The 72,089-nt window shown below is 47.3% G+C and overlaps 1 protein-coding gene and 2 pseudogenes across 1 annotated transcript; 1 reads left to right on the forward strand and 2 right to left on the reverse strand.

The window, feature by feature from the left end:
• Positions 1-18,843: 18,843 nt before the first annotated feature.
• Positions 18,844-21,692, reverse strand: LOC146186985 (uncharacterized). Its single transcript, XM_084608156.1, has 5 exons — positions 21,635-21,692; positions 20,741-20,862; positions 20,467-20,628; positions 20,188-20,391; positions 18,844-18,876 (listed from the first exon to the last, which is right to left on the reverse strand). Exons 1-5 carry the CDS (start codon positions 21,690-21,692, stop codon positions 18,844-18,846), a joined length of 579 nt encoding a protein of 192 aa, XP_084464282.1.
• Positions 21,693-23,630: 1,938 nt separating this feature from the next.
• On the forward strand, positions 23,631-32,101 carry LOC146186986 (uncharacterized; annotated as a pseudogene).
• Positions 32,102-62,859: 30,758 nt separating this feature from the next.
• LOC146186987 (uncharacterized) lies at positions 62,860-64,503 on the reverse strand (annotated as a pseudogene).
• Positions 64,504-72,089: the final 7,586 nt, after the last annotated feature.

Here is a 72,089-nt window from a genome sequence, read left to right on the forward strand (position 1 = left end):
TAGGAGGTCTCGCTCAGAAACAACTCCCTGGCAGCTGTTAAGACTGCGGTGGGGTGATACCTGAACGTCAAGGTGAGCAAATGTTTTTGTTATGAGAAGGTTGTCAGATTGACTTTTGTCTGATACCTCTATTAGCAGGTGTCACGAAATCGGCGCACATATTCAAGTCGGCACGGCGCGAGGCCCGCGCGGCGTCGCGTGGAAAGCATGTAGAGAAAAGCCCCCTTCCCCGCACGGGAGAGCGCGTAGCTTTGTACGCGTTGCCGTCACCCTCTTTCCCATTGCCCGAGGAGGACGGTGGTTCATCGGACTGGAATCAGCCAGAAATTTCCAGCATGTTCTATGGGACCTGGCCAATGGCGACGCGCGGCTCGACGGGAGGAAGAGAGAGCGCTATAACCAGCGAGGCTAAGTGTGTGTGCGCGCTAGCTTTGACGCGTGCTAACAAACAGACGCGGCGCGCCCTATTTAAAGAGACCGCGCCGTTTGATGAGTCAGTCAGTCAGTCAGTCAGTCAGTTCGTCAAGTGTTTTGCGACGTGCTCGCCTGTGTTTCGACTGGACTCCCGGGGATCACCCGCTGCTGGCAAGCCCACGGACTTTCAAGGGAGCGGCGCTCGTCTCGTATGGCGGCCACATCGTGACTCTTGAGGCGTCGGACTGCAACAGTGCCCGGTGAACAATTTGGTGTTTGTTTATGTACTCTCTCGTGTTTCATTTGTTGTAAAGCCTCTACATTATTGGATACCTGTGTAATTGCATGCTTAGCGTTTGTATTCTGTGAACCTCTCGTCTGTGTATTTCAAGTGATCTTGTGTATTCCTTTGTATCGTCTCTTCCTGTGCATAAATTGTGTTTTGTTTGTTACTTCTGACTCCGATCCTTACTCTGGGTTGAACCGGCGACCGCTGGGCACCAAACGACCACCCCCTTCTGTCACTACAAGGTAGTTGAATTCCGGCTGAGCTTGCCACGCAAGTCGAGGGCATCTCCTTCGCGACCGGAGCAGCTACCCCCACTCACTCTAAGGTTGTCTGGGAGTGTGCGCACCGTTAAGGGCGCATCGTTAATAATACCCCCCTAATTATTAACGGGTGACAATTATTCTGGCGTCCGCGACAGGACGTTTGGTGCACTCAAGCTCAGAGGACGGAGAACGAGTTGGAAGAGTTTACGAAGAGGTCGTAAACAGTGTAACCGCAGAGCGATAACGAGAGGTACCGTGCTGAAGCGGTTGTGTAAGGTCCATTGAGAGTGCTATGTGTTAGCATTAGGCAGTTCAGATTGAAGATGAATCTCAAGGAGATTATTGCGTTGGGCCTAGAGAAAGGTCTTAAAGGAGCTGAACTGCGAGAATGGGTGGACCGAAAAGAAAGAGAGGTTCGAGAAGAGGCTGAGAAAGAAAGAGAGAGGCAAAGAGAAGAACGAGAGAAAGAATGGCAGAGGAAACAAGCAGAGGCAAAGAGACAAGAAGAAGAAAGAGAAAAAGAATGGCTCAGGAAGAGAGCCGAAAGAGAAAAAGAATGGCTGAGGAAGCAGGCAGAAAAAGAAAAAGAATTCTTAAAAGAGAGAGATATCCTTCTCAAAAAGCTGGCTGAAGTTCGGCGTTTGAAAGGTATTACCGAGCCTCCGGAGGTTACCTTTCCTTATATTAGAAAGTACAGTGAACCAAGCGATACATTGACAGCCACAGGTACTGTAGAAACTGGCTCCAGCAGCCAGAATGAGGTTGTGGACCAGCGTGTTCCTGCAACAGAAACTTCAGATGACCGAACTGAAGTTAAGAATTCTCAGAAAAAAGAGCTTGTGCCCTCCGAGACGACAGGTTGCAGAGAAGCTGCAACGGCAGATGTCGAGCCAGAAACCTCGGTGTTTTCAAAGCCTGAAGATGAAGGGCAGGATTGTAGCTCCTCATTAAATGACACCATGGCTGAGTGCATGAGTGACCGGGATGAGGAGATTTCAAATTGCAGTGAGCACGAAAGCTGGGATAAAGGTCACAGTACAGATCCTAATCTTGAGGATTCAGGAAGGGAAGAAAGCTAAGACTGTACTGCAATGAAAGGATTCAAGAAACATTTTAAGGAAACTTTTAAGGAACGGGATGTAACTGAAAGTGAGGATAATGAGCCTCCAGTTGCAACTGAGCTCTGCTTCAAGAAGGTACGACTGAAGGTCGTAAAGAGAAGAAAGAAAATGAAAAGGATTGAGAGAGAACCGAGTTCTCAAAAGGACGCTCCTTTCAGACAACAATGTTCTGATTATGCGGGTAAAACCGGATCAAACGTTCCTCGGCCAAAGGTGCGAATAAAAGGGGAAACAAAAAGAAACGAATCCAAACCTGCCAAGTCAGACAAAGTCGACAGGGAAATGTCCTATAGAAAAAGAAGGAAGAAGCGGCTGAACGACTGGATGCGCAAGCGCATGGAGAGCCGCCCCGACCGAGAAAGAATGAGACGGCCTGCTCGAAGCGCCGCTAGGCTAGGTAAAGTTAGTTCTGGCCAAGCTTCCGATCGGAAAGCAGAACTCAAGAGTAGAGGGAGGAGCGAGACAAAATCGCGGATGAGAATTATCATTAGAACCAGAAAAAGAGTCAGGACACGCGAAAGAAATAAAAACCAGTGCTTTGTGAGAATGAAAACTTGCGTATCTGAAAGTTGGAGAGGAACCGATACGTTCCAAGAAGGTGCATCCCGAGTGTGGAAATATAGGCGAAAGCATGCCTTGAGTTTGTGCGCTTGCATTTGAATAGCTGTGCGTTTCTGTGTTGTTGATTCCTATGTATATCCGAGAACAGTGTGTTGCTACGTTTGTGAATTTCATGGCCTTGATGTGTGAATTTTGTAATGTGTTATTGCAGTTTGTGAAATTTGTGCAAGGTGTGTGATGTAGACACTTGCCCTATATACTTGTGAGCACATGCATGTGCGCGCGATGTTCGTGGTTGTTGTGAATATTGTGGGACAATATTCTTTAAGGGAGGGGCAGTGTCACGAAATCGGCGCACATATTCAAGTCGGCACGGCGCGAGGCCCGCGCGGCGTCGCGTGGAAAGCATGTAGAGAAAAGCCCCCTTCCCCGCGCGGGAGAGCGCGTAGCTTTGTACGCGTTGCCGTCACCCTCTTTCCCATTGCCCGGGGAGGACGGTGGTTCATCGGACTGGAATCAGCCAGAAATTTCCAGCATGTTCTATGGGACCTGGCCAATGGCGACGCGCGGCTCGACGGGAGTAAGAGAGAGCGCTATAACCAGCGAGGCTAAGTGTGTGTGCGCGCTAGCTTTGACGCGTGCTAACAAACAGACGCGGCGCGCCCTATTTAAAGAGACCGCGCCGTTTGATGAGTCAGTCAGTCAGTCAGTCAGTCAGTTCGTCAAGTGTTTTGCGACGTGCTCGCCTGTGTTTCGACTGGACTCCCGGGGATCACCCGCTGCTGGCAAGCCCACGGACTTTCAAGGGAGCGGCGCTCGTCTCGTATGGCGGCCACATCGTGACTCTTGAGGCGTCGGACTGGCGTCGGACTGCAACAGTGCCCGGTGAACAATTTGGTGTTTGTTTATGTACTCTCTCGTGTTTCATTTGTTGTAAAGCCTCTACATTATTGGATACCTGTGTAATTGCATGCTTAGCGTTTGTATTCTGTGAACCTCTCGTCTCTGTATTTCAAGTGATCTTGTGTATTCCTTTGTATCGTCTCTTGCTGTGCATAAATTGTGTTTTGTTTGTTACTTCTGACTCCGATCGTTACTCTGGGTTGAACCGGCGACCGCTGGGCACCAAACGACCACCCCCTTCTGTCACTACAAGGTAGTTGAATTCCGGCTGAGCTTGCCACGCAAGTCGAGGGCATCTCCTTCGCGACCGGAGCAGCTACCCCCACTCACTCTAAGGGTGTCTGGGAGTGTGCGCACCGTTAAGGGCGCATCGTTAATAATACCCCCCTAATTATTAACGGGTGACAGCAGGTCACCAGATCCTAGTTTTTTCGCTTTGTAGTTTGCCCCAATGATGGCCTTCAGAGAGTTAGCAATCAGAAAGACTGACAGTTCATTTACTGGTTGAGATTCGGTTATAGAGCGCAAGACAAGAAATTTTGGAAAGTTCTCAGTTGGTGTCGTGATTTTTTGCGTCAATTCGGTGCGACTCCTTTTCGGGGGTCGATCAGGTTTTTTTAAAGGTAGTTTTTCCACGCAGTATGGATTGTTTAAGGAGTACTAATATATGTCGCCTCTGGTTCACCCTTATACGCAGAGGAAGGTCCCGGAGCCCCTCGCCTGGTGGACAGGCGAGGAGCCCATCGGCCGAGACTTGACCATGGCCTCGACCGCCACCGTTCAAGGTTTCTTCCCTCCACCTCTCAACCTATCGCCACGGTACGGATTACAGCTTCGGTATGGGGGCTCAGGGTCCGTGGTGGCACCAAGCACCAACACCTAGTTTACACAAGGTGCCCTTGCGGGGTTCTGCTCAATTTTGCTTCCTTTTGCCGATCCGTTACGTTGCCTTCGGATTGCAGCACGTGGTTCTTGCTTTCGCTGCACTCTTTTGTTGTCTTTTGAAGGAGTGGTGGCACACTTTAGTAAAAGTAATTTCTAGAGGAATTAATCACTTTTGCTGCGAAATTACTACGGAAAAGTAATTCATTAGATTACTAAATTACCAAACCGAGAAAGTGATTCATTAAATTACAAATTACCGAAAAATGTAATTAAATTACAGTAATTTCATTACTGCCAAGTCTGGCCTTGACGGTGGCGGCGCCTGGCAGATGCAGGGTGCTTATAAAAGGAAACTCTTAACCTTGTATTTAGCCTCAGTTGTTTCTGCGTAGCTAACGTCAATAAACCCAACACCTTTTTTTCCTCTAAGCTGCCAATCCACCTGCCTGCATGTCTTGTTTAAGGCGGCAGGGGTATTACTGAAAGAAACTTACTAATATTTAACGCGGCAGGGGTATTTCTGAAAAAAATCTTGCTAATATTTAACAAGAGCACCAGTACGAACATCTGCTGTGTCGGGTTATGTTTTTGATAATACGCTGTCTAAATGCCGAAAGAGCATTGTGGTAGCCTCGTGTCGATGGGTTACAAACAACGAGCCAAATGCAGAGCACGCTTCTTTTCGCTGCGATCGCAGTTGCACGCTGCCAGCCAGACGTGTGTTCTCTATAGTTTCCTCACCTATCTGCACTTGTCTTCGTTTAACATTTCAACACGGCACAGCAGCGAAAGAACGTGACAAGGCGGGAAACACGAAGCTACCTTTAGGAGCAGAAGGCACCCCCCTCCCTTGATGACAGACAGCGATTAGCGACACGGTGTAACTGCTGAAGCATCCGCCGGTTCACTCGCGTGGAGCAAGTGAGCTAGAGGAGCAAACCATACAGAAAAGGATTGGGTAAAGAGCGGACACTCGGCGAAATCTGGCCCCAGGAAATGACGCATGAATAACTCCAGTAACAGCTTCACGCATGACGAAATGGATGGCGCCACCAGCAGTTGTCGCGCCGTGCGCAGGTGCTGCCGGCGCAGACTGAAGGAGACTGCGGAATGGTAGGGCCGTCTACGCGGGCTGCGTGTTCGTGAGATCCGACTGCGGTTTCTTTCGGCTTCGAAGCGGGACTACTGTAGTTTGTCAGGACGGAAAGGTGAGGAACGTTATTTTGGTTTAAAACGCATTTCGAGCAGTCTATGCTGACAACGCCGACCGGTTTCTTGAATTGCACAGCTCGTGAACAGGCGCCGGTGCGCACGCAATGGGTCGGCCAGTTCGTGACACCCCGACAGCTTCCAGCAAAAGCATGGTGAGTAATTTTTTTCTGTTTCCTAACTACGCTGCATTTCAACCAGTTTAGCTGAGCACTCTGGCTGGCGCGGTTGTGAAGAGAAGGCCTATATGTGCTCCGTAATGGCGCAACAAGGGCTCGCCGGTTACTGTGCAGTTAGATACGAGCGAACCCACACCCAAGCCATACGTTCCTTGCTTGGTTTGCTAGTGGTTACTTTTGCGTGGTTTCTCGTTGATGTTTACGTGTTGGGGTGTTTTTTTATGGCCTTCACCAGTGCGCAATCTCTTTTAGGTGATGTGTTGGCTGGGTGAAATCTGAACATCGAGAGCAGGCTAATGTGTTAAAGACGAGCGTTTTCGCGAGGTATGTGCGGGACCGTTATTGTTAACACGTCAGGAAAAAAAAGATACCGCACAAAATCTGGCGAACCAGAAAATTGTGCGTCGAGGATTGTCATCTGCACCGAAAAACCTGTGAGAAATGGGCTTTAAAAAAAGGCAATAGAAAAGTAAACGACGAGGTTCTTCTAAACAGTGTTATACTAAAGAAGTGGCGCGCCGATAATTCCGCCCTCTCCGTTTCTGAAAACATGCATTCCACCTACCCATTTATTGTCAGTGCTGCTAACGCGCACTGTGGTATCCCCTGTGTTGTTGCCGCCAGGTATCAAATATTTTTATGGAATGAAATGCGTAGTCGGCTGTCAATGCAGCTTTTAAAACCAGACTAACATCGGGAAATGGAGCAATGCTTGGAAATTACAGGTAGGAATCTTCGCTGTGTAGCTTTGTGTATTTTACGTGGATATGCACGCGACGTTGGATAAATTATTGACCAATATTCGTAACTTTATTCCTTTACAGATCTCTCGCGTTTAATCTGTTTACACAGTGTACTGAGTGTACACATAATGTACACTCTGGCTGATGTATCCTACTTTTTGTCTCTCTTCTTGGTTGCTTTCGTGCAGCAAACTGTGACAGAATTGTACCTGTTTTGTTATTGTATGAAGCAAAATAAATGTTCATCTCACAGAGCTCTTGGCATCCTTCCTGCAATACTGCTGTTTGGCAAAGGCATTGACGCAGCTGTGTTGATGGCCAGTCAGCAGTAATTTAATTTTATATTTCATTGCTGAAAATAAGTGGAAAAGTAATACCACACCGTACAGAATAGAAATAATGCGCCAACGCGGCGCGGCAGTATGACAAGCGCTTCCTAGCATTCAAACTGCGTGCCATGGGTCACCACGTTTCATCACTCAAACTGCGCGCCTTCAACCGAGAGCGGATGTGCGTCAAGCATCAGCCGCTTGGTACGCTACTGTCAATTGGGCCGCTTGTATTCTGGAAACTGTACCGCTGGGCCCTATCGACCATTTTATTTAGGAGGCCGCCATTTTTAAAATGTGGCGCCGTCCACGTTCTGTTTTTGTCCTCCTCGCCATGCTTGTATGAGCGCACAGGACGGCGGTGCCGCATATAGACGTTTCTGTTCTGGCTTTGTGTGTGTTTGCGTTAGAAAAGCTCCTGGATTACGGCAAAGCATTTTCTAGCAGTACTGAAGCCGTTTCGTGGTGCGATGGCCGGAACTTCGGCAGATGACGGGGCCGGAGGCAGTGGCACTGTTACCGGCGTTCCGATGATTGACATAGGTAAGCGGATTTTGTTGAGTTTGTGAACTAATTCGCTACAATTGTCGCATTGCTATCTACGACGGCTGTCGAGGAAGCGACACAGACAGCGCCAAGCTTCTTTTATGCTCTTTAATTGCGTTCGATAGACTACGATTGCCTGCCAGGATAACAGCTATTTCATGAATGTTTACGTTAGCGGGACTTCACTTTTCTTGAGTACACTTGGTGTGCATATGCGATTTTTATTGTTTGATCAGTCCCGATACTGAACTCGTTTTGTGAAAGCTGACCGGTATACTATTCACGATTTCGAACACGTGGAACAGTGCACTTCTCGGCGAGATAAGTGTCGTGCCAAAATAAAGCGCTCGATCCTCTGTGCGCTCTGTGTTTCAGCGGGTTATCAATGAGATAATTACTCACTAACGAGCAGATCCAGTGATCAGTACGAGATTGTTTACTTAGCTAGAGCGTGTAGACACCGAGCGAAAGCTACGTCTACACTTGTTGGCGTCGCGTATGTTACCGTCGCTAGTTTGGGGATTTGGCCACTGAGCGATCAATGACCGTTCTCTCTGCCTCGTTTTTTTTTTCTCGTACGTAGCGTCCTCTTTTCACTTGATGAAAGAGGAGTGTTTCGGCCGTAAATAACTCACGCTGAACAAGTGAAGTTAGATCACAGGTTGCGCGGCTACTAGCTACGCGGCAGTAGAAATTCGCCGCGCCTCCCTTTCTTCTATTGTGTTTTGGCGAGCACTTAGAACGCTTGCAGTCCTCTCCAAGTTACGCTTTTTCACACGAGTTTTCTAGGCTTTGGTATCTTGACTGGGGCAGTTAGCGCTTTGCCAAGGCCCATTGTTTGCGGTAATAACCTTGCTGTTACATTGCTTCCTCGGCATGTAGTTAGGTGATATAGCATACAACGAAAATTTTGAAGTTTTTTTTTTTTATTTCTCTTCGCTACTTCCTTCCATTGCTCTGATTATGTGCCCTTGATATTTGTCTGCAGGTGACAAGCTGTACAGCCATCCAACTGTTGTCTCTGACTGGAGTGACGACATAAAGAAGTGGCCACGCGTGCAGATGCCACACAATATTTTTTACCTCCTTGAGAAGAAAGCGTGTGACCTCAAGGAGGTGAAATCATTCAGGAGCATGCAGTCGTACTCGAATTTGCAGAGTGGTTGGGTTGGGACGGTGCTCATGCATACAGTAGATGAGCAATAGACATTGCTGAAATGCCAAGTGCAGGCCTCACAGTCAAAGTTCTTCACGAAGCATGGGTGTGTTGCACAAGAAGTGGTGACGTTATAAACCTTCCGTTCATAGCCCAGCTAAGCATAGGTATGGAGTTCATGGCAGTGCATTGTCCCCCAACAAAGTGTTCCGAGCACGCATGAGAGGCGGTCGATGGCACAAAATCTTTTCTGTTGACGCTAGCCAGCCAACGCCGTCGCTCGTCTTCATCGGACGGAAAACGATGCAGTTGAAACAGATCGCACCCGCACTGATGCCGCAGCTGTTCCGGGCTGTGTACATGGCTCTGTGCCTAGTTTTTTTTCACTTACGATAGTTGTTGGAGCAGCCAACAAAAGCGCAGTGGTATCCTGATGACCTCGGCTCACGCATCATGGTCACAGTTTGCGTGAAAACAAAGCAAAAGCTGTTTTATCGCGCAAAAAACAGCACGAAAGGCAAGTTCTCAATGCAAATGCTATGGCCACCTTGCCGCCCGCGCATACCAGCGAGAAAGGGGAGAGGAGGAGCGGCTCAGCGTGCGCCGCTTCGAGGCTATTTTCCTTCTCGCGGCGAAAACGGTCTATAGAAGTGTCCGCTCTTTACCCTATCCCTTTCTTTGTGAGCAAACGACGAAGGGAGCCGACGCAGAAAGAGGCAGCGACGCATCTGTGCTACAGTGGCCCTACTGCTTTGGCGAATCAGTGCCTAGTTTTCTCCACCGTCTCGCAGCGTCGCTCTTCTATAGGCCGCCAGGCGTCGTTATCACGCAACCAAAACGTTTGTGCGGGCCCGTAAGGCAAGGAACGATTCTGTTGGCGCAGGCTGGTGCTGACGTGAGGTTGCTCGCTTTCTGGCTTCTTGTTCGCGCTTTGCATTGTCGTTTTTAATCTGAATGTTACCGTTCGCGACAAGGTGGATCACATGTGCTTTGAAATAGTAGCAGTAATCTTTCTTCAGAGTAGCCTCGTTCTGCTTGACGGATGCCCTTGTCGAAGTTTACACTGCGTGTCTGAGATCGCAACAGCAGGTATATTAAGGTGAGTTATTCAGTTCAAGCTGTCAAGCTTGTTGCGCAATGGAATGTGATTGAAGTCGTCACTAAGCACAGCAGCCAGTTAGATGTTGCGGAGTGGATTTGTGAAATTAGTCGAGACAGACTCGCTGCAATGCCGTTGCTTGCCGTGGCAAATTCTCGTTACTTTTAGTGCACCCCGTACTTGTTGACGCACTGCGGTGTATTGTCCTAGTGCGCGCTTTTCTCTCGACATTCGGTGATATTGCCGTGTCAGTTTTCAAATCGATAGTAGTGAATAACGCACGGAGCGAATTCTTACAGCAACACGCTATTGAGTACTTTTCTCTCACCATTATGAGATATTGTTTTGTCACAGTTTAAAAAGAAATAGTAGTGAATAACGCACGCAGCGAATGAATACAGCAACGCGCTATTGAGTACTGCGCGTCTTTTTACTTCTTTTTCTAAAGCGGACAAGTCGTTCTTTTTATCATGTAAGTTGTACAATGTGGAACATACGACCCCATATATTTATTAGTGCCGCAACCGTTAGTTACAATGCCTAATTACTTTAGATCGATGGGTGAGAGTTTGGGGCGCTTCATTAAAGCCGTGGTGTGCAGGAAATGAGCCTGCGAGGTATTTTTACGAGTACCACTCGTGCAACCTATGCTACAGTAAAGACGTCGAGGCGGAGGAAGCACCTGTCGTAAATTACGAAGTCTGCGTGGACTGCTACAATTTTTTTTACTTTGACCCCCATGCCGTGATCGCATCAGCGTCTTGCCAGTGTGTTTCTATAGTATAATGGAGCCTTTTCTGCGACTACTATAAGAACAGGCTATATGGGAACAAAACCTATTCAGAAATTAAAAAAAAAATAGGTTGTGGTTTTGCTCTAGTTAACACTAGTTTAATTGCGAAAGCAACGGCGGAAGCTTCGTTTAGCTGCTGCATTATTCCCTGTCACGCCCTATCTGTAAAGTGTTACATTATTGGAGACACTAAAGTTCATCCTTTAAGGGTATGACGCGAGAGCGTAAGCTACCAGCCCACATATAAGGTCACGCTTCAACCAAGCCGTATGGACGTGCCTGCGTGTCGTAGGGGTAACGACAATGCTATTGGTTCTGGCAGGCTGATTCTGATATCACCCTCCCATATGAAAGGAGCGCCCTGAGTTGGCAGCTCCTGCCCATGGCATAGGGGTAACGTGAATTCCGATGTCATGGCAGCTAATTCTTTTTTTTTTTTCTTTACGAGCCCGTAGCTACGCCTCTTCACGGCGTGGCTGCGGCCACCCGGAATCTCGCTTTGGCTGTCGTAGTATTTCTATCGCAGTAAAAATATTTCGGATATTCTCCTCACATTAAGATATACAAAAATATTGTTTGCATGTATTTGTTGGGCGGTTTCGCACTTTTAGGCTGCCATACAGCGGATAATTTTGCAGATTTATAAATTTATGCTGTTGGTTTGGTCATACGGGATAAGATAGGCACATGAACTGTTCCACATGTCTTTGAACACTGCAGTTACAATCGACGGCGTGTAAGTAGATGCACGAATGTCGTCGTTTCGTATCCCTACTATAAACTGTAGCCTCTGAGGGGACAGAAGGTGGGTAATAAACGGGAAGCAAATGACGCGTGACCATCATGAACGCTGGAGAAAGAAAGGCTTCGCCACTTGCTTGATAAGACATTTCGGTATTTTTTGTTGTGGCCCTCCCTCATAAAATGCTGTTGAACATTGCGAGAGAAGGGGACGATACACTAGCACAACGTCAACAGGCCAGTCATGGCGCAACACACATTGTGGAGGCTCTCGTGCAGCGCCCAGTGCTGCAGTGAACCTAGATAATCGCTGGCGGACCTCAAACATTCTAACCACCATTGACTATTACAGTGTAATAATTTATGTATATTTTAATTTATTCTGCCCCCTCCGTGTTTTCTGTAGCTCACCTCTTTGATTCTCCGTTAGTCTTCGATATCCCTATTGCTGCCGAACCAGTTCAGATGATTCAAAATTTTGGTAGCAGATGCCATGGCGGCAGAATCTTTTGACTTCCTTTTGTTACTTTTAATAAATAACCTCTTCTTACTACGACTTCCTTCCCGCGTCATTTATTGAGCAAGTAAGAGTTTGCTTTAAAAAAAAAAACAGAAAAAAGGAGAGTTGAAGATCGCTTCAAGATAGGCCGAAGTTGGAGGCAGACGATAGGATATATATCTTGCGTTCCGTAGAAACGAAAGCAACGGAATAATTGACTGCGAAGTGTGCCTGGATCCTGCTCACCTAGGTGAAGGACAGAGAACTTAAGTTCATTACCTTATTTTCAAAGATGCGTGAAAGTCTGAAAATATGAGATATGACCTTATCAGGCTTTTACTTTAGTCACCCAGGGGGGAAATGGGTTTTTGAGTAAAAATTGGAAATTTTCACGACCGGGGACATAGGATGCATCCTGGCCACTGCAACCATGCTTTGTGGAAGTTTTCGAAAAAGGCCCCCTTCGGCACTTCGATGTCGGTGGACTGTTGAAAATTCCAGGTGTGTGCGGAGGCCACTACTGAGGCGTCCCTTGCTTCCCATATATTACTTGCGCGCTTTCAGGACAGCAGTGTTTGCCTCTGCCTGCCTTCGATTACCTCCTGCGCACTCGGAGTAAAACGCCGTTTTAAACATAAAGGGCCGCTTAATCTTTGCCTTAAAGGGAAATAAACAGAAAAATGAAGTGGGCTTGCATCGATAGAATGTCAGTTCCTGATTACGAAAAATCGACTCTTACTGAAAAGAGAGCTGTTATAAGGTAGTAAAGAGGAAGAACAGAAATACAGGTATCGCCGCCACAGCCGAAATGGCCGAGACTTGCAACTACAAATCATGTGACGCGCTAGGGATCCCCGAGGTTGACAGATGCGAATTACGTTGCGCGTTGTAAGGCAAATACAAAAGTATACTTGGAGGTGCCACAGGCGCCCACTTCCGTTTCAGTTATGGTCCGGCTCAGGCACTTCGTGCGTGCTCGGATAGCTTTGTTTTGGACTTTCGGTGCCTGAAATACGAGCTCGGAGCAGCAGATGCGCCTGGCTCGTTCACATTTGAGTATTTGGAGGCGCCAGCGAGCGAAATCCGCTGCCGCCGACACGCTCCTTCGTTCACACTTGTGAGCCAACATACCGCGACTCTAGGTTGCAAGCTTTCCCTGACCTGACCGCTCGACTGCAGCTACGTACGCCACGAAATGCATACATATGCTAAGTGCCGAAGGAAAAACGCATTATCATTCAATTGTTCAATAAATCATGGCACATCTGACCCACATACTGTGGCAACAAGAGCTTCAAAGTGCTACTTGCAGGCATCGTAAACAAAATGGGCATACGTGCCGCTCATACCAGGGAGAGCGTCCATTTTATTCCATGCGTCATTGATTGCATCCTTGCCTATTGCTCTGGTCGCAAGGCGAAAAAACGGCATTGGATGAAAAGGTAAAACTAATAAAATCAATTTCTAGAAGAAAAAAAAGAGACGCCACCAAAAGGATTCGAACACATAGTGCTTGCTCTGCAACGTTCCGCGCTAACCATTCGGCCACGCCGAGACTTTTTCTTTATTGCACGGAAATATTCCGCAAAAAAAGAAAAAACTGCACTCCCTTAAGCTTGTCCTTGTCTGAAGTTACCGGGGTGCTTAATCCCGATGTGTTTAACCAAATGAAAAAACAGCGCTATAATTTTGACGGAACACACAGAAAGACGCCGCTGACTCTAAGTTTATTGAAATATGCATGTGTACATATTTTTTTATTTGCCGCATAAAAGACGACGCCAAGTATGATCACTGGTCTCACAAGCGCGAGCCTGGAAGACAAGAAAGTTTGAGGGGCACTGGTGGAGGTGCTGGGTGGAGGCCTAGCCCCGTAGTACAACTGTCTGTCGAGCGACTCTTCAAACGCCGAAGTTCATCAGGTCTCCCAAGCCATGGCACATCCCAGCCCAACGCCGGTGACTCTTCAGAACACCAAGGTGCCAGAGTGCTTTCGCGGAGAAGCGTTTGAAGATGTGGAGGACTGGCTTGACAAGTTTGAGCGAGTGTCCAAGATTAATCAGTGGAGCGCAGGTCACAAGCTTTGCAATGTTTATTTTGCCCTTCAGGATAATGCTAGAACGTGGTTTGAAAACCACAAGGCTATATTATCCACATGGAATAACTTCCGCCGCCAGCTCGTAGACACCTTTGCGAGAACTGATCGACGAGACAATGCGCCGCGCCTGCTTGAAGTGCGCGTCCAGAAGCCGAATGAGAGCGTGGCTATGTTTGCAGAATGCGTGGCTCGCCTTTTTCGCCGTGCCGGCCCTGATATGAGTGAGCCAAGGAAGCTACGGCATCTCATGCATGGTGTCAAAGAACAGGTGTTTGCCGGCTTGGTGCGCAACCCACCTAAAACCGTGAGTTCGTTAAGACGCTACGGCTATGAGCGAACCCTCCAAGATCGGTGCCGCCAGTACAATCGACCTGTCAGCTGTGCCCCGACGGTTGCGGCGCCGCTGACTGCAACAGGAAGAATCAATGTGCAAGACGCCCGTAACCATCGTCCATGTGAGTCAAAGTTTGTCTTTGTCTGAACGGGACCGTCTTTTCGATCTCCTAGATCAATTTCGAGACTGCTTTGCTTCCGAATCGCGGATCGGCCAAACGCTCTTGACAAAACATCGAATCATCAAGGATGACTCGATTCGCCCGATTCGACAAAATCCTTACCGTGTAGCTCCGAAAGAACCTGAAGTCGTTCAGCGCCAGGAGGTCCAAAATGCTTTAGAGACGACGTTATCCAGCCGTCACAGAGCCCCTGGGCTTACCCGTGGTACTTGTTAAAAAGGACGGCAGCATACTATTTTGCATAGACTACCGCAAGCTCAATCAAGTAACTAAAAAAGACGTGTACCCTCTTCCTCGCATCGACGATTCCTTTGATCGCTTACGAAATACACGTTACTTCTCATCAATGTACTTGAGAAGCGAATATTGGCAGATAGAAGTAGACGAGAGAGGTCGGGAGAAGACAGCATTCGTCACTCCCGACGGATTGTACGAGTTTATGGTGCTTCCGTTCGGTTTATACTCGGCACCAGCAACATTTCAGAGGCTGATGAACACTGTGCTCTCGGGACTTAAGTGGCAAAAATGCCTCGTGTATCTTGACGACGTGATTTTGTTTTCGGCCACATTTAAAGAGCATCTACGCCGTTTGCTAGCTGTGTTTCAGGCCATATGATCTGCGGGCCTCACACTAAACCCGAGACGTGCCACTTTGGTTACGAGGAACTGCAGTTCTTAGGTCACGTCGTTAGCCAAGAAAGTGTCCGGCCTGATTCTGAAAAGCTCTCCGCAGTCACCAAGTTCCCAACACCTATGGACAAAAAGACATTGCGGTGCTTCCTGGGTCTTTGCGCCAATTGCCGCCGGTTTATTGCTGGCTTCTGACGAGTCGCCTGGCCATTAACTTCACCGACGCGTGACAATGCTGTCTTTCGCTGGGATGAAGTACAGCAACAAGCTTTTAATGAGCTTCGGAGGCGTTTACAGACACCACCTGTCCTGGCGCACTTCGATGACGACGCCCCTACACTGCTTCATATGGATGCCAGCAAAGTGGGCTTAGGTGCTGTGCTGGTGCAGCGCCAGGATGGTGTGGAAAAAGTAATAGCTTACGCCAGCCGGACCATATCTAAAGCAGAAGCGAACTACTCAGCAACCGACAAAGATTGCCTTGCAGTGGTATTGGCGATTATGAAGTTCCGCCCTTATTTGTACGCTCGCCCCTGTCAAGTCGTTAGCGACCATCACTCTGTCTGTTGGCTGAAGAATCTAAAGGACCCTTCAGGGAGACTAGCGCGTTGAAGCCTTCGATTACAGGAATTCAACATTGTAGTTATTTACAAATCTGGAAAGAAGCACACGGATGCTGACTGCTTTTATGACCGATGAAGACACTGCGTTTTTAGGTGTCCTAAATGACGCAACGCTTTCCCAACAGCATCGAGAAGACCAGGAATTGCTCCCTCTTAGTCATTTCTTGGAGAAGCGAACTACGGTTGTGCCTAAGAGTTTCGCCTGAGTAATTTCTTCATTCTTTATTCGCAACAAAGTACTATACAAGAAGAACTGCCGCCCTGGCGGAACAGTCGTCTACTCGTCGTCCCATCTGCTCTCCGCAGTGAAGTTTTGCAAGCGTGTCACGACGAACCAACCGCCGGTCACCTAGGCTACACCCGCACGTTAGCTAGAGTCCAGCACGGATACTGCTGGCCAAAACTGCTGGCGACAGTGGAACACAATGTACGTACGTGCATAGACTGCCAGCGCCGTAAATCACCCCCTGTAAAACCAGCTGGCCTTCTCCACCCTCTTCAAGTGCCAACGACACATTTTAAGAAATCGGCATGGACCTCCTGGGACCATTTCCGACGTCCACAGCTGAGAATAAATGGACAATTGTAGCCACCAGAGATGATCAAGCTGCCCAGACGAAGACCCTTTGTCGAAGCATTGGCTTGACTTGCAAACTCAGACTCAGCCTTGTTCAGTGCTCTTTCATACTGGATATCCATCTTAATTCTCTTGTTCTACCATGGATCCTTAGTTGCAGGCTACTAACACACCTCATTGACTTTATAACTGACCCCAGTCTCAATGAGCCAAACGCATAAAACAAGAACATTAGATGTGACAAGGCAAAATAGGAGCGCTAACATAGTCGATTGCTTAATGGGACAAATTTTTTTTTTACAATGTGCTATTTGAAATAAGGTGAATGTTTTACAGCTGATGTGATCATAAAATCGCAGCATTATGGATAAAAAGTAGTCTGAATCAATGACAGCACTTTGTAAGGTAAGAACTCTAATTATACAATTATGACACAAAATTATGTTATGATGCATCTACTCGTTCATTGTAGCACAGTACATAAACTGTGAAAGAACTGTATCAGCGTTTTGCTCACATGAACGTGCCAGTCTACCTTATGTGAGCATATCTGTTCACAGCATGGTAAAGGACACGTACTGATGGTAAAAAATTCAGACAAATTAATAAAGCCCAGTGCCTCGTGAACTGGGTGATTTTAACATGATCGCAAGACAGGTCCTGTTCTGAAAAAAATCCAGTGTTGTCAGCAATGTTATTGAAAAAAACACGGGCATGGCGCTAGCAGGTGGTAGCTGGCAGGTCACATGGCCGCATTGGTTAGTTGGTGGGTTGTGGGTCATCACCAGACCACGCAACATATCATGAGCTACAAACTAGGTGCTTGGCCTTCAAGGTGTGAAGGCGGTATGGAAATCGAACCTTGCAGAGCCCTCGAGTGGTGAGTAAAAGACGATACTAATGGGCCACACAGGAACATCCATAAGGCTTAGTTAAATGGAGGCTTTATAGATATCTATGTTGGATTGTCTTTCATGTCATAGGACGCCTGCATGATGATAAATATGTGCCACAACGAAAATATTTAAAAGACGAGAGATTAGGCAAACAGCTAACTGGACATATGCAAATGAGGATCAAAGAAAGCCGTGGAAAAGGCATTAAAAATATTGCATCGTACTCTTGAAGGAGACGTCTGCTTCTGGGAAAGAGAGCCATGGCTAGCCTTGAGTGCCTAGTAAATAGCAGAGACATTACACTGCCAACCAAGATCCGTATAACTCGTGCTATGGTCTTTCCAGTTGTGATGTATGGATGCGAGAGTTGGACTGTGAAGAAGGCTGACCGCAGAAGAAATGACGCGTGTGAATTGTGGTGCTGGCGGAGACTCTTGAGAGTTCCTTGCATGGCCAGAAGGTCAAATCAGTCGATATTGTCGACCATAGACCCTGACTGCTCATTGGGGGGTCAAATTCAAAAGTTAAAGGTCAGCTACTTTGGTCATCTGATGAGAAGAGAGGAGTCGCTGGAGAAAGATTTGATGTTGGGGAAGGTTGAGGGTCACCGGAGAAGGGGTAGGCAGCGAACGCGATGGTTAGATGGCATTCTCGAGGCGCTGCAGATGAAGTTATGGGATGTTAGGACGAAGAGCCGGGCACGACGAAACTGAACTCTTGAAGGCGGAGCTTACATGCTACCTACTCTTTCACCACTTCTGTTCTTGCAGTCTTTAGAGCTGTGTCTAGCGCATGGGTTTATTTTAGATATTGTGAAAAGTGCTTCAATTACTATGAAGTACAATATTTCTATGCATTCTGTGCAGTTTTTACAGAAAGACAGATAATGTAAATATTTAACCTTGATGCTTAGACAATTATTGAAATTAATTGATCAACATTTATTTTTTAAGAAAAAATTTTGCAGTATTGAAAGCTGTTAAAAGGAAACCTAAGCTCCATTTTTGAGTTTTCTTAATTGGCAGTTTGCTTCGAATCACTGAAAACGAAAAATACACTTTTGACAGCTGAACGAGTCAGCTAGCCAGCATTGTGCGTTCATAAAATGGCACCTGTATATGTATCGCTTATGCATTCCTTTTGCATATTTGATGAAGTTAAATTTAGTTATCATGGTTTTGCTTACACCTGTCGAGCGACTCTTCAAACGCCGAAGTTCATCAGGTCTCCCAAGCCATGGCACATCCCAGCCCTACGCCGGTGACTCTTCAGAACACCAAGGTGCCAGAGTGCTTTCGCGGAGAAGCGTTTGAAGATGTGGAGGACTGGCTTGACAAGTTTGAGCGAGTGTCCAAGATTAATCAGTGGAGCGCAGGTCACAAGCTTTGCAATGTTTATTTTGCCCTTCAGGATAATGCTAGAACGTGGTTTGAAAACCACAAGGCTATATTATCCACATGGAATAACTTCCGCCGCCAGCTCGTAGACACCTTTGCGAGAACTGATCGACGAGACAATGCGCCGCGCCTGCTTGAAGTGCGCGTCCAGAAGCCGAATGAGAGCGTGGCTATGTTTGCAGAATGCGTGGCTCGCCTTTTTCGCCGTGCCGGCCCTGATATGAGTGAGCCAAGGAAGCTACGGCATCTCATGCATGGTGTCAAAGAACAGGTGTTTGCCGGCTTGGTGCGCAACCCACCTAAAACCGTGAGTTCGTTAAGACGCTACGGCTATGAGCGAGCCCTCCAAGATCGGTGCCGCCAGTACAATCGACCTGTCAGCTGTGCCCCGACGGTTGCGGCGCCGCTGACTGCAACAGGAAGAATCAATGTGCAAGACGCCCGTAACCATCGTCCATGTGAGTCAAAGTTTGTCTTTGTCTGAACGGGACCGTCTTTTCGATCTCCTAGATCAATTTCGAGACTGCTTTGCTTCCGAATCGCGGATCGGCCAAACGCTCTTGACAAAACATCGAATCATCAAGGATGACTCGAATCAAGGCAATATTCCAGACATGCCAGCATAACACAGATAAAGAAACACATAGAACTCGAACCGCTACAGATAAGGCGCCAGAAGCAAAGGCTCAAACTTCTGTACTCAATATACACCGACACAACAGGCATTGATAAGGAAAAGTACCTCAAAACAGCCCACTATATTTCTAACAGGACAGACCACAGTTTTAAAATACGAGAAATGGCGTGTAAAACTAACTACAAAAAGTACTCATTTTTTCCACGTACTATTTCTGAATGGAACAGGTTGCCAGCTGATGTGAGTGCAGACCGAGATGTATTTTTACGGCTAATCAATGATTTGTGATTTTACTGTTCCTTCAAACTATTATTGTTGACCGAATGCACTGTTGTTCCTCTTGTATTTCTTTTTAATTCATTACTCCTTTGTCTACCCCCCCCCCCCGCTTTTTTTTTGTTCTTTCTCTCATGTGATTTTTTTTTGTCACTTTAACGTTGTACCCACTCCCCTGCTATAATGCTTCGGCGCTGCAGGGTGTACTGTAAATAAATAAACTACATATATCAACAGTATATAAATATGCACTGCGGCAGAGCCAATTCAACAATCTTTCAAATGTAGATTTTTGACAGTTGGTATCTTGAACCGTGCTGCGAATCAAGAAAATTTAGAACAGGGCTCACCTTTGATGTTAATCGAATAATACTTCTGAGTATTGTTTTTCAAAACGGAAAATAAAATTGGCTAAGTGATTTTAGGTAACTGGTTAATTATCAAGCTCATGTCACGCAGAGCATATCTGCCGTGGTGTAAAACCCACCAGGACAGGCCAGGCAGGCATATGTGAAACAGTTAGAAAAGATTGCCCAGTATGCTGCTATCACCAGTATGATTTTGCTACTTTTGTATAAATATACTAAGCGCGGCAAATGCCCTTATACTTTGAAAAAAAATTACACTACAATGAAAGCATGATGAATATTGTCTCATAAAGCAGATCACATGTCTAATACAAAATGCTCCATATATGAACTGAATATACCTGTGCATGACATTATTTTTTCAAAACAATGTTGCCATTGAAAATTAGAGAAACGTGACTACAACCCACACACTAAGAAAAATCTAATGAAGTACGCACCCATTCAACATCCTGAATATATGGGAATTTCTCCACAGCGATGGATACTGGTATCTCTGCCAAGCCTTTGATTCGGGCAGCGTGGGTTAGTTGCAGCCAGCATTGCATTTCTAACCGGTCGATGTTTGGTCGTGTCCAGTGCGCGGACAGGCAAGCCTCATATTGAGTGATACTGTACTCGTCTTCTGTGCTCATGACTAGGCCCTGTGCCTGTAAAATAGAAATTATTGTAATAGAAAATAAACCAATTTGGCAAGTATCACAGAGACATGCCAAAACTTTACCAACAATTCCTCGACGCATGTTATCAGTCACGTCATCTTCTGCACTCTTGCGCTGCTCTGTTCGTTCAAACTTCTTCCTGCCGAGAGTTACCCGGTCTGTTGTCAGCTTGCGTCGTTCGTTCTTAAATTGCTGTCTGAGAAGGACAGCCCATGAATCCTGGAAATTTGAATCAAAGCAAAGTGCTCTTACACTGTGTATGATATCACCTCCTGGTAAAGTGCTCTTATCACCATAACTGGTAAGCAGCCAGTTACTTCTTAAAACTTACATGTCCACTTCCACAGTTGTCACGAATTTGTGGGCAGCGCTTGATGAGCTCCATCCCAACTTTCTGATACAATTTTCTTGATTGGTAGCTGTTGAAAGAGTTTTGCACATTGGAACACAGTACTGAATATAAGAAAGGTGCTAACTGGTATTACAGCCAAACAACTAGGCTCTAAATGTGACATTATATTGGTACAGCAGTCGCCAATTTGAACAGCCTTCTTTTCGAATGACATCACAAAACCTTAGCATTCAATCCTACATTGCACTCCTGTATATTTTTTAAAGTGGTATGTTTAAGTACCATTACATTGTGAAATATATGCCCTTCATCGCTGGAAGTTAAAGAAGCAACGATGAGCAACCGTGACACAGAAGAAGACAAAGTGGTAGCAACGTTTGCTAGAAGAAGGTTGACGCTGCTGTGCTTCTGTGCTTTGTGTGCTGTGTTATCCTGGACTAACCTTCGTGCACTAACCTTGCCACGGATCATTATCTAAGGCATGAAACAATGGCACTGTCTGTACGTGCCTGCCTATTCTGAGTGGTAATCGTTTGCAGCGCAGCTAGCACCTGCCGCTGGAAGTCAATTCTGCAGGGTCCTGCCTTCGGAGAGCGAAGCTGATCGCTCGACTTCCCTCAGCAGATGGTCTAGGATTTCTGCGTCGTCAGCAGAGCGCGAACTATGCGGCGGGGCCGCCACAGTAGGCTGCTCCTCAGCTAACGTAGAGGAAAGTGCACTTCTCACAGAATGCAATCAGCAAACTGTTTCCTGCAATATCTTGGAGAATTAGTGAAGTACGTAGGGACAGTAGCAATACACAGACACAATTATAGACGAAAAAATAATAAAATACTAAAAAGGTGGAGAATAGGCAACCGAATGCACACTCACGGGCCGCGCCGCAGGCACCCGCCTGCAGCTCCTCCTCCGGCTCCTCGCTGAAGAGCATCCTGGGGAGGGACTCGTCTGGGTGCCACTGCATGAAATTATTTCGTGGGACACGACTACTTGTTTAACAATTGTAATAAGTATGTATTACAGCAGTATTATATACGTTTTATAAGTATGTATGTATGTATGTATGTACGTATGTGTATAAATATGCATTATATACGTGAGAGACAATGTGAAGAGAACCAGCACAGCTATCACTTGGCAAGCAAAGGGGACGTACACAAGCAGAGGCTGCTTTTTCAGGGAGCATTCCTTCACCTTCTAAATTAAATCATAAATGAACATAACAACGTGTAGAAGACACACAAATAACCTGGTTAAATTGCCTACGTGCTCACTGCCGAGCTCGCCTTCGTTTTCAGACCGCTTGGCAGGGGATCTGCAGCTCCCGATGGTCCGGGCTGCTGAGAATGGCCAGCTTGCTCTAGCGGGTCAGGCTGGGACACAGTGACACAGCGTATGGCGCATATTATAGATTTATTCATTACTTCCATAAAGAAATATTTTCAACTGCCTAAAACGTGACCACGGTTTACAGACGGCAATGTGCACACACCTCCTGGTGGGTCCTAAGAAGAACTCACGGGCCCCACGCCAGTAGCGATGGCCGCAACGAGCAGATCCACGACCCGGCCAGACAGCCCGGACAGCTCGCCACCTGCTATTCACCTGAGACACAAAAACGTAGCGTCAATTTGCATTATAAGGTCACATATTGAAGGACACCTCGCCTCGGGCCTTTCTGCTGCTACACATCATGCCATGCGTGGCACCACTTCTCCTCAGTTTTCGTAGCCGGGCCCTTTTTGTTGAGGCCTGCGGCAAGCTGTTTCCACAGCTCTCGTATTTTGGCCACCGTCTGCTGCTGCGTCCGTTCCGAAGAGCCCCGCGCCAAGATGGGATGCTGCTCTATGAATTGTATTACAATCTCCTCTTGGGTGCGGGACATGCGAAGTGCCTTGCCAGATATATTTTGACCGAATAACTGATTTGTCTATTATTGCCGTCCTATTTATAGCCGATTTGAAACTGCATCAGGAAACTACGGAAAAATTAAGTTTATTAGCGGGGATTTATAGCAGCTGATTTCAATTGAATTCTGTTAAAAGGTGCATGACCAGCTTTTATCCAGGAAACCATCCAGAAATTTCCGCTGAATCAAATTGAATTGAATTAAATTTACTTCGCTACGTGGAGTTACGACTGGTTGGTACACCACAAGAAGGTGCACAGGCATTCGTTGCACTGTAGGATAATGCAGTTAGGACCGAATAAGAACCATAAAGACTGCTACCAATGTATGTGTAACTGCTTTGCTCACCTTTGCCTCTTCACGGGGTCGTGTTCGTTCCATATAACTATCCAGGTACATGCGTACTGGTATATACAAACAAGATGTAAGAATGAAGAGAAGTTTATCGTAAATCCAAAACTGAGGATACATGCTGATATACACACTGTTCAACTATATATCAAACAATGATATACAAGCTGCAGGTCCGTTCTACACAACGATCGTTACACTAATGCGAAGCTAGAAAGCACACATAATGCGCGTGTTAAGACTTCAACATCCCTCCCCCACATAAAGGGAAAAGGAAGGGGTTTTCTCACACATCGCACAAGGAAAACATAATTACAACAAACACCACATGACACTTGATAACACTCGATACAGGAGTGCGGGCATAGCTAGACCATCCGGACGAACAACAAAGAAACGTGTATGCCAGCGCCGCATGAACAGAGCCTCCCCATCTGTTTCCAGACGCTCGGACAGGTACTTCCAGAGCAGGAGATGGAGATTTCGTAGCGCTCGATTCCTTACGCGGGCCGGTTGCCAGCGTGCTGCCGCATGGCAGTGGCGACTCCACAAAATAAACATGACACGACAAAGAACCAGGCGCGCAAACGCCTGGCTAGTAGTGTACAGAAAACATACGTCTAACGAGGCGCCACATGACTCGCGCCACTGAACAGTGAAATACTACACGGTAGATTGTTTCCATCGCGCCGCAGTTCGGGCAACGCTTTTAAGGCATGACGCAGGCTCCGTGCAGGAGTAACTGCGGCGCCGACGAGGGCGCCCCTCGCGGCGGAATGCGATGAGCTGGCGGGAGACGCCCGCGCGAAGCTCCTCCGAGCGTCTGTGTTTGTGTGCGTCGGTTGTGGATTGCGTCAGGAACATGCCGCGTTCTAACGTGAATTGCTGCGTTGTGAATTGCCACAGCACTTACACGAACTCGCCTGGAACAAGTTTCTTTAGGTTTCCAAGCAAGCCGTACGAAGCGAAGCGACGGGAACGCTGGATTGCTCTTGTCCGACGACAAAAGCGAGTCGCACCAGCATCCTACGAAATGTGCGCCGCTCATGTGTTGTTGCATTCATTTATTTTCGGTTCAGGACGGTATGATGGCTCTCTTTACATTACTGTACGATTACTGTACGAAATACAATGCATTACTTTGATAGCCATAAGCGAAGTTGGAATGAGACTGCCTGTTATTCCCCTTAAACTCGTAACAGGGCTGTAAACATTACCCGTTGAATTTAGAGAGCTTATAATATGCAATTTTTTGTACATCTTAGCCTTTGCTCTGTTACACGTAGCCTTAAGTGGCCTGATGTGTTAGGTTCGCGCTATTTTTATGTTGTTATTGCGGCTCCATCGTCGCTCAGGCGTTAGGCGCTGGACTTCTGTCCCGACAACACGGGTTCCGCTCCGCCTGCAGCAGCAGCGTTTCGATGGAGTCTGGCACAAATAGTTCTACCTCCACAGGTGTCTGTTTGTCGAGGTGTATGTTGATCGAGAAGGGTAGGTGTTTTTAAAAACTAAACGTGTGTTCTGTGCGATGTTAGTGCAGGTTAAAGTATCTTAGGTGGTTTAAGTTAGTCCGCAGACCTCCACTACGAGGTGCTTCATAACACGTGTCGATTCGAGGCGCCCGACCCCGCAATTTACGATTTATATCTTGTGGTTGTTGCCCACACAAGTTATTTTGTCCACAGCAAAGACGGCGCGGGCTGTCGACCTACTCCCTACACAAGGATCTGCAGTAAACACTTTGTGGGCGGGGTAAAGGCAAATGAATAGGGGCATCCAGCCTACTACCCCTCCATATTTCCTGCTACGTACAGGGCAGCACCTGGGCCACTCTCTGAAGACCGGTATGTCAGGTAAGAAGTGATCCACATTAATATTATAACAGAGCTCTTTGCCACAGTTACTGAATATAATGTGTTATATTTTATGTGTCATTCAACTATATTTTGACTAGATGAACATTTAGATCGCTGTTTAGCTTGTAAATGTACTCCAATCCCACTAGGAAAAGAAGGCAAGAGCAAAGGATGCTGTGGTGCAAGCAGGCTGCTGAGGTGCATGGACAAGCAGCTGAAGCGGTAATGAAATTCATTTCAGTCCCCTTTTGTCCATTGCCCACGTTTTTTGAACAGCAAAACTAAAATAAAAGTTAATTTATTCATTCATTTGCATTTCATAGGCTGCTAATGTACAAGAGCAAAATGTGGACGCCATAATTCTGGAGGCTCAAAATGATGGCAGCGGCAGCAGTCCTGTGGCTTCTGACAGCAGTCAAGGCGCTCAGTCTGATTCTCCCCATAGATTTGTTCACGTAAGAAAGCATACCCTATGTCAGAGCTGAGGTTTGAGGCCCGGGTCCTGTTATTGATTAGTAATTGTTTTTTAACTTATTGCCTCCAGGTGTCAAAAATGACAGAAGATGGGCACTCGTCCTTCAGCAGTGAATTCACCTTCACTTCTGAGTTGGCCGATGGACATGCGTCATGTTATATTAGTCACAAGAGGGTGTGCACTACAGGCGTGGGAAGTTGTAGCACTACATTTATTGACAAAAGCTGTGGGCCTTTATATAAACAACCCATTTTTGCTGGCTACAGCTCACTTACCGAATATGAAGAGAAGTTTCGTGCTTTAACAGCTGTCAGTTTTAATGTTTTTGCACTTCTTTTAAGTGTTTTGCCACCCATGAGGAGGGCTGTGAGAGAGTTGTGCATTGAGAACAAACTTCTGTTATTTCTGATGAAGTTACGGCACGGCGTTCCATTTTCTGTCCTTGGAGCTCTTTTTGATGTGCACAGAACTACAGCAGCACGAATCTTCAAGGGAATGCTCTTGAATTTGAATGTGGCCACAAAAAGTTGGGTCTACTGGCCGTCACGAAATGTTATTCAGTCAACTATGCCACCTGCATTCAAGGAGCACTACCCAAGTTGTAATTATTGACTGCACAGAGCTTGAAACTGAAATCACAAATGGAGTGGAAAAACAGAACCTATGGTATTCACATTACAAGAGCAGGCATACAATCAAATACCTAATTGGTATTGCACCCAACGGCCTGGTCACTTTTGTCTCAAAAGGATTTGGAGGCCGGACTACAGATTCAGTGGCAACTGTTGAGTCCGGATTTCTGTCATTGCTAGAGCCAGGGGACATGGTCTTAGCAGACAAGGGTTTTCCTGGCATAAAGACAGGTGTCGGTACCCAGAAAGCGACATTGGTAATGCCACCGTTTGCTAGTAGTCGGCAGTTCACTGAATCTGAAGTAAATGCAACATACGAAACTGCCTCAGTGAGAATACATGTTGAAAGGGTCATTCAACGACTGAAAATATTTGATATCACACAAGATTCCGTGTGAACTCACAGCTTATGCACATGCAATCCTGCATATGATAGCTGTAATAACCAATTTGAAAAGTCCTATCTTTGCAAAAGAGTGAATGGGTTGGGGGGCTAGGCCTGCAAACGACGGTATATGAAGTTTATTTATTGCACAGCCACATATATGTATATTTTGGCGCAAGCATCACAGTCAACACATGCATAATTTAAATTGTGTGCAAATATCACAGTTTTGGCAGGGCAGATCACAGGAGGTTGATCACGTTATTGATATGTCCATGCTTGAATACACAGGAACGGCATGCTTCCAGCCCTTCCACGTGTGTGCGCTTTTGTTTTGCACAGTCCACATTTTCATTCTTTAGGCTTGCCTCACAGGGCTGCACATTCATGCAACGCCTTTAAAAAGTGCTGAAAATAAAAGCGCCTTAGCTTTGGCACTACAGACAGCAAGAAGTCAGTGTCTTTCTTGACAGGTATGATTACCATGTCTGCGCTCGAGTAGACATAAAAGTGGCACATTTGGAGTCCCAGCACATGCATGCACATCTGAACTTGAGTGAAGTACTGGTGACTACGGCGTAAGGAGATGACTTCATCGCCACACAAGTAATTTAGCAAATGCTTATTCTTCAGTGTGGTGTTTCTACGGCTGTAGGGGCACTTTATTTCAAGCAGGATGGTTTCTCCATCTTTGTCTCTGAAAAAAAAAGGACACGCTGGTGTGGTCTGAACAAAATAAATTTGCGGAACTTCTTACCTGAATATTCCGTCTGGTGAACATGCCAGCCAAGGCTCCTCGGGGCACTCAACTAACCCGAATTCTGCGACCGTCACGTCGTACTGTTTTTCAAATGCTACACGAGCTTTTGGCTCCATCGCCAGTCCATACTGTACAGAGGGACCACTGAAGGGTACCTCCATTACCATGCGCTTTGCACGGTCATAAAGGCCCTCCTCAGGGCAGGTCAGGATCCTGTGTGTCTACAAAAATTTTTTATCACTGATAGTAAATGTTCACTCAATGTATCGAGAAAAAATATTTTTCTGTGCATTCAAAATAAGCAAGGTGTCATACCTTTGTGGCAGTAATTCTGGGAAACCTTTCGTTTCCCCAGAGAGCTTGTTTACCAATGTCCGCGTACATAAAGGGACTACATCCTCTGGTTCAATTGCCACATACTTATGGTAAACTTGCAGCAGTGGGTCAGGCAACCTACACCGGGAATGTCAAGAAGAACTGATCAGAAATTCTGCATGTTCATGCAATTCATATCACAACATTTCGCTCCGCCTAAATGGAGGACTACCCTAGAATTAAAGCCATTGGTCAATCGTGCAGGTAAGAAAATTACTGACCTCTCGATGAAGTCCACCCTCTTCAGAATGAGCCTGCCCTCATGCAGTTCAGAAGAAAAGCGGTGAAATGTTTCGTAAATTCTTTCCCAATCAAATAGGTTTAATGAGGGTGACCTAGTAGAGACGGCTTGTGAGGGCTCAGGAGGTAAGCTTTGGGTTTCTGCACGTAGGGCATCCACTAGTGGGCAATTTATGCCGTCAAAGAATTCAAGGACGTGAGTGACAGGAAAACTCTTGGCACGTACTGAAAAGTGAAAACGTGATCATTAATAAATGCGCTTCAATCTGGCAATCTTGTGATAAACATTTTCAGTCAGATGAGTGTTGTGATGGAACCCTACCTGGCTGTTTCAAGGTGCCCCCAACTAGTGAATGCTTGGGGTAATATTTCCGGGAAGCAGGCACGCCCCATGCTCGTGGTCGGCTTGTTTTCCTGTCGCATGTGGTGGTATGCACAAACAGCGCGACAGCAGCAGCGTGCTTGCATTTCCCAGCCACTCCTGCCTGACAATCGCATCTCGCCGCCAGCACCATTCTGTTTCTATCAACCTAAAAAATTTAGCTTTCAGCTCTCAAACAATGCATTTAATAATTGGGCTACTTACGTCAATCTTGACAGATCTCGCAGGTGCGTTGATTCTCGTTTGTGGCACGCACTTGGCCGTGATTTCGGAACCTCCATCATGCAGCAGCTCTTTCACGTATATGATCGGCTTCTAAAAGGAGTCGTCCTTTACGAAGGTTCCCGCCGCGTAAAAAACAGCTTAGGTCGTTAAGCTCGCCGAAACCGGTCGCCAGTAACGTGGGCACACCGCTCGACATGGTTCACGGTGGCTCGCAAATCTACCGCGCTCGCATTCGCGCGCGCGTCTCCCATCACAGTTTATCTCGTCGCCGCTCGGTGGCGCTACCAGTCCGCCGACGGTACCGCCGTCTGGGTAACTGCACGGAGCCTTGTAGAACGGCCCAGCGCCGCCGCCACTCAGTATCGGAACTGGGGCGGCAGGCGCCTGGCTGCCCAAGGGCTGCATATATTATTTCAGGCGCGCCGCTGATCGTTCGGGCTGAGTCGCAAGCTGGCAACCATCTCACTAACTAACGTCGGTGGAACCGCATCTATGTCCACCTCGGGTAGGTCAGCGTTTAGGGTCTGCCTGAAACCCGCTGCGACGTCATAGAAGGGGCGTGCCCTTTCGGCCTGCGAGCCACTATATCGATCCGCGGTGAAAGCTCGACTAGCTGTGCTCATCCAGTAGAGTAAGAGCGACCGCCCCGGGTTCCAATCACTATCTAGCAGTGTCGTAACTAATTTAGCCATGAGGACTCAAGCCACCGTGTTGATGCAAGGTAGCCCGAGCCCCCCTCTGCTAGTTGGTAGGTGCAGGAAGTGGCGCGTGGCGAGAGCCGTCCCACCATCTCACACGCGAGGCGGCCAACCGTGCGGCGCGGCAAGACGACCACTCGCGCCACAAAATGTGAATGCGCACACACGAGACTTTACTAACGGCACCCTGGATTTGAGCAACAGCTCGAAGCGCGCGGCGTCAGCGAGCATTCCAGTCGTGCTTTGTTCAAATAGTACTCGAACTACGCGCACTGCGTTCACAAAAGGGTCATAAGCTGGTAATGAATCATTAAATGATCCAAATCGAAGCGCGTGACTTTTACTTGTGTTGAACTGTGCTCCGGACATGGCCGCGCACTCGGGAATCACTCTCAAGAAAATGCGGAACCTATCAGCATCCCGCAAGAAAAGGGAAATGTCATTTGCATACGCAGAGATGGCCACTCGCCTGTCCCACAAGCGGAAAACCGCGAATGCGCCTGTCAGCTGAAACTCTACGTAGGAGCGGACTGAGTGCAAGAATGAAGAGGGCTGGCGATAAGCAACACCCCTGCTGTACTCTCCGTGAAACAGGAAAACTGCCTGAAATGCAACCATTTAGAAGGAGCTCACTAGCAAGATCCGCATAGAGTGAACGGACAAGGCGGTTAAATTTTTCGAACTTGGCAAATGAGCGCAGCAAAGCAAACAAGTAGCTGGGCTCAGTGCTATCGAAGGCTTTGGCCCGATCTAGGGTAAGGAAGCCTCCCGCTAGGTCTCTAGCGCAAGCATAAGAAAATACATCTCTCATTAGTGTTAGTGCAGCAAACACGGACCGTCCAGGAACCGAGCAGGACTGGTACGCACTTAAGTTTTGCAAGTAGACCCGTAGCCTCCCAACAACAATTGTGGACACCAGCTTGTAGACAGTGTTGAGGAGGCTTATTGGTCGCCATGATGGTGGACTCGCTGCGGTCATACCCTCATTTGGGAGCAAAACAATGCATCCCGAGCTAAATAAGGGTGGTTCAGTCCCGCTTTCCAGAAAGGTATTGACTACCTGGAGCAAGCGAGGGCCGACGTTGTCGTAAAAGGTTTTGTAGAAACCCGTCAGCAGGCTATCCGAGCCTGGAGAACTGGAACTGTTCATGGCTCTTAATGCACTCCCTACCTCCTCCAAAGTTTCTGGCGAGCACAGTGCTCTATTCGAGTAAGCAGGAAGCTGAGGAAGGGGCCCACAGAAAGATCCGACAGCTTCCTCGTTATATTCTCATTGATAAATGCCTTGGGATGTAAAAAGGTGTGCGAAATGCGTGCTTAAAGGGCTTCTGACCTCGGCAGGATCGGAAGACGTGGAGCCGTCCTCACAAGGGAGAGATTCTACGCGAGCGCGACGGTCGCTGCGTTGGCTTAGAGCTCTTACTTATCCGAGCTCGGCGCTACATTCGAGCGACAGACTGTACGCTCGTGCGGTAAGTGACACACGCGAGCTATTCTCCAAGCTTCAGTGGTACCGAACGAGGGAAAGGGAAAGTAAGCTGTCCTCCGTAGCGCACTATGCGCATCCGCCGGAGAATTTCATTTAGAGCTGTAGTGATGCGAACGCGCCGTGTTACCCCGCGCGCGCTAGGACCTCTCGAAACTATTTTTAATGCATCTCCCACTATGGGTGTCACCGAAGTCATATCCACAATTGCAGAATTGAGATCTGCGTGAATTTCCCTCAGACACTCTTGATCGTATAGTACAGATGCGGCCATCCGCCACATCAGGGGTCTGTTGGAGGGGCCAGGCGCTAGTTGCATCGTTACAAGGACCGGAAAATGGTCGCTCATATTTCGAGAACCAGCTGGACATGGCAGCACATCACACCCTAGAAGGAAGGGTATCAGAGTGGAAGTGATATACACCGGGTCGAGACGGATCGCGATTTGGCTCCTGACACGTGTTGCAATGAATTGGTCACAATATAAATTGACCCAGGCGTCTTGCAGCTGCAACAACTGAACAAGCTTGCCTAATTCTTTGGCATTGAAATTTGACGCGCCTTGTCCAGGCCCCCTGACGTCGCCGGGGAAATATAGCATGCAATTAAAATCGCCCAAGAGCACATAAGGTACATCGTCTAGGAGACAGAGAAACAACTGTTAATGCCAAGATAGTAATCATTAAAGCATGCCGACATCGACACAAAGGCCGACATCGCCTAGGAAATGTGACCTGATGGACCGGAAGAAATCGTTCGTTAAAGTGCGAGTTATCTGCGCATAGCCGTAGACAAAACGGGTCCTCCGGCTAACAAGGAAGATGTCCACTGCAATGAAACGGCCATCAATTCCCACTGTAGAATGAGGACTCGCTCTAAACGAGCGGTTAAACAAAATCACACACACCGCAACACTGAGGATCTGTCAATGAAAAGAAGCCGTCAACAAAAAAGCGAGACCTAAAAGAAATTATGTCTGCACGGGCGCGAAAATTAGTCCTGCAAAAATAACACGCCAATGTGATGAAAACGTGGAAGCTGTAGTATTTTCCGTTGTTTATCGGGACTACGGAAGCCTTTTATGTTAAAGCAAAAAAAAAAAAAAACGAAGCTCAGCCGTCATGAAAATAAATAAAAAAGCTAATCAAGCCGCACCATATCAAACAAACGCACAAAAAAAGATAGTGGCGAACTCACGACACAGTTCTGTGGAAGTCCGTGGATGTGTCGGATCCATGCCGCGGTGGAGGAGTTTGGGAGGGTATCCATGGTCCGTGCAGGTTTACTGGCTGCTGGTAGCACGTCAATTGAGCGAGGGCATCTTGCGGCAAATTCCACGCTTTGAAATGGCCCGATTAAGGCTTGGAAGGCACGACGTCGCAGAAACTCTGAGCCGAAACGCCCCACCCAGATACGCCGCGCCACAAGTGCGACACCCGGGCGCGTATTGCCATACCATATCCCGTAGGCGCACTGGAACAGACCACGCTTTAAGCGAGTTATACGGCGAATTGTTGCTGAAAGATCTCTGTGAACGCAACCTAAAGGTAACATACACTCACTGTAAAGGGCGATTGTTGCTGAAAGATGTCTCTGAACGCAACCTAAAGGTAACATACACTCACTGAGGCAGGAAATGATTGTGGGAAAGGTAATTGCTAAGTGTAACTGTTGTCATACCGATTGTTACTTAAAAGTGTCTGTAAACGCAACCTAAAGGTAACATACACTCACTGAAGGCAGGATATAATTACAGTGAAGACAATTGAAAAACAAATATTCAGAAAAAAATAGAACACAGGAGTCGAACGCATGCTTAAGTGGCATCAGTGAAGAGATGCGTGGTGTTAACCCATTGAGCCACCAAAACTTTTTTTTTCTTTATTTCCTGACCGAGGACGTACAGAAAAAAGACACATGTGGCATCAATAACATGACAAAATAAAAGATCAAGCATTGACTTAAAGCTTCAGCCTTCCTTAGCTGAAGTTGTCGGATTAAAAATCCCTCATATGTGACAACCCTTCAAAACTAACTAACCATTCTGGCTCTAGTTTTAAAGCTTTCTGTTCGTCCACATATGCCCGTATGCTCTCTCTAAAGAGCTGTCTCTCTGAACGTGCATCGACGTCACCGTGCTCTACAGCCATTCTGCTTTTCCATATGCTGTGGAGAGCCAGTAGCATCAAAAGATCCAACGGTGTATCATTGTTCGCTTCTACTGGCAAGAATCGGATACCATGTGGGCTTATGGGTAGTTCTTTTTTTAAGCGTCCTCTAGAGCACGTCCCATAAAAATACGGCATCCCAGCATTCGAGAAACACGTGTTCAATCGTCTCCTCTTTCCTGCATATTATGCAGTGGACAGCCCAGGATACAAAAAGCCCTTTCTGTTCCTTCCATTTCTTTACCTCCAATGTTCCAGTGTGCAGCTTAAAAAAGAACGTTTTCACCCCTGCCGGCACCATCATCCTCTTCACTCCTTTAAGAACATTTTTGCCCCCTGTGGACCAGTACACAGCTCTGTACAACGGTTCTGGAAGCACCACATCGCACAAGTCTTTATACGGTTTTCCGGTTTACACTCCACGAATAGTCTAAAGTAAACCTCACCATCAAGAACCTGTACGCCAAGACCACTTCCCTTAGATACCCGTGGACACCTCCTGACATGCGGTCAGAAGAAACGACAATTCCCGGGAGAGCTTGACCCAGGCGTAACTGACAGACCGTACGAAGAAATTGATTTTTCACTTTCCTCAAAAACATGAAACGATTGACTAACTGGCCCCAGAAACAGATGTGCCAAACCAAGCCCGCCGTGCTTCACCCGGCGGAAGAGATTTGTCCGACTTGTCCGTTCCCACGAAGACCCCCACACAAAGACGGCAAAGATACGATGCATCTTTTGGACATTAGCTCTTGAACAATATAACACTTGAAGCACATACCAAACTTTTGTCACTAAAAACAAATTAGAAATCGTGGGCTTAGCAAACACCGACCACTGCCATCCATTCCATTTGTCCACTCTATCTTTCAATTTACCGACTTGGTTTTTCCAGTATGGGTCACTGTCCCGATACGATTCAAGAGGGGCACCAAGGTAGCTGACAGGGTTAGTAACAAATTTTATGTTAGCAAAAATGCCTGGGGTCGCTGGCCAGTCACCGTGCCAGAAGCCCAGGCACCTGCCCCAGTTAACAGCACTGCCGCTTACAGCGCAAAAATCTTTTACAGTTTTCACAACTTCTACGATGCTTTCGTAGTTACACAAAACATCGCGACATCATCGGCATAAGCCAAAAGCTTCACTTCTGCTTGATGCAGCTTGAAGCCCCGCATTTTCTCATGCTTGATAATGCTTAAACATAAAGGTTCAAGATAGATACAAAAGAGAAGAGGTGAAAGGGGGCAACCTTGACGAACTGAGCGTTGGACAGCAATACTGTCACCGACAGATTTGTTCACAATTAGCCTAGTTGTACAAGCACTGTAAGCCATAGCCACTCCTTCTCTGATGACGCATCCGACCTTGACATAGTCTAATATACACAAAAGCAAGTCGTGGGGCACTCTATCAAAAGCCTTTTCAAGATCTATTTGGAGCATTGCTACTCCAAGTCCACCAGCATCGCAACATTCAATAATGGCCCTCGCGATGTGAATGTTCGTAAAAATGGACCTGTCTTTAATACCGCATGTTTGGTGGTCTCCGACAATATCTTTAATAACTGTTTGCAGTCTTTTAGCTGGTATTTTCATAAAAATTTTATAGTCGAGATTGGTTAAGCTAATCGGCCGGTAAGAGGTAACACTGCGTAATTGACCTCGGTCCTTCGTTTTGGGAATTAGCACAGTATGAGAAGATGCAAAGGACGGCGGCAGCACATTAAGCTCATATGCTTCATTATACACTTTTTCCAGTACCGGCGAGAGAAAATCCTGGAAAGCTTTATAAAATGCGGCGCTAAGTCCATCAGGCCCAGGCGATTTGCCGGGGTTCAAATTCCCAATAGCACATTTCGCTTCTTCCTCCGTGATGGGGGTCTCTAGCACACGTGTCGTCTTTTCGTCGAGTTGTGGCATTAAAGGTAAATAAACTCTCTTGAAACTCTCGATATCAACTGCACGCCGTGCGAACTGCTGACGATAATGCTCGAAGAAAGCTTGCTGGATTTCTTTCTTTTCGTTGGTAATGGTCCCTTGGTATTCAATTTCATCTGTCTGATTCCTTCGAGCGTGCCACTTTTCTGTGCCTAACGCCCTTTTTGTCGGACCTTCTCCCCTTATCAGTCGTTCGCCTCTAGCTCTGACAAGGGCACCGCGATATCGGTCAGCGTCGAGTAGTTCAAGCTTGCCCTTAAGGGCTCGTATGTCGTCTATGAACAAACCGGGGTTATTGCTTTCCACATCGATTAGACGCTGTAGATTCACGTGAAGGGACCTTTCTTCGGCCCTTTCTTGTCTGGCTATAACGCTCGATATTTCCAATGCTGTCATTTTGACATTCTGTTTAAAAACCTCCCATTTAGCCTCTAACTTTGTTACGCCTTTGTCATTCATATTTGCTATATGCCTTGCAACGTCGGCTTGGAAACTGTCATCAGATAATAATTTTGAGTTTAACTTCCACATTTGCCAGTCAAATCCTTCACTTTTAGTTTTGTTCCCAGCGATAGTGACGGTGACCAAGCAGTGATCGCTGAACGATACTGGCTTAACGTGGTATTCGTGGCATACAGGCACCAGATCAAGAGATATGTACAGGGTCATCCACTATGAACACGGCTCCGCGTGGCCGCGCTCCGCGGAGCGCCAGCGCATCCGGCGCGGCCGCGCATCGAAGCAAAGCCGCGCAGGCGCACAGGGGCCCGGGGGAGGAGCTTCGTGTCGTCTGCTACAGCGCTGGCGCGCACTTCGCTCGCATTGCTGGAAAGCTACCTCGCACGCTGCGTGTTTACAGTGCCCGAGCAAGTCGCGACGGCTTTGCGAAAAAGGGCACTTCACAAATTAGCGGCCGGTATTCTCAGTGCCGTACTCCGAGTTAAATGCATGCATTTTTTCAGGGCTTTCTGCTAAAACACGTTGTCGGGCTAGTTGGTGCATATTTAGGAACTTAAAAATAGCGAAAATACGACATACACAGGAAAAAAAAAAAAGAGGACAGAAGTCGGATAGAGAGAAGGAAAAGAGGCCTTTCTCCTCTTTTTCTGGTGTATGTCGTATTTTGGCTGGGTTTAGGTTTCTGAAGAGAGCTTTCTGGCTTGGTTTATTTTAACACTCCATAGCGACTAACGCTATGCGGGGGCATGGAATATTTCGATCACCTGACGTCCTTTAACGTGTTCCGACCTCTCATAACACTCGGGCATTCTTGCACTTCGTCTCCATCTGAACAAAGCCGCTGGCGCCGCGATTTGAACTCGGGTCTCCTGAAGGCACCGCTGCGGGTAATTCTCAGGACATTCTCAAGCTCTGCAAGTGGTGAAGGTAGCGGAACAAAGCTTTATTTTGTGCTCGCGCTGTGTAATGATGATTGGACGTTTTACATGAGCAGTTGTAATTGCCGTGTGCAGAGAGATGGCGCCGGGCCGTGTATTCTTAGTTCGAGTCGTTCCTGGATGAGCACAGTGCGAGAGTTCGCAGATCACTTGATGCGATTTTGTATTTCAATAATACATTGATGTAAATCAGATTTCTTATGATGTGTAAGATAAATTGCAGTGCGTTTATTTCATTATGTATTTTTCATGTTCGCATACCACTGCTTGTATCAGTAAGCTTGCAGAAGGACGACGTATTTGGTCGAACTCATATTCCGCCTGTCACAGAGCCCATTCGCAGAGCTGAAATGCCTAGCTGATTAATGTGTCTATATCTTTTTATTCTGTTCCCACTCGCCTCAGCCGTTTTGCTGATCTCTGCTTTCTCTTGTCCGCCAGCAGCGCTTTTTTCCGCACTGCGAAACTTAGCGCAAAGGAAGGCCACAGGCCTAAAGATCCACAAGGAGAATTGTAGAATAGCAAGAAATTTTATTGCGGAAGCACATGTGCAGCGCGCTGCTTGTCACGCGGTCCCTCATGCAAACGATAGCGGGAGAATAGAGACCGCTCTTGGTCTCTTGACTTAATAAACACGACGCTGTACCTCGTGTGAGAGCCATCGCGATGGGAGGCGCTAGGAGTAAAAAGAAACATGAAGGCGCTACTTTTGCGTGTGTGATCCCTGTTGAAAAACTTAAACAGTCCTGCAGCTTTATAGAACTCTTCCTAGCTGGTACCAGTCGGCTCCAGCTGGTAGCAATTTAATTCTCTTTTGGTTCGACCTGGAAGCACCGGGGAACTGTTTCACAAACCAGTCAGACTGGTAAAGATTTCAGTCAGCTCAGTATCTGGTGGCATCGCCTCCAACCTCAATCACGGCCTGCATTCTGCTCGGCAGGGAGCTGTACAGGGACCCACGCATGCTGCTATTTGTCCTAAGTCACTCCCATTCCTCTTGGATGGCAGCCCAGAGCGCGTCCGGTGACAGGGAATGGAGCTGTCGGCCTGCCATTGCGAACTTCATGCTCCCCCAAACGTTCTCAATTATATTGAGATCAGGTGACTGTGGAGGCCATTCAAGAACTGCTACTTCGCGAAGCTCCAGAAAGGCTGCAACTTTCTTCGACTTGTGGATCGGGGAGTTGTCATGTTGTAAAATGAAGTCATTATCAGGAAACGGTCCGCCCAAAAGGTATCGGAACAGCACATCGTCGAGGATCGAACAGTAGGCTTCTGCATTGAAGCGGGTTTCCACACGAACCAACGGTCCCAAGCCTTCGGATGTCAAAGCTCCCCAGACACTCACACAAGAACGGCCGCTGGCTGCAACTCTCTGCATGTATTCCGGCATATACCTGCAAAGAACGAAATCTTTTGTTGGCGTTGATATAAAATAGAAGGGCAACCTCTAAGCAATAAGGAACAGTTTTTCAACAATTTTAATTATTAGCATTGCCTAATGCTGAGCTCACAGATACTTTCACTTAACGCCGTCAAGAAAAATACTATGAACGAGCCTCTCTTCTCTCACTTATTATCAGATTTATTATATATTGGCGCATTCAGGAACATTACTTATACGTAAGGTACAGTGCATGAAAATGAGCTTTCTGACACCCACAATTTAACAAGAAACAAAACGTTATACATCATACAAAAATTTGTGCCTTTTTATTCCTTTCGATGCAAGTAGGTTTCGGACATAACGTATCCAAACTTGGCCGCAACAAATGTTTGTGCTGACTATGCACTGATAAGCTTTCTCGCTCAATACTGCGCTTAAAATATTTTCCTAAATGAGCACAATGTAAACCTTTATTTTATTCCACCCTTTTGAGACTCTCTATGATATTAAAATCTACTAATTGATAATATTATTCGACTATGTTAGTTAAAATAACTTATTTTTTGCAAGGAGTACATCTTCCGAATGCGTGTACAATGGTACATTGGAATTTCGTGGGCATTACTTAATGTAGTAGATGGTCCTGTGAGCATCTACTACATTAAGTCCTGTGGTCCTGTGGGATCCGCACACTGTGGCATGCGGCCCGCATGCGATATGCAATGACGCAGCACGAAGTGCAGTGGACGTAAACCTGTCACATTTAAATTTATCAGCAACTTAAAGGGCGCAAAGACGGCGGGCTCATGGGTACGCTCTGCAGCTATCGTGAAGTAATTTCCTGGGAGTAAGGAGGAACTTCCTTTACCGTGTCTACATATATCAAAAGCGCTTTCAGAACAGAACCACAATCCTGACCTTAGAGTGTTTTGTCAAATTTTAACTAGACTTTTTCCGAAATTATTCGCGAGAAGAATATGCTAGCCATATAGGGGTTATGCGAGAACGTGAAAATTAGGTCACTGTAAGAATTTCTTTTTTTAATATTATCAGAATTACTGAAGTAAAACTTGTTGCTGGGCTAGTTGGTATATGATCAATAGGAGAAAGGTTAGCGCAAGAGCAAACGAACGCAAGACAGGAGTACAGGACAACGCGCTAACTAGCAACTGATTCTTTCATTGAAAAGCACACATAATATACAGGGACATCGTCACACCACCTATCAGCTAGTCCCGCCGGTGCGGTGCAGTGGTAAGACGCCCGCCTACTGTGCCGGAGTACCCGGGTTCGATCCCGGCCTCGGCGGCTAAGCTTCGATGGAGGCGAAACGGAGAGGCGTCCGTGTGCTGTGCGATGTCAGTGCATGTCAAAGAACCCGAGGTGGTCGAAATTTCCGGAGTCCTCCACTACGGCGTCTCTCATAGCCTGAGTTGCTTTGGGACGATAAACCCTAAAAACCAACCAACCTATCAGCTGTCGTACAGGTCGATGCCAAGTAATTGTCTAATGATAAAAAACATTAAACGCAGGTTGACCTAAAACAGATAGAACCACCGGATGAATCGTTAAAGACACAAGAACAAAAAAGACACGTTGTGTAAAGGGCCGATAAAACCAATAAACCAAATATCAACAAACCCGATAACAAAACAACTAAAAACGATAAAAACAACCGATGACTCTGAAAATAAAATGGCACGTGGTGCAAAGGGCCCATAAAGCCGATAAAACAAAAATGGATAAAAGGGATAGCTAAAAACCTAAAACCGATGAATTTTTGAAAACAAAAATGGCACGTGGTGTAAAGGGCCAGAGAACATGTTGCAATGGATAAGAACTTCTGAGACGATTGGGACCCGAATAAATGTTACATGGGTTGAGAAGGGAAGATACGAGATAACAAAAACACATTGAAACGATGAAAGTTTAAACCTAACAAATGTAACAAGTTAAATAACGCGTTGCCGTGTCCTCCTGTCTTGCATTCGTTTGCTCTTGCGCTAACCTTTCTCCCAATATCAGAATTAGTACAATAACGTAAAAAATAGCCCTAAGGTATATAGGCATTTCGGCAGCCAATAATACAGCACGAAATCTAACTTCGCACTTTTTAGCATAAGCGGGCATGTGTAATTATGCTTACCGGCAGTTTTCGGGCCGCCAGACTCGCTGCCGCTGGTCCCACTTTGTTGTGAACGCAGATTCATCAGTGAATACTACTTTTGCCCACTGGTCTTCTGACCATTGTCCATGCTGCCGGGCAAATTCCAGGCGCTTTGTCTTGTTGGCAGCACTCACAATTGGCTTCTGTACAGCTGCTCTGGATTGGAGGCCCGCTTCGTACAGCCGACGCTTCACGGTAGTGTTCGAGACACCTGGCAGCCTGGCAATGATCTTAATTTCGTTCACGCTTGAACATGGTTGGTCTACAGCTGCCGCAACAATGGCCATATCTTCTTCAGTGGTGACCTTTGGGCGGGCTTTACGAGGGGCGTCCTTAATTCTTCGCTCTTTTTTGTAAGCTTGAATTATCCGGTTTACTGTCGCAAGTGGCCGATTTGTCAACGCGGAAATTTCTCTCTGTGAGTACGCTTGAAGGCTCAGATCCACAATGCGCCTTCGCTCATCTTGAGGCACACGAGACATGGCTCGCTCTCACCAAGAATCGCCGAAAAACCGCAGCACTGTCGCAGCGTTTTCGTTGTCAAGAATCGTGGGACTCAAGCAACAAAATAGGAAGAAGTATGATTGCTATTTCTAAAGCTGCTGGCGTGGCGTTATATAAACCGATAAAATGCGCTCAGCCTCAGAACGTCCGGAGGCGTGAGCTTGCACAAACCGTACGAGAGTCGTTCACTCGGACGGACCAGCCACTAAGTTTGGCAGTGAAAAGTAGCCGCCCATCAGCCTCGCCAGCAGATAATACTGACGTGAAAAAGCAGCACGGACAGTGACCCGATATACCTTTCATGTGATTGGAGCCGAGCTTGTGCTCTGGCTGTACTGCTTCCTATTAATATGAAAATCAGGTAAACGACATTTTCCTTGCTTAAAAGGGAAAAACATTTAGAAACTATCAATGCATGCCCTTGCTTTAGTCATCGCTATATACATGGTTGAACAAGAAATGGCAATCCCATGTATTTACGGAAATTAAAAGTAAATGAAAATTGAAAAATTGCAACAAAAGTGCACTGAAAGTACATAAAATTAGGTCGCAAAAACCTAAAGGTGTCCGGCCCGCGGGCTGCCGCGTGGTCTCATTGGACTAGTGACAAATGACGTAATGAAGGTGTTTTTTCTGGAAAGGGCATAGGAGTCTGCCACGTTAGATCGGACAAAGGAAAATACTGAGAAAAAAAAAAACGGACGGGGTCCTAGTGTTTGCAAGGCCTGGCAAAAGTTGATAAGAAAACCGCCCGCTCCGTATTTCTCGGTGTCCGTATTTCTCGCAGAACTGCGATCGACGTCATTTTAAAAACCTGCAATCTGGGAAGCTGGGAAGCTGGGAAGCTGAAGGACGGGGGGGATATCGTGCTAGAAAACCTGGCCACCCTGTATACGCAGTGCCTGGTGTCATCGACGGTACCGGAACCATGGAAGAATGCAAACATTATCCTCATTCACAAGAAAGGGGACTCTAAGGACCTTAAAAATTACAGACCAATCAGCTTACATTCTGTTACGTATAAGGTATTTACTAAGGTAATCGCTAACAGAATCAGGACAACCTTAGACTGCAATCAAGCAAAGGATCAAGCAGGGTTTCGGAAACGGTACTCTACTATCGATCATATCCATACCATCAATCAGGTGATAGAAAAATGCTCGGAATATAACCAGCCCTTATACATAGCATTCATTGATTACGAAAAAGCATTTGACTCAGTTGAAACCTCGGCGGTGATGCAGGCATTGCGAAATCAGGGGGTAGACGAGCCATACGTGAAAGTGCTGGAAGATATATATAGCGGCTGCACAGCAACAATAGTTCTGCATAAAGAAAGTAACAAAATTCCCATAAAGAGAGGTGTTAGGCAAGGAGACGCAATCTCCCCAGTACTATTCACAGCTTGTTTAGAGGAAGTATTCAGAGACTTGGAATGGGAGCAGTTAGGGATAAGGGTAGATGGAGAATACCTCAGTAATCTGCGATTTGCTGATGACATTGCCTTGCTAAGCAACTCGGGGGATGAACTGCAAATAATGATTCATGACCTAGACAGGAAAAGTAGAAAGGTAGGCTTGAAAATCAATATGCAGAAGACTAAGGTAATGTTCAACAGCCTCGGGAAGCAACAGCAGTTTACATTAGGTAGCGAAATACTGGAAGTAGTAGACGAATATGTCTACTTAGGACAGGTAGTAACCGCAGACCCGGACCACGAAAAGGAAATAACAAGAAGAATACGATTGGGATGGAGCGCATTTGGCAAGCACTCGCAGATTATGACTAGCAGCTTACCGGTATCGCTCAAGAGGAAAGTATACAACAGTTGCATCTTGCCTGTATTCACCTGTGGGGCTGAAACGTGGAGGCTAACCAAGAGAGTTCTACTTAAGTTGAGGACAACCCAGAGGGCTATGGAACGAAAAATGGTAGGGGTAACATTAAGAGATAGAAAGCGTGCAGAGTGGGTCAGAGAAATAACTCAAGTTACCGACATTCTAGTAGAAATTAAGAAGAAGAAATGGACATGGGCAGGACATGTAGTGCGAAGAGAGGATAACCGATGGTCGCTGAGGGTAACAAACTGGATTCCAAGGGAAGGAAAGCGTAGCAGGGGGCGGCAGAAAGTTAGGTGGGCGGATGAGATTAAGAAGTTCGCAGGGGTCAAGTGGTTACAGCTAGCACAGAACCGGGTTAAGTGGAGAAATATGGGAGAGGCCTTCGCCCTGCAGTGGGTATAATCAGGCTGATGATGATGATGATGATGATGAATCTGGGAAGCCAACTCAATGATATAGGAGGATATTTTCCATTTATTATTTCGAACCACACTGCCGATGGAGAAAATTTGAAAACTGTAGTCACCTTCGACTTTCACTGCCGTCAATTCCCCTATAATCTCGCCCCACAAATGAAAACATGATAAAAAACCTGGATAATTAAACTTAGTTGTTGAATCGTTTACTTATTGACCTTCACCAGGGACATAACGTCCGCTATTGTGTAGAACCCATCAGCCCAAACCACAATGCTGCCTATCTCACGGCGCTTACAAAGAAATCTCGACCCTTGAGGAAAAGCTCAGCCAAACATCGTCGCCGTCGCTGACCTCAGGCTGGCAATTCTATACTACTGTGCCCAAACGTGTTCCTGTGTCGGTCACCGTGCGTGGCTAATATTACAACGCTCCAATACACTATATACATATACGAAGCCAACAAATACTCACAAAAATCAATATTGTGCAATAGAAATCTGTTCCCAGCCGCCTCATTTAGATGGGGACGCAGTGCGAGAACGTCCGAGTGCTGTGCGACGTCATTACACGTCAAAAAAAGCTCGGGTAGTTGAAATAATCCGTGAGGCTCCCCACAAAGCCTTAGTCACTACGGAATGTTAAAGAAACCAAGGCAGAAAGCCCTGAAAAAATGCATGCATTTAACTCGGAGTACGGCACTGAAAACACCGGCCGCTAATTTGTGAAGTGCCCTTTTTCGCAAAGCCGTCGCGACTGGCTCGGGCACTGTAAACACGCAGCGTGCGAGGTAGCTTTCCAGCAATGCGAGCGAGGTGCGCGCCAGCGCTGTAGCAGACGACACGAAGCTTCTCCCCCGGGCCCCTGTGCGCCTGCGCGGCTTTGCTTCGATGCGCGGCCGCGCCGGATGCGCTGGCGCTCCGCGGAGTGCGGCCACGCGGAGCCGTGTTCATACTTAGAGTGGACGACCCTGTACATCCTATCGAGTCGAGCGTGGCTAGAAGCCTGGAAATGAGTGAACTGGGCAGCTCGTCCACCCTCCAGACATCCAGCCACATCAACAAGGTTAAACTCATTTACCAGTTCTGCGAGAACACAGGCGCTGGCATCACTATGCGGCCTTCTACTCATTTTATCTGATGCGGAGAGTACACAATTGAAGTCTCCCATTATCACAGTTAGCCTTTCAGAGTTGCAATACTGACGAATACCTTCAAAGAAATCGCGCCTTTCGCCAACGCTGTTCGGTGCATAAACACAAATAATGCGCCATTCGTATGAATACAGCACGAGATCGCAAACAACGAAGCGGCCATACGCACAAGTTGTGACAGCTTGAATTGGTGACACCAAGGCACTGACGCACAAACAGCACACAACCAGCCGCTGCTCCAACTGCATGACTTACAACGGCATTGTATCTTGAAGTAAAAAGGCTAACCATTCTCCCGGTTTCTTCTTCACCATCAAGTTTAGTTTTCTGAATCGCGATGACGTCTAGCTCCAGCTCGCTAACCAAACGAAACAGTTGATTTTGCTTGCGCCTTGCTGCGAGCCCTCGAACATTAATAGTCGCGAATCTAATGGCTTTGTCTAGACAAATCATTGCTGATGAACGAATACCCGGGAGCATGGTCATACCTTTAGTGATGTCTGTGGCCGAGCACCCCTCCATGCTGGCAGGTGTTAAGTCTGAGGTGGGAGCGGTGCAGCCACCCCTCTTTTCTCTAACAAGTTCGGCCTAGGCCGTAAGGACGCCCGCCGTACCGCCGCGGAAGTCTTTGTCGGCGGTCCTTCGACGTCTGCGTTCTCGTGACCTGGTGTTCGGTCCTCCGTGTCGTCGTGTGTCCGCTTCGCTACCGCTGCCGAGTTCGCTGCCTCAGATTCGACCATGCTGTCTGTCTCGTGAATGAATACTGTGTTGTGACTGACCTCCGTGTCCCCAGTTGAGTTGCTGCTGCTGGCCACCTTAGCGGCCGCGACGCCGACGGAACACGCTTGCAAATCCTTGACACCCTGCTCCTTGACCTTGTCATCGTTTGGGGAGGGGGAAGTGACCGTTGTTTCTGCTGAGCTGGTGCCTGTCTCCTTAGCTGCTTCTTCCGCATCCGCCTCGTCCATGAGGTGTTCCGACATGTCGTCGTTCCTCACGGGCCCTGCGACGTTTGCATACGTCTTTACACACTGCGGTTCGTCGGGGCCGAAACGACGACAACGAGCGCAGCGCGGAACCTGGCACTCCTTCCGGATGTGACCCGTCATCTTGCAGCGAAGGCACAGGGGAGCCCTGCCCGGAACGACGACGAGCGCTGGCTCACCGGCAACTTGCAGCTGGTGTGGGATGTCGTCAATTTTCACCCCTGTCTTCAGCTTTAGGGACACAGTTGACCCTTTGTCGGTGACGCCTTGTGCGCGCCACCTTTCCCTTGCGATGTCAGACACCATCCCATACGGCAACAGTGCGGCTCGCACGTCTTCGTCAGGAACGCCATGCAACAGCTAGTGAATCTTTAACCGGACGCCCTGGTCGTTGGGGTCGACGATTACAGAGCGATGGTCCTTCACTTTCACATCACTGACAGCGAGCAGCTTACGTGTGGCCTCGGCGTCTTTAAACGTCACTGCCCAAACGTGGTTCATTTGGTACGCCCCCAGGCCGACCACCTCTGGGAGCAATCCAAGACGAACCAACGTGTCCCTGAAGTCTTCAACTCGGTATGGTCGAGCCTTCACATCACCATGCATGAAAACAGTATTAAGCACAATGCGCCCGGTTGGCAAACTTGGCAGAATCACCTTATACTCGTCAGCCGAAGCGTCAAAAAACCTGTTTCCGCGGCCGGCCTGGGCCGCAAACGCCGCTCCGCCGGAGCTCATGCTTCTGCGTCCGTACACGCCGGTGGCCGGAAGTAGAAGTGTTGAGCCACCAAAACGACGGGAACGGTGGGCTTTAAATATTGTTCCAATTTGTTTAGACAATATATCCACTATTTGTCGCTTGGTGGGGCTGCTCAGAGGAATCACGCGCCAGAGCGTCGTCTGCTCGAGTGCTCCTACGGGATATGGTTTGCTAATAAGCCACCAGGGCAGGGGGCTCCCCAGGCCACGCGCCGTCTCTGCCGAAAGATGCACCGCGGCAGAATGATGCCAACTGGTCGATGCCCGCAGCTGCTTAAAATGAGGACACAGTCTCACGCGCATCAGCACTGTTACGCACTCTGCACCCTCCTGCGTTCGTCCCACATGAGGACAGAGAGGACGCACCGAGGTAGTGCCGGTGATCGCCGACTCGCGTCTCATATGAGACGCCTAGACTACCGCGGTAGGGAGGATGAAGGGGTCTGCTATCGCCCGCTTTTTTCAGGAAGTACTCCATGATACCTGCTTGTCGTTTCAGAGGTTCCATGGAGACACCTTCATATACAGCATTTTTCGGCTTCTTCTTTGGTGCAGCCAATGCCATCGCAGTTGTGCTGCCATCCGAAGAATGTTGCCACTTACTGTCATCACCTTCATGCTTGTGCAGTTCCTTCGTCGTGGTCGCTCGCAGCACAGAACGCACGATTCGTTGAATTGCAACCACAAGAATGTGCCTGATCGGAGCTGTGACACCCGCCATGTCCGCACAGCGTTGGCGTTCTTTAATGGTCCTCTGTAAGATTTCGCCTGATTAAGATGTAGGAGACGACTCCGCGCGCGATCACCTCTTTCCTGCTGTGCTGACTTTCACTGGGTCATCTGAGAATCACTACCCTATTCTCAGCTACTCGGGCAGAGGGGACTGAAAGTCCGATGTGTTTGATCCGTCGGTTAATGAGGATGTTTCGCCCTTAATAGTTCTTCTGCGGCGTCCGCTGATGAGGCGTCCGTCGAATGTACCTCTTTTTCCGTGATGGAAGGGACCCGGGAAATGTGTTCGTGGACATCATGCTCGTTGGAAGGGGCCTTAGCGACGACTGTTGCATTGATGGAACGCGCAGTGGCAGCAACAGCGTTCGCCTACGACCGTGGCAGTACACAGACTGAAGATACATGCTACCCTCCGCAACGCTTGCATGTGGCGTTGCAGGCCTCTGTCTCATGTCTGTAAGCAGAGCATCGCTCACACTCGGTCGCCCGGCAAGCAGCGCCCATCTCTTCTTCCTGTCCGCACCGCGAACAGACCAGTTTCATGCCGGGATATTCCAGCATGACACGGTGGCCCGCGAAGGAGAGGATCACAAGTCGGTATCCATTGCGGACGTGGCTTTTTCCCTTGAACACAGGCTCCGTGATTGCTCGCACCTTCATTTATGGCGCCAGGGCTACAGCCAGGACATCGTCGCCGACGCACGGCAGCAGTCTGAAAACGGTGACAAAAAACACTGGTACATCGCGCAGCACCAATAGTACAGGGTAATTTCCGATGGGCAGAGCTTCCGCGACAACAACTTTCGTGGCTTGTGCTATCGAGGGCAAAGCATCGAGGCACTTAGTTCCACTGAAGTGCTGGAAACACTGCAGCCCTCCGACACCGACGATCTTCTCAAACGCATCAGTAAGGTCGTTTGCCGGGGCTGACTCCGGCAACTCAAAAGTGAAGCACTGGGCCTTGAAAGGCCTAGTACTTGGTGGCGGTTGGTCCATCTTCCCGGGACCAATATGGCAGTCAGATAGCATGGCCTAGGACTCAAGGGCAGCCGAGCCTCAAGGGAGCGCCCGTCTAGGACAAGGTGCACCGGACTATAGGGAGCAGACCAGACGCCAGGGCGCGACGATCCACAGCAAAGTTCGGAGCAGAACACTACGGACAGAAGTCACCTCCAAGACACTAACAGAGACATTCACAACTACAGCAGTGTCAGCGCGAGAATTCGGTCGCAGACTTTTATTTTGCATAAGCTACATGCTTTACAGTCGTCTTTTATTTCCTTAGGGCAAGCTAACAAAACCACAGTCACGCTCCAATATGATTTTCTATGTTTCGATAGAACGTGGCGATGGAAAACACTCACCTCCACTTCGTCAATTTCCGTATGAAGTGCTCATTGAAATTTTGCAGGCCCTGAGCTTCCACTACCATCTATTAGATTTTCAGCCTGCGTACGGCACCTGCACAGTTTTTGAGACGACGCTAAAAAATATTGTACCTTGTCGGGGAGCCAGCTGCTTGCTCGCAAGCCGCTATGTGCACGAATTGACGCCGCCGGCGCACCCTCGGGGCAAGAAAAGTTAGCTAACAGCTAGTATAATTATAAAACTAAGAACGATTCTACTTACGCTTAATATTGTTCTATATTAAGGCCAAAGTTTTTATTGGCTCATGTTGTCCTAGACAAAATGTGTCCGGTTATTGAGGCGGCTCTGAAGGGCCGAGGTGGGATGACGTCATAGAGGTCTCGACCGATCATAGAGCACCATCACAGTATGCGCGAATGCGTGCCTTATAGGTCAGATGTCAATCAATGACAAATTGCTCTCATTAACTAATCAATAACTAACACTAAACTAATTAAACAATTAAATTATGAGTACCTAATTATAGTACTAATTAATGCTAGTTGAGTAGTAGCATGTAGCACGCAGGCTTTCGCCTTTCACTACTTTAGTCGTTAAAGTCCCTCGTAATTTTTAAAATAGTACCTTGCGAAAATAAACCTTTCTTTGTTTTATTTATTGCGTCCTGTCTCTTGTATGTTTTGTGCCACGGATGTGGTGACAACGTTTGCCGTTGAATCAGAACTACCGAGATGTAGCCATGCTACAAGTTACTGGCAACTGGACGAGTCCGTACTTTGTCACGATTGACGTCTCAAGGCTGCATCTGGGGCACGTCATTTTGACGTCACGCTCCCAAAATTGCGAGCGATGTCCGTAATTTGACCCCAGACATATCCCAGTACGCTCCAGCTATCGTCAGATGTCAGTCTCGGCCCCAGCTGCCAACGGTTCGTGGCGCAGGCATCAGTCCATGCCACGCTGTCGAGCATTTGTGTTAAGCGTGCTGACGGCGGTAGAGTGCACGTAACCCTTGTGTGGAGCTCTCTGGGAGTGCTCATCCTGCGAAAACTAAACTTATAAAGCAGCGAATGGTTTCCACACTGCGCGCACTTTCTTCGCAGGTATGCGCGGATATGCATTCGCACAAGCGTTGCCTCTAAAATCTACAAACTGCGACGAGGGGTCAACTTTATCTGGGAACCAAGCACTGCAGGGTGGCGCTGCGGTCGCCAGTGAACAGCGCCCTCTCCGGCCAACGCCATGTAATTGGCCGGACAGAGTGAATAGCTCGTATGTACACTTTCGTGTCTTTGCGGCTTTTGCACGCGGAAGCAACTCGCTTTTCACGCGGTCGCATTTTTTGTCGCTCGTGTTGTTGAAAGCTGCTTGCGCGAGCGCGCGCGCCCTGACCGCAGTCTACTCGCTTTGCGCGCGCTTGCATTTCCGTGCTGAAAGAAAGGTGTCTTGCGCGCGCGCGCTTCTGCTTCTACTTTTCAAACTCGCGCTTGGACGAAGTGGTGTTTAAAGCAATTGTGCAGCAATGTATACGCTTTGATGTGGTTTTAAGAATATAGCCTACAGCGGTGGCTATTTTCTTAGCAGAAATGTGAAAAAAGGAAGAGCTGTTAGTCAGCCATGTGCAATCTGTTGAGCAGATTAGAAAAAATAAGCTGCTATCGTGAAGGCTAAGTGTGTGTCGCAGGTCAGCGGCCACATTCCGTACGACGGGGGATTTCAGGCCCACAGGATTTGAGAGATTTGAAACTCGCCCAGATGTCTCTTCTATTAAGGTTGGCTTCCCGATAGATGGAAATGTCGTACCGGCGTCCGGCCGCTATCAGCTTCAGCGTTCCAATAGAGCGGAGACGTTTCGACAAGAAGCGAAATCTGTGTGCAAGCCCACAGCAAAAAACTCCCGTCTTTGTAATGCAGAAAAAGATATATAGGGACGAAGACGCCACAGTTGTCACGTTACTCGAATACAGACGCACATCAGCATATCCCCCTTTTTGGACAACATCAGAAATCCCGTGGTGACACATTTGAGGCACTAACTACTGCACAGGCAAATTTGCGAACTTTACAACCAGGTAACAGACAGCTTTGTTCCTCTGAAAAAATAATCCGCATTTCTCTGACCGACCACGCGCTCACACACACAAATGATCACTCATCATATCACCAGCGAACGGGAGGGCGAACCAGGGCGAACTTCTTTTGCCGACGTGGTCACTATGACTGGAGCCGAAGGCACCTGGTGTTCGGCCTTTGCCTTGGTCGGGCAGCTGTTTACACTGACATGCGTGCCCCTGACTGACTCACCTGGCTCCTCCTGACAATGGTCATTGAGGAACTCTTAACTTCCTTCTGTTTTCCGAAAACTTGGAAAGCGGTTTAACCTTCGTCGATTACGGCGCAGCAGAACACCTTGTTCTGTGCGTATTACGAAGGACCGCAGGGTAGCTGCAGCACTAACTACAGTGGCCTTGGTTTTCAACTCTTGACCCCAACAGGATCAATTGCCTCCAACAGAACGAAATCCCTAGCACGATGACGTTTGTTGTAGTAACGCGCTAGCGATGTTCGATTCAAATGATCCTTAACTGTAAAATCATTATCTTCTCGGTTCTCGGCCCCACCGCTGAGGTGCTATCGTAACGCGTATCCTAAGCCATCGACCCATCAGGATGTCTGCAAGAGTGTAGCCCAGAAATCCTGATGTCGCCCTGTATGCGAGAAGTGCGGACCCCCCTTCTGACATGTCGTAGCGGTTCCCGGCCGCTATCAGCTTGTGCATTCCAATGGAACAGAGACGCAACGGCAAGCAGCGAGGTCCGTCCAGAAGCCCAGAGCGAAAGATGCCCGTCTGTTTAATGCAGCCAAATGTATATAGGCACGATGACGTCACGTTACTCGAACACAGACGCATGTCCTCACAGGGAGTGCTGACATTCTTCTCGTCGTCTTCTTTTCTTTACTTCTCCTCCTTCCCACAGTTCCCCGCACCTTCCTTCATCGTGGCCACTTGCGAACACATCGGGCGTTTCTTGGCACGCTGTATCCAGCCTTGTGTTTTATTTTTTTTTTTTCGTCTCTATAAGGAGTCAATTTGTCGCGGGGCATTTCTGTTCTCAAAGAACCCTTTTCAGCGGCTGACATTTATGCCGTAGTTTTCTTTTGTTTCTTATTGGCTTTCTTTAAGTTTTCTCTTGGAAGTTTCCCATTTTCAATGGGTTTTTGCCTGCGATAACCTCTGGTTGGGTGCGGGCTTTCTACCACATTGAAGTAGTTTTTTGTCCTCTTGAGAGCTTACATAAAGGGAGTTCGCCGTAAGAGCGGTTACACAAGGATCAAGTAGAGTCTACGCGATTTATCCTTACGCTTGTCTACTCTTTTAAACTACTTCTTTCCTGCTGCTTTTGAGTGCCGCTGTTTTTTTGCTTCTCTTCAAACGAACGACAAATGGCAATAGTATGCTACTTGCAACTCATATGTGTGCTACCGTACCTTTCATTCAGCACTTGCTAATATTTAGAAATTTTCTAGCGGTTTAAAACCACATTTACTTTAATATTTTTCGCAGAATGTAATCCACGCCATTTCACTCGAGCCAAAAAGCTGCCAGCCATCCACGAAGCAGTACCGACAACGAGGGGAGCATTTTAGGTGCACCCTGGTGGGGTATCGCGGTGGTTACGGCGCTCGATTACTGTTCCCAGAGATGCGGGATCGAATCCCGGCCTCGGCGGCCGCTTTTACATGGAGGCGAAACACAAGGTGGCCGTGTGCTGTGAGTTGTCAGTGCACGTTAAAGAACCCCAGGTGGTGGAAATTTCCAGAGCCCTACACTAAGGCGTCTTCCACAGCCTGAGTCGATTTTAGACGCTAAACCCCCCAAAAAAACAAACATTATAAGTGCGAAAGACCTATCTGAAACTAACCGGCCCTCTTTACCCTTCAACCTAAGTATACCTATGATATCACAACCATGTGGGCAAAGCACTATGCCATGTCGATTCAGACCTACGCCTCAATAGTGTCTTTTAAGCATTGCTGCAATTGGTGTTCTGAGCCTGATCCCATGGAACGCTAGCACCCTCCAGACAGTCGATCTTCTTTGGGGCTCATTCTGTAGACCGGTTTTGCCAGAAACTAAAAACAAAAGACGGCGTTATATGTAAATGGCAATCGGTGCATCTGTAGACGATAGATGCTTGTGGGAGAGTAGCCGGGCCGGATGCGCTAGGCAGTAGTGGCAGGGAGCTGGCCGGAGACAGCTGCGGCGTGCTGTGCCCCGAGGATGCAGCCGTAGACGAGAGTGATGCTGGTGAGGTTGCGGATGCTGGCGGTGGCGAAATCGGGTCTGTCGCGTCGTAGAGCACCAGCGGGCAGTAGCTTTCGCTGAAGCACGCCAGGACGGCAGCACGGAGCTCATTGTATGGCCGGCACCTCGAGGCAGGGCAGGCAAGCCGGCAGATGATGTCAGGTGGTAAGATTTTGGAGAGGACTGCGTGCTTGAAGTGCTGGATTGTTATGCAGTTCTGATACATCGCAACCTCCAGTTGAGCGAACCACCCGCCGATGCCTGCAGGCCGGAACATCGGAAGCGGCGGGTCGAAAGCCGGGCCTTGCCAATATGCCATCCTAGGACGCCACCGGGGTGAAGGCACGTTTCTCCAGGTTAACCCTTGGTTAGCCACACAAGGGTTAACCTTGTGTGGCTAACCACCCTGCGTTATGCCATATTTGGTTATAGTCGAGGTGTACGGCTGGCGGGGGCAGGACTGCTTTGCGAGTTCCTGTCCCGTCCCCTCGTCGGGCTTCATGGTGGGTGGCCGCCACCCCGGAGGAACAAAAACTTAATGTATGGCTTCTTCTTTGCTCTCCAATGATCGTTCCCGAAGAAGGGGACGGACCGATGAAACTGCAAACTTCTTTTTAAAGAATGCAAACAGATTCCCACGCTTCCACGTGGTGCACAGTGAAGACCCTCAAAAAACAGCTAGGCAAATATCTCCTTTTGCCGTGACCAAGACATTGACTGAAGCAATAGGCCAAGGATACAATGTCAAAAAACTTCCAAATGGCGACCTTCTCTTGGAAATTATGTACCATCATCAGAATGAAAAACTCCCACCAGTAACCAGCTTTGAGGAATGCCCAGTTAATGTCACCAAACACCGCTCTCTAAACATGGTGAGGGGAGTCATTTCAGATGAAGACCTAAAGTACCTAAGTGAAGAAGAACTCCTTGAAGGACTAAGAGAACAAAATGTCATCAATGTGTTCAGAATTAAAATCAGACGGGATAACAAAGAGATACCGACCAGGCACTTAGTCCTTACCTTCGAATCGAGCACACTGCCCGAGGCTGTGGAGGTAGGGTACACGAAGATAAAACTGAAACCGTATATACCTAACCCGCGCCGCTGTTTCAAATGCCAAAGGTATGGCCACGGCTCACAGACTTGCCGAGGCCAACTTACATGTGCGAAGTGTGCCTCCCACGAGCATCCCGCTGAGAACTGTGAATCCGAAACACATGTTTGCGTCAACTGTGAGGGCAGCCACGCTGCTTACTCACGAACCTGTCCAACATGGAAACAAGAGAAAGATATCATCACACTAAAAGTCAAAGAAAACCTCACTTACAGGGAAGCACGTAAGAAACTCACGTCCACTCACACCCCAACTTATTCTATTGTGACGCAAAAGGGGGCGGCGTCACAGCAGTCCTTGGAACCTGCCCAGGTGACACACGGTGCACCTAAGGCAGGGACCTCTACGTCCCCGGTGGAAGTAGCTGGGGCTGCTCCACCACCCCCCAAAGCAGGCTGCGCGGGCCTCTAGGTCAGCTGGCCCCAAGGTCTCTCCAGTAACGGCGAGATCTACCACAAATGTGTGTGTGCAGTCTGCACAATCGTCCAGCACGTCCGAGGACGCAATGGACACAACAAACGACGACCGTCTGGGGCCGTCAACATCTGACAGGCGACGGGGCTCCTTGGAGCGAACTAGAAAAGAAAAGGCCCGAATCACCGGGCCAGAAAAAACTTAGTCTCTCTACCTTCCTCATATAAAATGGCGTTCTTAGTCCATTGGAACTGTAGAGGACTTTTAAGAAACTACAATGACGTAACAGACCTTTTAAATTCACTGTCCCCTGTGGTCCTATGCCTACAAGAGACCAATCTGGGACCTCAACAAAAAAAATCTTAAAAAAACACAAAGTGTTTCGATGTGACAGAGAGCAAGCAGGTCGCCTCTCCGGAGGCGTTGCTATTGTTGTGCAGAGCAGTATTGCAACGCGAGAAGTCCATCTCAAAACTAATTTCGAAGCTGTTGCAGTTACTGTTGTTCATTATAAAACAATCACAATATGTTCTGTCTACCTTCAACCTCATGTCATTGTTACCCTTCACGATTAACTTTTACAACAGTTACCTGAACCATATATTTTAGTTGGAGATTTTAATGCACACTCCTCCTTTTTGGGGGAGTGAGCAAACAGACAGTAGAGGACGTATTTTAGAAGATTTTTTGCTGTGCAACAACGTCTGCCTCCTGAATACAGGTAAACAAACATATCGCTCCCCAAGCTCAGGAAAAATGAGCTGCTTAGATCTATAATTTTGTTCACCATCAATTTTCACCGATTTTAAATGGGACGTTCTCGACAACCCATATGGAAGTGATCATTTACCTGTCATAATAAGTCTAACATCCTCACCATCCATCACTGTAACCAAAACACGGCGATGGAAACTTCACTTGGCAGATTGGACACTTTTCCAGTCCAAAGCTGACCTCATAAAAGTATTTTCAGAAAATCTCAGCATAGATGAGCTGAATGAAGAGATTACAGCTTGTATTATTGCTGCAGCACACCTAGCTATTCCACAGTCCTCGGGAACTGTACAGCAAAACCATAAAGTGTGGTATACACAAGAGTGCAAAGAGGCAAAAAGAAAACAAAATAAAGCTTCGGGATTATTCCGGAGATATCCCACACATGAGCACCTCATAACTTTTAAAAAGGCCAGGGCTAAAGCACGGCGCATTCGCCGCGAAGCTGAAAAAGCCTCATGGCAAAATTATGTGTCATCAATAAATAGCTCAACCACATCTAAAAAAATGTGGGAGCAGGTTAATAAACTAGAAGGCAAATACTATCGTTTCACGATTCCAGATTTAACAACTCCTGGTACACAAACGAGTGTAGAAGAACAAGCAAACATATTGGGGGAACATTTCGCTACAATCTCTAGTGCGGCACACTATACACATTCCTTTATAAAGCATAAAACAGCAGCTGAAAAACAGACTCCCAATAGCTGGAGGCACAAATGAACCGTTTAACTGTTTAATTACACTTGAAGAAATAACTAGAGTATTAAATGCCGGCTAACAAACTGCACCAGGACCAGATGAAATACATTATGAAATGCTTGCTCATTTGACTCCACTGTCAGTAGATGCATTATTGAAATTTTTTTATAAAATATGGATATCTGGAGCAATACCAGAAGCCTGGAAGACAGCCGTTATAGTACCTCTCTTAAAGCCTGGGAAGCCCCCGGACTCCCCAGGCAGTTATAGGCCAATAGCCCTGACGAGCTGCCTTGCAAAAGCTTTTGAAAGCATTGTAAATACAAGGCTCATGTTTGTTCTTGAATCCCGGAAACTTCTTGATACCCATCAGTGCGGCTACAAAAAAACATGTTCAACTATTGATCACCTTGTCCGACTGGAAAATACTATCCGAGAAGCCTTTATCCATAAAGAGCATTGCCTTGCCGTATTTTTTGACCTCGAAAAAGCCTATGACACCACGTGGAGGTTTGGGATCCTGCGTGATTTGGGAGAGCTTGGCATTCGCGGCAGGATGCTAAAATGTATAAGCAACTTTCTCTCTCAACGCTCATTTAAAGTACGTCTCGGTTCTACCCTTTCTAAAACCTTCATACAAGAAAATGGTGTGCCTCAAGGATGTATTTTAAGTGCTACTCTGTTTATAGTAAAAATTAACAGTATAGCAAAAATAATCCCAAAATCCGTTATGTACTCTGTCTACGTAGACGACCTTCAGATTGCATGTACATCCTCCAACTGGCAACGTGGGCAGATAGGAATGGCTTCAGGTTTTCTACTCAAAAGTCGGTAGTTGTTTTGTTCTCTCTCAGAAGACGACTGCACATTGATCCCACCATCCACCTTAATGATGTTAAGCTACCTGTAAAGCACGAACATAAATTTCTAGGGCTAACTTTTGACAGAAAGCTTTTATTCCTTCCCCACATAAACAACCTAAAAAAGAAGGCTTCGAAATCTCTCAATATATTGAAAGTCCTTTCACATAAACACTGGGGATCTGACAGAACATGTCTTTTAAAAATTTACCGCTCTGTGGTTCGCTCATGTTTAGATTATGGCTGCATAATACATGGATCTGCAAGGCCGTCATATTTAAAACGACTGGACTCCGTACACAATTCAGGCTTGCGTATTTCAACTGGTGCATACAGGGCATCTCTCATAAACAGCTTATATGTAGAAACCAATGAACCATCTCTTACAAGCCGAAGAAACATGCTCACATGCTCATACATTTTAAAGATCCGTTCACTGCCAAACCATATCTGTTACCCAATAGTTACAAAGTGCCAGTCTCGAACACTGTTCATAAACAAACCTCAAAAAATAAAACCACTTCTGCTCCGCTTTGAAGAGAAATGTCAAGTTTTAGACTTAATAGACTCATTACCTAATATTACCCGAAAACCTGATCCACTTCCCCCATGGTATACTGCCTGCCGTCTGTATGTGACTTCACATTAAACCAATTCCAGAAAAACCAAACACCACATGAACACATATTGCAGGAATTTTTAGCCCTAAGTGAAAAGTACAGAGAATATGTGGCATTCTGTACAGATGGTTCAAAATCTGCACAATACGTCGGAAGCACAGTGGTCCAAAACAATTGGAATAGAACAGTACGGCTACCACAGTGTGCATCCATTTTCACTGCCGAGTGTTATGCAGTCCTCATGGCCCTAGAAAAAATTAAAATTGAAACAATAGAGAATAGTGTCATTTACACTGATTCTTTGAGCATACTAACAGCATATAATCATAAAAATGCAGGCAAATCGCTTATTGGTGACATCATACACAGCATAAAAACAGCCACAACCCAGGGACGTACTGTAAAGCTTTGTTGGGTTCCGAGTCACATAGGAATTGATGGAAATGAAAGCGCTGATATATGCGCTGCACAAGCTCGACATATAGAAATGAAGAAAGTGCACGTTCCCTACAAAGAAGCAGTCAAGTTAATGCAGTCTAAGCTAAGAGATAGATGGCAGTCTAAATGGAATAATGAAGAAAATAATAAGCTACACCTAGTAAAACCTGTCATATCTGAATGGAAGTCATGCACACACCAAGAACATTCACTGAAGTCATTTTATGTCGCCTCCGTATTGGACATACACACCTTACACATGGTTATATTCTTAGAAAAGAGGAAATACCAACATGCGACCTTTGCGGAGAAACTATCACAATTAATCACATTTTATATTCCTGTACAAAGCTAGAAGAACTAAGAAAGAAGCATTTTCCAAAATTTTATTCAGAATATATTCCTCTTCACCCTAGCTTACTCATAGGAGAAAATGCTCTTGTTAATATATCATGCGTTTTTATGTTCTTAAAGGATGCCAACCTTCTTAACAAATTATGAGTTTTAATTACCATGTTACCATCTGCTGCATGGACAGCAGATCTCATCATGTGTTTGGCGCATGATAGCCTTAGATGCTTATGCGCCATAAAACACAACACACAACAATCATTTTACGCAAAGTTAGTTTTGTATATAATTGCCGCGTGCTTATACCGAGCGATGCACCTAGGAAATAGGCAAGAACGCTCCATCTTCTGCCGCGTGCTTATACCGAGCGATGCACCTGGGAAATAAGCAAGAACGCTCCATATTCTGTGTCAATGATTCTCCTGCATCATTGATTTGGCTTGCCCGGCATCATCGTTCGTGTAGGTTGGTGTACAAGTCTTTTTTCTGGTTTTCTGTCTATGCTGTTGACCTGTTGAAGAACACTCATAGAAAATGGTAGTACAAATCTTGGTGTTAGAAAAATTTGAAGTCAGCGCCTGCTGTGTCCGTGTTTATCACTATTGTTAGTAATGGTCTCTCCTCCCGCGTTGAGCACCTCGTGGCTCCCGCACGTTGTTGAATGTGATTGTTGTTACGTGTCGATACCTTTCACGGCACCGCAGGGAGAAAAAAAGGGAAAATCGCCAACATTTGTCATGGGGTCGTGCTCTGTACCACACAAGTGGCGTACATGGGACGTGTCTTAAAGTGTAGAAACAAATAGAGTCTCTAGTAGCTGTATAAATCCAAAAACTGCTTATGAAAGAACAGTCAAGTGCACAAAAAACCTACCCGGAACATGATAGGCTTCGATCATGGCGAAATACTAATGCTGTTTGATAAAGTCACAATTCTAATCTTTCAGCACTTCGAAGCATGTGCATTCTTTTGTATTCGTAAGAAACTGCCTAATTAAATATCCAGCAACACAGTAGGTTGCAGAATCCTGTATTAGATGTGAGAATTTTTTCTCGGCTAGAAAGGAAATGTCATCTAAAGCGGACAAGTCAACAGGGTAAATAGGTACCTCAATGCTGTCTACAGATTCCTTTAAGGAAGAAAATAGCTTCACCGCATGCAGGGGTCGAAAATTTTTCAGAACATTGAGGAGCTTCCAAATCAATGTGTGTTTCAGCTTAGACATTTACTGAAGCACACTAAGATTCGTATCCCATCAGTGATTCTATCTTATGTGGCCAAAGATGTTTTCAGGCAATCTTGCAGGAGGCGGCGCGTGAGATGGAGAAATCATAACTGTTTGCGATGTCTTCCCATAGTAAATCAATGGCTATAAGTATGACCTGTCATCCAGTAGTTTTATGTGGTTGAAGTTTTCATTCAATTTGCCATTTATATATTCACAATATCTGACTCTCGAGAATCTAGGTCACATCAACGAGGCCCTTGCAAAGTACGTTCCGTAGCTTCGGTCGTTTTTACACATGAGCTGTTTAAGCAAACAACTTCTCCATGCGGCCGCAAAGATTAGAAGTTGCCATGGCCTCTTGGGGGAGCTCTTCGGCATACTCCAGGGCGAGCAAAACGATTGACTTCGAAGCACTGTGGACTTCCGTTGCACTATGTACCTTCCAAGCTGTAGCGCACACAAGACGAGGGACTGAGAACGAGAGGAAATTCCTCGTTCTCAATTCCTCGTTTTGTCTGCGCTACAGCTTGGAACTATGAACCAACAAGCCCAAATTTCGACATTATTGAACTATTTACCTTCACTGCAGATAAGAGTTTCAGAAATATATGCCTAATTGTATGTTTTGGAGCAAGCTGCTGTCTCAGCGCGATTGCTAACTCATAGATCTTGACGATATGAAATTAATCTGAAATTTCATTTTCGATGTAAAGTCTGTGTGCACAAATACTGTTAGGGATATTTTAATGGGTATAAGGTATCAATTATCAGGTAAATGCGCTCATTATTTCCAAAACAAATGGTGTTGTTATCGAATTGTTCAGTAAGTTGACGAGCCGGATGTTAGCAGCTCTTTGGTCACATGAGAAGTCCAGAGAAAGATTAGGCGGCGAGTAGCGAGACGTTGTATAAGCTTACCCAAATGTAAAAGCAATTGGCCGAACCCAGGTTTTTGACATGTCAGACAGTAGGAACAGCATAACCGTGTCTGCTATTGATGATGTTTTCTCGCTTCCATGATCTGTAAATCCATGAATGACATCTTGTGTATGCGCATACACAAGATTTAACTTCAGCAGTTTTTTTCAAGTATTTTAGAGCAGACGCTATTATGTTGGCTGCATGGCACTTTATGGAAGCTATGGCAGGAAGCCTTTCAGGAAGATTCCCAGGTCCCAGGGTGAGAGAAATAACTCACGCTACTGACATTCAAGTGGAAATCAAGAGGCAATGGCCACGGGCAGGACATATAGTGCAAACGGCGAATAACGAATGGCCGCTTATGGCCACAAACTGGATTCCAAGGGAAGGAGAGCATAGCGGGGGCGGCGGAAAGCTCAGTTCAGTCGTTCAGTCGTGTCCGACTCTTCGTGACCCTATGGACCATGTCACGCCTCGCTTTCCGGTCTTTCACTATCTTCCTAACATCACATAACTTCATCTGCAGCGCCTCGAGGATGCCATCTAATTATCGCGTTCGCTGCTACCCCTTCTACGGTGACACTCAACTTTTCCCAACATCAAATCTTTCTCCAGCGACTGCTCTCTTTCTCATCAGATGACCAAAGTAGCTAAGCTTTAACTTTAGAATTGGACCCTCCAATGAGCAGTCAGGGTTTATGGTCGACAATATCGACTGATTTAATCTTCTGGCAGTCCAAGGAACTCTCGGGAGTCTCCGCCAGCACCACAATTCAAACGCGTCAATTCTTCGGCGGTCAGCCTTCTTCACAGTCCAACTCTCGCATCCATACATCACAACTAGAAAGACCATAGCACGAGTTATACGGACCTTGGTTGCCAGACTAATGTATCTGCTTTTTACTAGGCAGTCAAGGCTAACCATGGCTCTCTTTCCCAGAAGCACGCGTCTCCTAATTTCACGGCTGCAGTCTCCTTCCGGGGTAATTTTGGAGCCCAAGAAGAGAAAATCTGTCACAGCTTCCACTTCTTGTCCCTTGATGCTCCGGGACTTGATAGAGCAAACCGCCTTGATCTTTGTCTTTTTAATGTTCAGTTAGGACCCAAACTTCTCACTCTCTTCTTGTACGCGAATCAGAAGTCTCTTGAGTTCCACTTCACTTTCTACCATTAAAGTGGTATCATCCGCATATCTAAAGTTGTTGATACGAATCTTCACTCCAGCAGAAGTCCAGACCGGCCTTTCTGATGATGCACTCTGCATATAGGTTAAATAGGCAGGGTGACAGTAGGCAGCCTTACCTCATTCCTTTCTCAATCGGAAACCAATCAGTAAGACCATGCCCAGTTCTGACTGGCCTCTTGCCCTTCATACAGGTCTCCAGTTCCTCTGCCCTTGCGAAACCCAGCTTGCACGTCCGGAAGCTCCCGATCCACATACTGCTGCAGCCTACCTTGGAGGATTATCAACATCACCTTGCTAGCATGCGAAATAAGCGCGATCATGCGGTGGTTGGAACAATCTTTGGCACTGCCTTTCGTTGGAATGGGGATGTAAACTTGCCTCCTCTAATCGTGTGGCCAATGCAGGGTTGTCCACAGTTGCTGGCATAATGTATACAGAATGTTAACAGCGTCGTAATGCTTGAGGTTTCGAAGCAACTCAGTTGGAATGCCATCAATTCCGCTACCTTTGTTCTTAGCAAGGCTGGCTAAGGCCCATTCAACTTCACTCTTCAGGATGGCCGGCTCGAGATCAGTAATCACAACCGCATTATGTTGGGTTTACACATCCGGGTTCTCCTAGTACAGTTCTTCTGTGCATTCCTGCAACCTCTTCTTTATCTCTGAGGCTTCCGTGAGGTCCCTGCCTCGTTTGTCCCTTATCACGCCCAGCTTATCACAGAAGCTTCCTTAGATATCTTTGATTCTCTTATACAGAGCTCTTGTGTTCCTCAATTGGCTGTTGTCCTCAACTGCTTGGCACTGTATGTCCAGGAAAGCATTGTTATCTCTTCTTGCTATTTTCTGAAACTCCGCATTGAGAACCTTGTATCTTTCTCTTTCCCACTTAACCTTTGCCCTCCTCCCTTCCTCAGCTATTTGCAAAGCCTCTTCAGATAACCAGCTTGCTTTCTTTCATTTCTTTTGCTTTGGAACTACCTTAGTAGCAACTTCTTGTATTATATCGCGAACATTAGTCCACACCTCTTCAGGCTCTCTGTCTTCTAGATCTAATTCTTGAAATCGATTCCTCACTTCCACAGCATAATCTGATGATATTTGATCCAGATCATACCTGAAAGGCCATCTAGTTTTCTGCTGTTTCCTCAATCGAAGCTTAATTTTGGCAACAATGAGCTGATGGTGCCACAGTCGGCCGAAGGCCTTGTTTTTACTGGTTGTATAGCGCTTCTCCATCTCTCCGGTGAAAGAATATAATCGATCTGATTAATGTACAGACCGTCCGGTGAAGTCCAAGTGTACAGGCGCCTCTTGTGCTGTTGAAAATGAGTATTCGCTATGGTCAGGTTGTTTTCTTGACAAAACTCTACTAGCCTCTGCCCAGCTTAATTTGCCTCACTAAGACCGAACTTGCCTGTAATTCCAGATATTTCTTCACTCTTGACATTAGCCTTGCAGGCTCCTATGAGAAAAACGACGTCTGATGATGGAGTGCGGTCCAAAAGGCCTTGCAGGTCCGCATAAAATATCTCAACGTTTGCTTCTTCAGCAATATTGGTTGGTGGATAGACTTCGATAACTGTTATGTTGAAAGGGTGACCTTGCATCCGAAGTGAAATCATTCGGTTGTTTTGGGGTTGTACCCTTGCACAGCTTTGCCCATTGTTCTGTTTACTATGAGAGTGACCCAATCCTTCTCTTGGTTTCCTGCACACAATAAAAGACATAATGGTCGCCGGAGTTAAAATCTCCCATTCCGGTCCACTTGAGCTCGCTGATACCCAAGATACTGATGTTCAATCTGCCCATTTCTCGCTTGACAAAATCCAGTTTACCTTGCGTCATAGATCGTACATTCCATGTTGCTATGTTATATATCTCCCTGCAACATCGGACTTTCCGGTCGCTTCCCGACACATCCACAACTGAGTGTCCTTTTGGCTTTAGCCCAGCCGCTTCAATCGTCCTGGAGCTACTAGGAATCGCCTTTTGTTCATCCCCAGTAACACGTGGGACGCCCCTCCAACCTGGGGGGCACATCTTTCGGCGCCATATCATTAATGCTATTGTGACTGGCCATAGGGATTTTTTGGCAGGAAATACTGGAGTGGGTTGCCATTTCCTTCTCCAGGGAATCACAATTTCTCAGAACTCCCTGCCGTGACCCGTCTATCTTGAGTGGCCCTACACAGCAGAGTTCGCGACTTCATCGAGTTTCGCAAGCCCCTCCGCCACGACAAGGCAGTAATCCATGAAGCTGGGCGTATTAGGTTAAAAAGTTCGCACTGGTTATAACACATAAGACAGATGATCCGAGCTTCCTTGGACCAGACGTATAAGAGTCGGCTAATGTATTATGGCTCCATATAAGAAAAGGAGCAGTTGCTATGTTACACGGTACTACGTAATGTTACCAGCTGCTAGCCAAAACACCAGCCTTAACAAAACATAGCATACACTGCAAAGTAGTTCAATAGTTTTGAATGTTACCAGCTGCAAACCCAAACACCAGCCTGAAATATGCGTAGCAGACACTGCAAAATATCTCACAACCTTTTGACAAATTCCGCCAATAGTTTGGAATCTTTGTTTTCAAGTGTTCCGCTGTGCCTGTTTTGTGGCTTCATTATGAAGTTGAACATTCCTTCTGCGTGTGAACTACTGAAGTCTCACCCTGATGAGTAGGGCAACGAAATCATCGTAAACGTCATCACCACATACACTCAAGAGATTTTTCCCCCTTGGCGTGAAACAACATACACAGCCCATGCCCAACATCCTCTTTCCTATAATACCAGAAGTTGATTCAAAGAAGACCTGTTCACAGGCATTGATGAATGCTACAAAAGAAGGTGCAGGAACTGAGAGGCTGCCAAAGTCACCTTCACCAGGTTTTTTCACACTTCAGTACAAGAGCAGCTAGCTCTGACTGGAAAATACTGCATTCTCTTGCCTTTATTCATACTTGTCAGACTCTGTAGTACACTTGTGGCCATTCATAAATTTAGTAACAAGCCAGCCAGCAAAGTAGACAATGTTGTTCTCAGTTATTGCAGATGGATAATTATTGGGCGAAACCTTCTACCGCAAGGGCACAGATGCAGCAGGTGTAAAAAGTGGAGAAGCAGAAGTAGAAAAAGAAGCTGGGAGAGTCATCAAAAGAGCTGAGATGTCTTCGGCACAGTTGCTGCTTTCTGACACTTTGAAAAGGTTGCTGAATAAAAGGTACCTAAATGCTGCTTGAAACTGTCGGCAAAACGAATTGCTGTTCGCTTCCGACTTTGACCAAACAATTACAAATGTATTTTCAAGCGCATCCTGGTTGAGGTGTCTGGTTAGGAGGTATTCCAAACAATACTGAGAAGCCAAGTGGTTCCACAACATTAACAAATCCCTCATAGTATGAGAGAAGCCACGGAAGCAAGGAGGCTGCCATGCTCAGCCTACAGAATCAGGATTCTAAAAAACTGCAATACAGTCTTGCGAGAACCCTTTGTCGTTAGACCCTGCACACATTGCAGAGGCGCAAGGCGACTTTCCATATTTTCGAGATAAGTTTAGGCGGTCAAAGTGTCTATCTATCCTCTCAACAAACATCGCTGTGTGAATAGCGTCTGCTGCCAACTGCTCAAATGTAACCAAAGTGGCAGCAGCACAGTCGTTGCTGAATACCTCCGCTGGAGCTTCGCACATATCGTTGCAGCAAAAATCAAATTAAAGTTCTGGTCACTCAACTTTGGAATACACCGAATTTATATTTCTTGATCCCTCTCGTAAGCCTGTCGTATGTAGGACCTTTCGATTGTGTCAGTGCCAATTCGGAAGTCATACTTGAAAAACATAATGCGCAAGCACTTCAGCAAATGCGGAGCAATAAAAATGAAGAAAGGTGGTTCGCAATTGATGTATAGGTATGGGTTCTGAGGTGCTACGAGATTCGAGAACACAGATGCATTTTAATTTCCCAGATCTCAAACTACAGCTACAGTTTTTAGGCCAGCTTCAACCAGTATGTTGCAGCACTGGAAAAGTAGTTCCCGCAGAACGCTTGCAGGTGCTGCTTTATCTGCAAATAAGTAGCCAAGAGGCTGCTTCCAGGGTGTGCATTATCCTTTCCCCATGAACACAAGAGCCTTATTGCAAGATTCTGCCCTTGTGCTGTACTATATTCTTCAAGGCCTTCAAATCTGTCTGAGACTGTGTTGTATGACAGTTCCTTTACAACATGCCTCTCATCAAGCATTATAGTGCGAGGCCTGTCTTTCTGCTGAAAAGGCGCTGCTCGTCTCTTAATCAACTCAAAAAAGTCTGGATAAAATGCCACCCTCAGCTGTATACGCGAAAGCCAGAGCTGCAGGTACCTAACCGGTGGAAGCTTTAGCAGTTGCGCCAGTACCTATAACCTTTCGGGCTATGAAAGTGCAGACCCAAAACTAACGCTTTGCTCTGGCTTCACCCCCGACGACCAAACCTGCCGGTGTTACTCATCTTCACTTGAAGTCTCTACAAGAGGAGCAACAGCTGTAGTCGCATGTTCACGTAGAGTCTCAACCAATGGAGGCAGTCTTCATGCGTCGGCGCTGGAGAAGCCGTCCTTGCTATCTCTTGCGGCGATCACGGAGATGTCGAAGCTTTCCTCTGAGCTTGTGCAGTGGCCGCCTTACATTTGTGGTGCTTGTGAAAGATCCTGCAAGGTAAGGAATAAGGAGCAGAACAATTAGCAGCTCCCTGCAGGGGGCACCTGTTAAAGCAGGTGTTTGCGTGTACTGTGCGACACCACGGACCCCAGCACCCACGCTTAGCCGTGCGTGGCATCGCTGTGTCTGGGGAAAAGGGGATCCTGGTGGTTGAGCCGATGCCGAGAGTTTGGACCTTTATGGCCCCTCGGCGGAGGCAACACACCACTTTGACCCACGCTTCCCATAGACGGTACCCCCGAGCTGACCCACCCGGGGGAAATCGGCAGTCGCCTTTTCCTGTCCTCCACGTCATCTTTCACTTTCCTATCTCTTTTCTCAGCACTGTCCTGTCTCCTCCTCATTTCTTGTTTTTCCTTTTTTCTTGGCGGCGAGGGTTAACCTTGTGTGGAGTAGCTACGCTGAGTTGCCCATATTTGGTTATAGTAGCGGTGTACTGCTGGCGTGGGCAGGACTTCTTGCAAGTTCCTGTCCCGTCCCCTCGTTGGGCTCCATGGTGGGTGGCAGGCAAAACTACCGAAAACACAAGCCCTTTCATGGATTCTTTCTCCCAAACAAATGATCGCCCTCCAAACAAACGAGGGCGGACCTATGCTATAAGCCATTTCTTTGTGAAAACAAAAGAGACTTTCCAAAAGTTCCATGTCATACATAGCGAGGAGCTAGAAAAACCCGCTCGAAAAATCTCCCCTTTCATAGTGTCAAAGTGTCTCACTAAAGACCTGGGCCCTGGATACAAAGTATCAAAACTTGCAAATGGTGACCTCTTGCTAGATGTACAAACCAAGTGCCAGTCCTCCAACCTGAAAAACATTGTGTCACTTGGGGACATCCCCGTCGTCATCACTCCTCACCGATCCTTGAACATTGTAAAAGGAGTAATATCTGAGATAGACTTCATTGCTCTCACTGAGGATGAAATGGCAGAAGGACTAGCAGACCAAAACGTCATAGCGGTTCACAGAATAAAAATCCGAAAGGATAACAAGGAGATCCCTACAAAACATCTGGTTCTGACTTTTAATAGCTGCACCCTCCCAGAGTCAATTGAAGTCGGATACATCAAAATAAACGTCCGACCGTACATCCCAAATCCGAGGAGATGCTTCAACTGCCAGAAATACGGCCATGGTTCGCAAAGTTGCCGTGGCCGCAGAACTTGCGCGAAATGTGCTGCGAACGACCACAACTCTGATAACTGCACCGCAGACCCACGCTGTGCAAACTGTGAGGGGGATCACCCCGCATACTCTCGATCCTGCCAAAAATGGAAAGAAGAAAAGCAGATCATAACACTAAAAACAACAAAGAACATCACATACAAAGAGGCACGTACCCAGTACAACAAAACCAAGAACACATTTCGGTCCACAGCGAAACCAAATCTCGCCCATGTGGTGCGACAGGGCGGGGCACCACAACGGCCTTCGGCACCTACCCAGACCTTGAACGAGGCTGAGGTATTGCCATCCCCTGCCCCGGTGGAAGCAGCTCCCGCTCCTCCACCACCCCAAAACAGGCTACGCGTCCCTCAGGGTCGGCGGGCCACAAGACCTCTGCCCACGAAGCAAGGCCTGAAAAGAAGGAACACGTGCCTCTGGCACGTTCGTCCAGCACCTCAGACGAGGTAATGGATATAGGCCAGGACAGCTCTTTGCCGTCTTGGTCACAGAGACGGCGGAGCTCCTTGGAACGAACCAAAACAGACAAGGCCCGAATCACGGGCCCTGGAAGAAACCTAACTTAATTTCCAAGCTTTCAACAAAATAAGATGGCATTCCTGGTACAGTGGAACTGTAGAGGACTTCTAAAGAATATTAATGACATAAAAGACATTCTAGATACAGTCTCGCCAGTTGCACTGTGTGTACAGGAAACAAATTTAGGTTGCATGCACTCGAATATACTGAAAAAATATCAAGTCTTCCGCCGAGATCGAGAGCAAGCAAGCAGGCTTTCGGGTGGTGCGGCCATCATAATGGAAAGTGGAGTTCCAGCTCAAGAACTGAAATTAAACACTCCCTTAGAAGCTGTAGCAGCCACAATAATTGCCTTTAAAACTCTTACTGTGTGTTCTGTCTATCTTGAACCAAATCTTAAAATAACACTCCATGATCTAGAAAACCTTTTTTGCCAACTACCAGAGCCTTACCTAGTATTAGGAGATTTTAATGCACACTCTCCTTTGTGGGGAAGTGAAAAAAGTGATACACGTGGACAGCTTATCGAGGATTTTATTCTTAGTTCAGACATTTGCTTATTGAACTCCTGTAAGCCCACGTACTGTTCACCAAGGTCAGGAAAAATGAGTTTTTTAGATTTGGCTTTTAGTTCACCTTCCCTTTTTAATGATTTTAAAGGGGATGTTCTGAACAACCCGTATAGTAGCGACCACCTGCCAGCAATAATCAGCTTATCATCCTCACCATCAGTCATGCCGACCAAACCGAAACGGTGGAAACTTCACTTGGCAGATTGGGAGCTTTTTAAAGTAAAGGCGAATCTAGGAGGAGTTTTCTCAGATGCCCTTAGTGTCGACACATTTAATGAATTGTTCACGACTTGCATTATCACTGCCGCTCACCTCGCCATTCCACAGTCCTTAGGTGTGGTGCGACAAAAACACAAGACGTGGTGGTCTCGGGAATGTAAGGAGGCCAAAAAGCGACAAAATAAAGCATGGGGTGTTTTCCGAAGGTACCCTACACACGCAAATCTTACAACTTTTAAAAAGACCAAAGCTAAAGCTCGATACATCCGTCGCAACTCTGAAAAAGAATCCTGGCAGAAGTATGTCACATCAATAAATAGCTCAATGACGTCTAAGAAAATGTGGGAACAAGTTCGTAAACTCAGTGGAAACTTTTCCCCGTTTACAATTCCCATCCTCACACCCCCTGGTGTTCAGACTAGCATAGAAGAACAGGCCAATATATTAGGCGAACATTTCACACACGTTTCAAGTTCGTCACACTACACAGAAACATTCTTAAAATACAAAAACATAGCTGAGAAACAAAAACTCCCAACAAGTGGTGGCAGAAATGAATCATATTGACGCATATAGAAGTCGACGCAAAAGATGGCATCTGGGACGACAAGCGCGAGCCTGGAAGTGAAAGAAGCTTGAACGCAAGACTTGTTCTGGTCTACCATTCAAACCATCTATCGCTAGGTCCTCCTTGGTGTTCTACCGAGACGTGACACTGATGGAGGTGCTGGGTATGCATAGGACTCCTTCCGGCAGTCCACAGCGGATCCCAAACGTCGACACGCCTGTCCATCGTGCTAGCCGCCGCCTTCTAGGCCTAGCGCCGGAGTACAGTCATCTACCGAACGACTCCTCAAACGCCCAAGTTCCTCAGACCTCCCAAGCCATGGCACATACCAACCCTACGCCGGTGACTCTACAGAACACCAAGGTGCCAGAGTGCTTTCGCGGGGAAGCGTTTGAAGATGTGGAGGACTGGCTCGACCAGTTTGAGCGGGTGGCCAAGATAAACCAGTGGAGCGCAGACCAGAAGCTTTGTAATGTTTATTTTGCCCTTCAGGATAATGCTAGAACGTGGTTTGAAAACCACGAGGCCAGCTTATCCACATGGGATGACTTCCGCTGCCAGCTGGTCGACACTTTCGCGAAAACTGACCGACGGGACAATGCGCTGCGCCTGCTTGAAGTGCGCATCCAGAAGCCAAATGAGAGCGTGGCTATGTTTGCGGAAGACATGGCTCGCCTTTTTCGCCGTGCCGACCCTGATATGAGTGAGCCAAGGAAGCTACGGCATCTCATGCATGGTGTAAAAGAACAGGTGTTTGCCGGCTTGGTACGCAACCCACCTAAAACGGTGAGAGAGTTCGTTAAGGACGCTACTGCTATAGAGCGAGCCCTACAAGACCGGTGCCGCCAGTACAACCGACCCGTTAACTGTGCTTCGACGACTGCGGCGGCGCTGAATGCAACCGATAGGACCGCTCTTCGAGACCTCATTAGAGAAATTGTCCTTGAGGAAATCCAGCGAAATACGGCTACGAAGGCTCAGTCATCACAGGCCCTCGTGGAAACCGTCAGGAATGAAAATCGGTATGCCTTATCACCGTCTGCACCATGAAACCAGTCTCACCCCGTCGACAACGCGGCAGCTATTTCGGAGCCATACCACGCTCCACAACCGGTCAGCTTCACGGCCGACGTTCCTGCACCTTACCAGGAGCAGCAACATGAGAGCTATGCCGCAGTCCTTCGTCGCCCGCCTCCAGACTACGCCCCATCGAGCTCATCGAGCCGTCAGGAGACGCGACTCTTCCATGGACCTCAGTGGGCGCCTTCCAGGCGCTTTCAACCACGCCGAACTGACAGGTGGCGCAGTTATGATAACCGGCCACTCTGTTTCTACTGCGGACAACCTGGCCACGTGTATCGGTACTGCCGCTACCGCGAAGAGGGGCAAGCCTTTCCGCCTGCTTCTGCTCGCCAACACTTCAATGCCGACACTGCCCAAATCGAGGACGACCCTCCGGTCAGCAGGGAAAACAAGTCCCGGGGCTTCCGCCGCCGCTCCTCCCCATCACCACAGCGTTATCCTTCGCCAATGCGCCGTAGCATTGCTGACGCTAGCGGACAGCGGTCCCCGAGCCCTCACCGGGGAAACTAACAGCCGCAACCTCGCGAGGGGAGGTTGCAACCAGTCGAAAAATGCCAAACCCCTCACCACCGCCGCAACCGCCGACAACCTGTGCTTCTGACGCCGCTGTTAACATTAACATTGACATCGCCGCACTACCGCCGAAAATGCCGCCTACATTACCGCCGAAAATGCCGCACCAGATGAGCAGCCCCGACGACGAAGCTGACAGCGCCGACCTTGCTGCACTTCCGCCGCAAATGCCGAAAAAGACGAACAACCTGGATGAAATTGTTAGTGCTGACCTCGCCGTTTCTATTGACGGGCTGGAGGTACATGCTCTAGTGGATACCGGAGCGGATTTTTCAATTATTAGCCAGAAACTGGCTGATACGCTGCGTAAAGTAAGAACTGAATGGACTGGGCCAGTAATTAGAAGTGCTGGGGGTCAGCTACTGGCACCGACAGGGAAGTGCACTGCCCGGATAGCAATAGGAAACGCGGTGTTTGTCGGCAGTTTCGTTATTCTCCCTGACTGTTGCAAAGACCTCATCTTGGGCATGGACTTTCTGCGCCTTCATGGGGCTGTAATCAGCATTCGAGATAGCGTCGTTGCCTTCACCAAGAATCATGGAGACCTTGGTTATGCGGAAGTACCACTGATGCCCTTACGCGTCGCCAAGGAGACGGTGACATTACCTCCGCCATCATGCTTTCTTGTTCAAGTGAAGTGCGACGTGGCGCACACCGGCGATGGAATCGCCGAAAGGGCAGTCACCCTGGTACTAAGCCGAGGTGTTTCTATAGCTCGGGGGCTAGTCAACTTGACCGATGGACAGACCGAAGTGCTGCTGACAAACTTCAGCGGCGAGCGTCAGCAAATTCCGAAAGGCACAACTGTGGCCTTTTTCGACAGCATCCTAAATGCGCAGCACTGCTTCTCACTGCAACAGGAAGAGCCAATGTGCAAGACGCCCGTAACCATCGTCGATGTGAGTCCAAATTTGTCTTCTTCAGACCGGGACCGCCTTTTGGATCTCATAGATCAATTTCGAGACTGCTTTGCTTCCGAATCACGGGTCGGCCAAACGCCCTTGACAAAACATCGAATCATTACGGATGACTCGATTCGCCCAATTCGACAAAATCCTTACCGTGTGGCTCCGAAAGAACGCGCAGCCATTCAGCGCCAGGTGGCCGAAATGCTTAGAGACGACGTTATCCAGCCGTCACAGAGCCCCTGGGCTTCCCCCGTGGTGCTTGTTAAAAAGAAGGACGGCAGCTTACGATTTTGCATAGACTACCGCAAGCTCAACCAAGTGACTAAAAAAGACGTGTACCCTCTTCCTCGCATCGACGATTCCCTTGATCGCCTACGAAATGCACGTTACTTCTCATCAATGGACTTGAAAAGTGGATATTGGCAGATAGAAGTAGATGAGAGGGATCGGGAGAAGACAGCATTCGTCACTCCCGACGGATTGTATGAGTTCAAGGTGCTTCCGTTCGGTTTGTGCTCTGCACCAGCAACATTTCAGAGGCTGATGGACACTGTGCTCTCGGGACTTAAGTGGCAAACATGCCTGGTGTATCTTGACGACGTGATTGTGTTTTCGGCCACATTTGAAGAGCATCTACGCCGTTTGCTAGCTGTGTTTCAGGCCATACGATCTGCAGGCCTCACCCTAAAGCCCGAGAAGTGCCACTTCGGTTACGAGGAGCTGCAGTTCTTAGGCCACGTCGTTAGCCAAGAAGGTGTGCGGCCTGATCCTGAAAAGCTATCCGCAGTCGCCAAGTTCCCAACACCTACGGACAAAAAGACATTACGGCGCTTCCTGGGTCTTTGCGCCTATTATCGTCGGTTTATTGCTGGCTTCTCACGAATTGCCTGGCCATTAACTTCGTTGACGCGTGACAACGCTGTCTTTAGCTGGGGTGAAGAACAGCAACAAGCTTTTAATGAGCTGCGGAGGCGTTTACAGACACCACCTGTTCTGGCACACTTTGATGACGACGCCCCTACACTGCTTCATACGGATGCCAGCAACGTGGGCTTAGTTGCTGTGCTGGTGCAGCGCCAGGATGGTGTGGAAAAAGTAATTGCTTACGCCAGCAGGACCCCATCTAAAGCGGAAGCGAACTACTCGACAACCGAAAAAGAATGCCTTGCAGTGGTATGGGCGGTTATGAAGTTCCGCCCTTATTTGTACGCTCGCCCCTTTGAAGTCGTTAGCGACCATCACTCTCTCTGTTGGCTGACGAACCTAAAGGACCCTTCAGGGAGACTCGCGCGTTGGAGCCTTCGATTACAAGAATTTGACATGGCCATTATTTACAAATCTGGAAGGAAGCACACGGATGCTGATTGCCTTTCACGAGCGCCGGTCGAGCCTTCCACTATGAGCGATGAAGGCACTGCGTTTTTAGGTGTCATAGATGACGCAACGCTTTCCCAACAGCAGCGGGAGGACCAGCAATTGCTCCCTCTTATTGATTTCTTGGA

The sequence above is a fragment of the Amblyomma maculatum genome, chromosome 6 (genome assembly GCF_055883805.1).
Source record: "Amblyomma maculatum isolate TAMU_Amacu chromosome 6, ASM5588380v1, whole genome shotgun sequence".
NCBI lineage: Eukaryota > Metazoa > Arthropoda > Arachnida > Ixodida > Ixodidae > Amblyomma > Amblyomma maculatum.

Excerpts from the sequence above, each read along its gene's own strand:
- LOC146186985 (XM_084608156.1), bottom strand. The coding sequence starts at position 21,692 with ATGCTCTTCAGCGAGGAGCCGGAGGAGGAGCTGCAGGCGGGTGCCTGC. Across the intron at positions 20,863-21,634 it reads GGGTGCCTGCGGCGCGGCCC|TACTGTGTTCCAATGTGCAA; the intron begins GTGAGTGTGCAT and ends TCTTATATTCAG. Across the intron at positions 18,877-20,187 it reads ATATTCAGGATGTTGAATGG|TCAGCGGCGCCGCAACCGTC; the intron begins GTGCGTACTTCA and ends TTCCTGTTGCAG.